This window comes from Cololabis saira, chromosome 18 (assembly GCF_033807715.1).
Source record: "Cololabis saira isolate AMF1-May2022 chromosome 18, fColSai1.1, whole genome shotgun sequence".
NCBI lineage: Eukaryota > Metazoa > Chordata > Actinopteri > Beloniformes > Belonidae > Cololabis > Cololabis saira.
Window position 1 is genome coordinate 11,526,463 of NC_084604.1, and position 59,808 is coordinate 11,586,270.

A 59,808-nucleotide genomic window follows, 5' to 3' on the forward strand; every position below is an offset into this window, starting at 1 on the left:
TATCAGCGCCAGATCCTCGTCTTTGTTGATGTTTTGGGTTTCCTCGTCTCTGTTTCCTGCATCTGTTCTCACTTTTGTGGCTTTTTGGGATAACTCGCCTTTTTTTTAATTAATAGTTTTGTTAAGAATTTTGTTTCCACTTAAACATCAACCTCGTTCAACATGTAAGTCAATATTTTAGTCTTCGGATCAATGCCGTTCCCATTAATCACCACAGATCTAAACAATCAATGAGGAGTTTTTGTACATGAATGAAACATCAACATGTGAAATAAGGAAGTGTTGGTGTTTAATAAGTATGTAATTTAAGTATGTAATTTTACTATGCAAGCTCAAGAAAATGAGAGTGTTTAGATTTATACTTTAGTTCTAGTCTAACTTGACTCCCTTGTGAAGATAATTATGTAAGTAAGTGTGTGTGTGGTTGGGGGGGGTTAAATCACACATAACTGGTGAATTTCACAACCTCTGCAGGATAAAGGTTGGTAAAAACACCATACAAGGATTAAGAAGGGCACTGATAAAAACGACTACTACTTAAACTATACTTGTTATAAAAAAAGAAAACTTGGATTGTCTTAAAAACACAAACGGCTGGAGGTTTTTTTCTAACTTGCGGCAACTCGAATCATATAAAGATGCTGTCTGCAAACGAAAGCACCTCGCTGTCTAGCCACGTAGTTACTTTGGCATTACTTTGGCATCTAGTACCACTGTGAGGAACTTAGAAGTTTAAAGGAGCATGAGGCAGGATTGAGGCAGGATTTATGAAAAAAATTCGTATACGTTTTAAGTTTTCTAGTAATAATGTCAGATGAAGCGTTCCAAACCAAAACTAATGAGCCCTCTAGCGTATCTCTCCGTTGCCTTGAACAGGCTGTGTGCTGCAAAATGTGCTGCAATTGGGGGGCCGAATTTCCAGAGCTGTCCTGCAGATGTGACGTCACATGACGCTGCATGTGCGCTCTCCCCGTTCTCCCGTGCCGGCTTCACTGTTGGCTGCAGTACCCCCAACGGCCGTCGTGGTGAAGGGTGGCGCTAGAGAGTCTCATGCTCCTTTAAGAGAAAAAAAAAAACAGAATTCATCCTTTAATTCACAAGTAGGATCAATTTCTGGAACCGCCCTCTTTCTGCTTCTTAATATTGACAAAATTAGGGATTATTTTTTTTCTTTCCGGGAAACTGTTCTACATATTTCTAACTTTAGTATTGGACTATAACAATTGTGTGTCTTCATTCTTTCCCCAAATGTTCCCTGAAAAGTGTTCAACTAATCCAAGATGTTGCAATGAGAGTTCTCACGGGGAGAGAAGCCAGGAGGATAGACTGTAAAACTCTCCTCCTCGCAAATCAAACCCTTAAGAGCCAAGCTCCTTTCTATATTAAAGACTTCATAGCTCCAAATTTCCCCAATACAGCACTTTGCTCTCAGATTGCAGGCTTACTTGTGAGTCATTGAGTTTCCAAAAATAGAGCGGGAGGCAGAGATGCTCAGTTATCAGGCTCATCTCTTGTGGAACCAGCTCCCAATTTGGGTTCAGGATGTGCACACCCTCTCTAACGTGATGATTAAAAAGTTCTTTTTAGACAATTATTGTAATTTGGCATGGCTCAGGTGACCTTGAATGATCTCTGGGGTACTTCCAATTCACTGGGCACAATCCTCACTCCGCTCTTTTTATTCTCTGCGTACGTGTACGTATTTGTCATTATTGTCGTCACTGTCTTGATGTATCTCTTTTTTCCATGTGTCATGGCTAGTATCCCTGGATGATTCCATTTGTATTTGTTGGCTGTCTGTCCTGCCTTCTAACATCCAACCAGTCAAGACAAGGGCTTCCTGGGTTTGTTTCTCCTAGTCTTCCTGTTTTTGGGAGTTCTCCCTCTCCGTTACTGCCTGATCCCAAGTGCATTAGGATGGAGGATTATACCAAAGTGGCGACTGAACGAAATCAGCCCCACATGAATACATGTGTAATGTGATGGGACTGAACTGGAATGAACTTTCTCATACTTGGGTTACAACGACTTGGATTTAACAGAAACACGATAAGACCATAATTTGACTGAACTGGATTGTATTGAATTTGACTGGTATGTACTGGTAAATACATCGAAAACTCAAATATTTGAGGATTTAAGTTGGGTAACATTTAGATTAAAAATTAATTCAAGAAATGACTTGTGTGATATTATAGTGCTACACTTATTTGAATACTGGGTCAGTTGTAAATAGTAATATTTATCAAATATAAATAAATATGCACAAAACAAAAGCTTACCTAATAAATGATCAAACTTTATCGAAGCTTTATCGAAGGTCTACTATATGTGTGCTGCCCTTCCATAGAGTCTAGATATCTGCAACTTTTACATAACAAAGGTTGTTTTACAAGTGAAAATGTGTGTATAGGTTTGATTAGCAACCATCCACAAGACCTTTTATGCATATAAATGATGTGATGCAGATGCCACAAAAACGTCCAAGGTTGCTCTTCAAGGTATTTCTAAGGTATTTGGATTACATACACCTTCTCGGACCAAAATCCGAGCAATGAAACACACAAGCAATGTTTGAACTAACAATAGTCATTTTGCAGGTTTTTAATGTTCAAAACAATGTTTTCATCAGTTCACAGTCAAACTGTCTCTTTAGATACTCAGCCCTCTCGATGAACTTGATCTCTGGGCTGTGAATTAAGCTTTTCGTCCTGCAAATCAACTTGATTAGCTTCAGTGCTCCGCCTATGGAGGCCTTTTAAGCACCATTGGCTGTATAAAAAGAAAAACTAGACAAACTTTCTGTGACATCAGCCATATTGGCAGAAGCTGACTGTGCCCACTTCCAGTGAATAAGAAAATGGGTGGAACCAGTAAACTTTTGACCTACTGTCAAGTCCCGCCCACCACAGTTACTGACTCAGACAACCTATTGATGTTGTTTACAGTTATACAGTGGGCGCCTGCCTGTGTGAAAACCATGTCCATAAATGTTTTACACAAATTTTGGATGCAAGAGTAACACAACTCTAAGAGGCCTCATCTTACTGTCGTCACTATTGCAGATAACAGAATCCAGAATCAACACAGTTACCGCAGGGTAAAATTACATTTTTTGGAAAGGCATGACTTTATGTATACTATAACAGCAGAACATTTACAATTGATATTAAGATCACAGACTACAACGCAGCTGGTGCTGAAAAAACAAAAACGCACACATCTGCAATTATGCAAAATTGTTGGTTTATAATCATTTAATTATATACATACTGTATATATATATATATATATATATACGGTACGTGTTTATTTCTGCTGTAAAACCTGACATTTTAACATGGGAGGTCAAAGGAAATTGACTGGCTTTTGGAGCCAGTCCCTAATGGTCAAATTATGAACTGCAATTTTCCCTGTTTCTGCAATTGCTTCATCTCGGAGAACCCATTGATAATCCATTGGTAAGCACTCAGCATCGTAGGATGGCATGAATTTATCATGAGCTCTGCATATACCCTGCTTGGCTAGGCTTTGTTTTCCTTTTTTTCTTCCTTTTTCCTTTCCTTTTTAATATCGACATTTCGACTTTTTTCTCAACATTTCGACTTTTTTCTTGAAATTGTACTTCAACATTGATCTCGACAGTTCGACTTTTTCTCGAAATTTTGACTTTTCTCGACATTTTGACTTTTTTCTCGACATTTCGACTTTTTTCTCGAGATTGTACTTCAACATTAATCTCGACATTTCAACCTTTTTCTCGAAATTTTGACTTTTCTCAACATTTCGACTTTTTTCTCGACATTTCGACTTCTTTCTCAACATTTCGACTTTTTTCTCAACATTTCGACTTTTTTCTCAACATTTCGACTTTTTTCTCGAGATTGTACTTCAACATTAATCTCGACATTTCAACCTTTTTCTTGACATTTCGACTTTTTTCTCGACATTTCGACTTTTTTCTCGACATTTCGACTTTTTTCTCAACATTTCGACTTTTTTCTCAACATTTCGACTTTTTTCTCAACATTTCGACTTTTTTCTCAACATTTCGACTTTTTTCTCGAGATTGTACTTCAACATTAATCTCGACATTTCAACCTTTTTCTCAACATTTCGACTTTTTTCTCAACATTTCGACTTTTTTCTCGAGATTGTACTTCAACATTAATCTCGACATTTCAACATTAATCTCGACAGTTCGACTTTTTCTCGAAATTTTGACTTTTCTCAACATTTCGACTTTTTTCTCGACATTTCGACTTTTTTCTCAACATTTCGACTTTTTTCTCGAGATTGTACTTCAACATTAATCTCGACATTTCAACCTTTTTCTCGACATTTCGACTTTTTCTCAACATTTCGCCTTTCGTCATTTGCCTTCATTCTAAGGTTTATACAAGACTTTTCATTTTTTGCGTCTCCAGACATATTAGTTTTGTGTGTTTTTGGTCCAATATCTCTCATTCAACATGTTGCATTACCATCCCCTGGTCTAGTGTGTGTGAGGTGGGCGGGTTTAGTCGGGCAGACCGAGGAGGAGTGACTTTCTTTCAAAAGTATTTGACTTGATCCCGCAGCAGCAGCAGCAGCAGCAGCACCGGTGAGGCTGCAGGGCTGACAAACATGGCTCAGCACGGACATGAATAACGGGACAGAGGACGGATCATCTATCATCTAAAGCAGGAGCAGAGTGAGTGGAAACCTCGTTTACAGATACAACCTGAGCAACACGTCTCCCCGCTGGTGTGTGTGCAGTAAACGGTCCCGCTGACTAACCAGTTTGACTGTTGAAAGGGGAAACCATGGCACACTTGCTTTACTGGAATTAAAGTTGTCTTCTAGCAGTGAATCGAGCCCCAGTGTGAGAGGTGACCGGACCCCTAAGCCTGAATTATAGTTCCGCGATAAATCGACCTACGTAGCCTACGTAGCCTACGGCGTAGGGTACGCGGCAACACGCACCGTACGTTGCGCGTCGCCGCGTACCCTACGCCGTAGGTTCTGCGTTGGGTTAACGCGGGACCATAAATCCTCCTTTCCTCGGGTAAAGAGGGAGGTAAACTTCCCCTGCAACATGGCCGCTCACATGTCACAAAAGCTCCCCGAAGTCGGCAAAACTGGACGTTTCCACTCTAACGTCTCCCCTTTTTTGTCCTTTAATTTCATTAACTTTTTTATGTTAGTATGTACGACAATGGTGTACGCCGAAAACCGCAACATTTCGTGCGTAAATATGCGCGTTTCCTTGTCAGCGCTGACCGTTAAGTCACACTTTTCAAATGAAAAACGTCTGTTTCTGTTCTCCTCAACGGGACGGACGTTATTTTATTAAAGAAAATATCACAATGTTTTAATAACTCATTTGGTTTATCGTCAAAAGTAAAAGCTTTCTGGAGTATAAATGAAAACTAGCCCTTATGTAGTTTAAAGGACACAATAACAGCAGCGCAGACTTGTACAGTTGTGTTTACAGTTATGCATGAAGGTGAATGGAAACGCAGATAAATGCTTTATTAAGACACAATAGTCTATGAAACATCCAAAATATTAGTTCATGTCCTGTGAAGTTTGGCTCTCTAAAGCCCTCTAAAGTTGAGGACCAACCTGTGCCGTGTCAGATTTATTTATTTATTTATTTTTTTTTAGAAAGTACTAAATTCAATGTACATTCTGCATTTATTTCCACCTATAATATTTAAATTAGGGAAAAAATTAAAATGCTGTAACTTTCTATCAGGTGACGTCAGATATTCAAAATGCTTTAATCCTAAAAGAAAATAAAATTGCATTCTGGGCATATGTCTCTTATGTTTTAGCTTATTAAATTCTAATAGCCCAAATCCTCAGTTGGGCAACTCTTAATTGTTGTCTTAATGATCATGATCATGCTTACTCTTTTCCCTTTTTTCTACGAATACAAGCTGTGACAGAGACACGATTAGGTGTAAAGCTCCAAATATAACGGGATCACCAACCCAGGCAATTTGCAGATTTAGCCGAACCCTTTCTCCTCAAGACGAGAGGGATCACAGTTAAACTGATAATTTGGGTCATGTGCAGGGAACTTTTCCACTGCAGGATACACATTGTCTACTTCATCTGAAAAATGGGTGATTTGTTTACACCTTAAACAAGGCTAATAATATAAATGAAAGGGGAAATGAGAATTTGCCATTGCCACTTTTCTTGGCATCCTGGCATCCTGCTCATAATAAGCAGGTATGGTTGGAGGGAATTCTTTGCCCCGTCCTCACACCAGCTTCTATCACCTAACATTTCATTTCAGTGTCTACATATTGACAGACTTTAGTTGCTGGTGAATTACAGCTGCAATTACAGTGCTGAATTGTGTTACTGTCTTCGCTGTGGGTGCGGGGATAATAGCAGTCAGGATGAAACCTATAATTATCCTGGTTTATATAATTTCCCAGGAATCAAATTATAGTGAAATTGAAGTATTTTCATTGTAGAAATACTTTGATGTAACATAATGCTGTATCATTTACACAAACTGCAATTCTCCCCAGCCATTATGTGTAATATTTCTTTCTCTAGGGATTGATAAAGTTTTACACAATATGCTATTACCTGTAATATGCAATTGAGTTAATCGACAGGTAGCGTGTAGCTTTGATTCACAAAATAATGTAATGACGGTGCTGTTTGTAGCAGAGAATTTGGATTTTTATGCTTTTACTTGGAGTTATTTTTGTTTAGCAGCTTGTTTTGAATACCAGTACAGGTTTCTTTAGGGTCATTAACGCTGGAGTATGTTTCCCCAGCAAGGCAGGTTTGTACAAGGGCAAATTCAGAATTCATTATAAATTCTTGTGGTTTTCTCTTCTTTTTTAATTGTGTCTTTTTTATATCAAACGATGCAGAGCAGGGTAGCTCTGAGACTGATATTGTACTCTTGTTTCACAAGATATTTGTGATGAACAATCTTGGAGCTCTGTTTTCTCACTATGTTCCTACTTTGTAATGCGATATAGCTTCTTCACATTGTTGATGAAACTTTCACTTCCTACCTCTAGCACTGTCTTGCAGACTCATCCTGTCGCTCTCACATTTCAATTTCTCTTTCTTTTCTTCTTTGCTGGTTCTTTCGTTCATCTCAAGTATGGCTTCTTTTAATCTTCAAATCTTACTCTTCTTTCTCAGTTGAGCAGTTTTTCTTATTTTTGTGTCTGTCTGAGGATACAGTGCCATCAAAAGGCAAAAATTACAAGCCACATTTTCAGTTGGACAGTTTGGAAGCCTTGTAATCATTAAAAAAACTGGAGAGGAGTGTGAAAAAAGGACAAGTACCTTTTTGTGTTAAATATGCTCGCTGGAAACAGCAATGCATGGTGAACAATACATGGGCTTTTGCTGGCAAGGGCGTGTTGCTTCAAGTACAAGTGAGACAATGAAATACGATCCATGGACGAGTTAAAAAGGCTTTTCAGGGATTCGATCTTTTATAAGTATCTTAAATTTGTCAATGCATGATGTTGATTCAGGCTTTATCTGTTTGTCGCCAAAATACATTTGAAATTAGTCTGCGGTTTGCGATAAGTATTCTTTGCAAAATGATCTAAAATCACCAGGAATATTTGTCTCTTTTCTTCTTTACCACTGCTGGTGAAAAAAGAAACACAGCCATTAGCACCGTTCAGACACTTACTGCTTAGTTTACTTTAACGTTCATTTTTGATGCAATACTGTAATTAAAGGGGTCCGTATAACATCAAACAGTTTCATGTAGCAATGAAAAAATATACACTGATGTTAATTAAGCTGTAATAACATTATTTTAAAGTCATCATTTTCATTCATAGCTGAGTGGTAGTATTGGTTTGTATCACAGATTCATCTGACTGACTTGGAAACCTCTCTTCCACATCCTGGCAGCTGCTTGAGGGGAGATCACATGCTTTTCTTGCACAGCTGGATTTACTTCATCACTTGTGAACCTCATTTGTTTGTGCCTGTGTCCTCGGAAAGCTGCGATTAATGAAAAATTATCATATGCCAGCTCCATGTGGTAAATTGCACAGAATATTTTTTAAAGACCTTCCAATTGTTGATTGTTGATAATTGTGATAATTTGCTCTTTCCTCTAATTTATAAACCAGTGGCGTCTAAGCTCCCAAATTAGACATGTTTTACTTGTGCCTGCCAGTAGTGAAGTGTTGGTATTTTTGTTGCTATTTCACAGTGGTTTTCACCAGTTTTGAGCATTACTGCCACTTTGTGGAGAAGTAATGTTTACTACTTGGTGCTGTTTTGACAGGATGTTTGCATATACAAATTATAGTTGAAAAAGCTTACATTCATTTAAAAATGTCCTCATAAATCTTTGAAAAATGATTGCATGTTCCGGCCTTTTCCAACCCTATCGTATTTGATTATAAAATATTATCATATTTTTTATTAATTTCTAAGATCTCTTTACCACTCCCATTAAAAAAAAAAAAAAAAAAAGAAATTATACAAACCAAAAAAATATAAACAGTTAAATTAAAAAATACATAAAATAACCTAATATATTCATAATGATTTAGAAATTGTTAAATACACAATTGGAAGTGTTTTTCTTTTGAAATTATAATTAACAGTTAAAGTCATGGCAATGTCAGGCATTAAAAGGCTAACCAAGAATATCAGTTTGCAAGTATTTGTCTGGACAATGTAACCATGACTAAGAATATTTTTGGCTACATCTTCATTTCCATCTAAAAACCTGTTGCTGTGAAGTTCATGGAAGACTGACACAAATACTTTTGAAATTGCTTCATCTTTTTGGACCTTGTGAAGCTCTAAAACGAACAGAACAGCCCAGTTTTCTGCACCCTAGGCACGCTAACTGTCCATCTTCTATGTGTAACCAGAGATTTATTGCTTCTGTTTTTACCTGCATGGTGACAGCGCGGGCTCCCCCAGACCCGCCGGCTGCTCTCTGACAGTTCAGGGGTCAGAGGTCGGGGGGATTGGAGCGAGGTGGGGGGGATTTTGCTTTCAGTTCATTCTAATTGCAGTTGTTGAGGTGAGATGTATGTCTAAGATGCTAAAAAAAGAGCAAAAAAGAGAAAATGTGGCGTTGAAAACCCCAAATAGGAAGCAAATAGAAGAATTTCAGTTTTGAGTATCATTTTAGGTAAAATTTTACAGAATTTAATTTAACCTTGTGAAATAACATTTTGTTACTCCCCGTATATAACATTAAATTGAACATATTTTGCTCTTTCTTATACAAGACAAGCTAGTTGTTGAAGTTGATTGTAATGAAAATGGAAATTTTTTATTGTCTGTGATATTATTTTAAGAAAAAGACTAATTACTTGTAGTGTGCCCTATTACATATGGCAATTAGGTATAATAATACCTTATACTTTATATACACCATTATTATTTCAAATTTATTTACTTTGGATAATCATAGTCATATTAGTGCAATATCTTATTATTGTCTTCATTCACCTGTTTGAAATATTTCAAAATACTGCAGTGAAACTAACAGAAATGTCATATTTCCACTTTGTGTTTATGTTTTATTTATTGAGCTGAATATGAATTGTATCCAGTAGCTCCACTGTATTTATCTGTGGACTTTGCAAATTAGTCCTCTGACGTAAACAAAGGCAAGAAGGCTAAATGTAAAAGTATTATATAATTCACAGCCAGCTGCTTATATCTTTCACTGGTTGATTATGCAACTGCTATGCAGCTTGATTAAAAACAAGATATGTGTAAATATGAGTAAAATAACATCTACTAAAATAATGTGGCTCCACAGAGCTTTTCTTTAGCCAAGTATTGGCTTGAATTCAAGGTAAAAAGGATATATCAGTCAAATTAGTATCATGACTAGGTTCTGTTGATGAGACCAAATTCAGTTTTTTAGTCAGAAAACAGGATATAACATTTCTTATGCCACAGAAAGCTCAACTCAAATTCTTCTACTTGTGGTTGAATACCAAATCAGGGTTTATTTAGTCTCCATTATGTCCAAAATGTTTCAGGGTTCTTGAGGCAGAGCAAAACCACCAGCAATGTAATCAGCCCCCCAAAATTGCAAAGCACGAAGCCTGAAATCTTAACTTTTTAGAGAACATTGCTGCAAAGCTTTGGTTGATCTGACAGAAAAGCCTCAGTTAAACCTTTATGTTACATTAAAGGGTCGTTTAGAGGATAAATGGTGCCCACGGGCATTTCAGCAATGTCAGTGTCTAAAGTTGCAGCACAGTACAGTAAATTTAACACGCACGCACACACTGGTTGGATCCTGTCAGTGCAGGCAATGAGAGTAGTGGACAGCTGCGAGTGGTAATTTGGTCATGTGGCGTGCATGTTTTAAGCGAGTGTGTGTGTGTGGGTGGTTAACTCCCTCTTGCCCCTCTTTAGTACCCCCTCATTTGGTTTACGTCCATCTCTGAATCTGTCTCTTGTATTGTATTTAAAAAAAAAAAAAAACATTTCCCAAGGAAAGACATTTGGTTTAACCCTCAGGACATAACGGTGAGTGCTTTGTGGGTGATTTTTGGGTACATAATAATAATCGGTGGATGCCGCGGTGGATGTATGGAATAAATTAGATAGGGATTTGAAATTATGTAGAACCTTAACCTTATTTAAAAAAACATTGAAAAGAAGGGTGATTTCTTTATATCAAATTAATGAGTGGTGATGCTTGCTATGTTGAGTTGGGTATTTATTTAATTAGTGATTTGATTTGATTTTTTAAGGATGAAGGTAACATGTAGACTGCACCTTTATTTAAAATTTGTTTTATTTCTTGAGGAAATTTTGTTATCCCCATGGAGGCAATTTGTTTTACTGTCAGTCTTTTCTCTTACTTCTTGCTTTCATTTTATTACTTTAACTAATCTTTTTGAGGGTAGGCAAATAATAAGCTTTGCTTCAGCTACACCTTTTTCGGTCTAGATGGTATTTGTATATTGGAAATTTTTTGTAATGTTTTCTTTGAACAGTGTATTCGTTTTCTTGTTGTCATTTTTATTCTTTTTTTTTTTAAGTGATGTCATGACCGAAATAAACTAAACTAAACTAATAATAAATCTTTGTAAAACAGATAGAGTTGTGGCTGCAGCGAGGCAGATACTGTGTGTTTGTTTTCAGGCCCACTTGTGTCGCTCAGGTGTGGCCTTGCCTGCGTAACTGCTGTTCTCATCAGGTATTGAGGAGTGTGTGTGTGCGGGGTGGGTGTTACTAAACAGGTGCACCGGTTAGGTGGTCTGTACTGACCAAGCACTTTCTTTTTTTAATCACAAAATCTAAAAACTTGTACAGTGTTGAATTCTCGAGACATGAAAGCAAGTCTAAATCAAACTGGAAAGAATAAAATAAATCAAACACAAACTATGTATTTTATTGTGCGATTGTTGTGCCTTTACTTTTTGTAAAATTAAAAGAAAAAAAAAACATAACAGAAGGTTCAAACTGGAGGGGTACGCCAAGTGGGTCAATAATGAAATTATATACATTGGTCCCAAAAGCCTTTTAAACTATTCTTTCTCAAAAATGTGACTCATGGAGATGTATCTGATATACAGCTGAAACAAACAGGGAAATGTTGACTGATTTCAGTTTCAAAATTGTAATCATACGTGGATATTGAAGTTCATAACCAGATGCTAACATAAACATCATGTTCTTTAATTCAATGTGCAAATATACTGTTTATAACAAGATGGAGACTCGGGATGCACTGATCTAAAAATTAGGGTTGAATGTTGTTCCCCCATTATATTTACTTTATGTAAGGATTAGTTATTGGTGAGTTGAATTGATCCATGAGCCAATCCTGATGCCAATAATCTCTTCCAGGTGGTGAGATATACAGCTCATTATTTCAAGTCAGACCAGGATCAGATGTTGAAACTGAAATAGTCAAACCAGTACATCCCTAAAGAGACCAGATTATAATGAGTACAGGCTTCTCTTGTGCAGTTGAGTCTTGCTTATTTGTTGCGCCTTTGACCTGTGAATATCTGTATTTGACACAAAATACAAAAAAAATGAGCACACTATTTGTTGACCTGTCTATAGAATTCAAAAAAATAAATCTGGAACCAACCGCTTTGTAAATATGTAATGGATTTTGTGAGAGTTAGTGTGTGTTTATATCCTTTTTATTTGAAGAGTATTAGCTTCTGCTCCTGTAGAAAACTTGCCATCCTAACGTCCTTTTGTTTTATCTTCAGTGGAATTTTGTGCGTTTTAAGCTGCTCAGTATTTACTGTCGTTTCCATTATGATGTATTGTAAAACACCTCATTAGTTGATACAAGAACTTCAAACTATGTACAGTTCATATATTAAAAAAAATAAAGATATGCTTTTAGTTCTGACGATCTACTTTTGGGAATACAAATATATGTTTTGATCATAACGGAAGCAAACCTACCTGTCCCCTGGAAATTATGAATAAATGACATTTTAATACAAACCATACTGGGAAGTGGTTAATGTTAAATCATGACTGCTGCAATAATAATTATTAATAATACTGCAGAATTTTTTTCTGTGATTAATAAAGTATTTTGAATTTCAATTAACATATTTCTTTTAGCCATTATTAGGAAAGATTGTTCATCCAATCATCAGTGGCCTAAATAACCGTAATTTGATTATTATTTTAATTTTTTTTCTAATAGAATGTATGTATGGAGCTTCAGCTACTGTAGGAGTGTGCATGAGTGTGCACGCTCTTTAGTTGGTGTTTCCCCATGGAGCCTTTGTCATTGTGTACTTGCTGAAAAGACTTTTCAAAGACTTTTTTTTCTGTCTCTGCTAGACTGTTATTGAAGCTCCTCTGTCCTGTGTGACCCCCCTGACACAGAGAGGTAAGACCACACACACACACACACACACACACACACACACACACACACACACACACACACACACACACACACACACACACACACACAATACCTCAATGCGGATAGACACATTGTGCATGAATAAAAGTAAAGAACTGAGGTATCTTTTATCATCTCTTCCTTGAGGCAGATTTTATTTTAAAAAGTGGTGATAAGCCCTCTGGTTTAGAGCTTTTTTTTTTTTTATCATGTGTGTTTTGTATGTGTTTGTTTCCGTACAGCTCAGGCACACACAAGTGCAACACAAGTGTGTCAGGCTACCCACACAAACGGAAAAGCACCACTGTGCTCTCATTACTTTCCTGTCTGAAGCCAGATTTACTTCATGGTTTCTACTCAGCGTGTACAGTACATGTTCACTGTGTGCTGGTCAACATGACCGATATTTACCGTAACCTCACATTTTTATTTTGCAAACAGGAAAAGGTACATCATGAGCAATCTGATCTGTATTCTGCTAGTGTGGTTATATTTTCTTGACAAAGTAATGGAATACTTGTGTGTGTTCATTCCTTACAGTTATTTTGAAGACTTACTCCATCATTTAATGTTCCTTTTATTTCTTGAATCCATCTGTGTGTGACTGTAGTCTTCTGGTTTTCCCCTTGAATGGCTGTCACTGACACAACACACACTACAACACACACTCACATTTGTATGTTATTAGCAGAGAGATTCAACACTGTGTGTGCATCAGACACAGTCTCTTCTGCTGTCTTGCTCTAGTGTGTAAACACAGTTCTACAGTACTACACATAACGTCTGACTTACAAGTATTTTGTTGACTTACTTAGTCATTTAAACATTACTGACACGGGCCAATGGCAAAGCTTATAACCATTTCTTGGCATTTACATGTGCCTACTAACTTTTTGCAGTGTATTTCCTTCCCCTGGTCATGGATAATATGAGTATTGTGATGGTTGGGGGTGTGACTTCATAAGAGCTGTGGCTAATAACTGACTATAGTCTGTGAGATAGTTGAATTGCCGTGTCCTCGGATAGCAACTGTAGACTTATTTTTGTAACAGTGATGAGTGTTACTTTAATATGGCAAGATTAGGATTGTTGGATGTTTATTTCATCAGTCATGATGGCATCAGCGCCCGGCTGACACTGTGCTGTAGTTGGGGTTCACAAACTGCTTTGCAACAGTAGTTTACAGAATTATACAAGGATGTACAGGACTGTCTCAGAAAATTAGAATATTGTGATAAAGTTCTTTATTTTCTGTAATGCAATTTAAAAAAAACAAAAATGTCCTACATTCTGGATTCATTACAAATCAACTGAAATATTGCAAGCCTTTTATTATTTTAATATTGCTGATTATGGCTTACAGTTTAAGATTAAGATTCCCAGAATATTCAAATTTTTTGAGATTTAGTTTTTGTTTTTGTAATTGCATTACAGAAAACCACAATATTCTAATTTTCTGAGACAGTCCTGTATTTTTAAGTGCTTACTCAAGGTAGCCTCTGACATGCAACCGTCAACAGTTAACATTTATTTATATGGCATTAAAATTGATAGCAGCACGGTTTGCCATACCCTTTGTTGTGGTACCAACCACCCCCCAAGGTTTTTGTCTGTCTTGAAAATATTGATATACTCATTAGTAACTATTCACATATCCTGGAATTCACTATCAATCACACTTCTGACTATTAGCTTCTAAGTTTAGTAGTAACTGACTCAGTAATTTTTGCCAAACAGACAAAATGTCTTCCTCATGTTTCACCTAACATATTATTTATAGTGGCATTCCTGTATAAGCCAAGAAGGAACTGCCCAAAGAAAAAATCAATAAACATGGTACAGAGCACATTTCTGCTTTTAAGCACTACTGGGTGTAAGCAGTAGGGGTGCAACGATTAGTTGACATCGTCGACAAAAATCGACAATAAAAATAGTCTTCCGGCCTCCGTGCCGCCTCTGCGGCGCAGTTTCCCCGGGAGCGGCGCCTCCTTCTCGGGTAACAAGCTCGAGTCCCCCCCGTGTCCCGCCACGGAGCTGCCGCGTTAAATCGACGCAGCCCTACGCCGTAGGGTACGGCGTAGGGCTGCGCGTCGCCGCGTACCCTACGGCGTAGGCTTTGCGTCGGTGTAACGCAGTAAACGGCTGTCCAGAGCAGAGACCATTTATTTAATAAATAGCTTGGAGGACAGATGGTGGATCATCTGTAGTTCTGTAGTAAACAAAGGTGGCACGTTAGACGTCAGAATCAGAGCAGATTTGTTGTTGTTTTGGAGCATAATGTGACGTTGGAAAACGCAGAACTGCTCTCTGTCTCTGTCTACACGCATCTACATAAACGGAGTTTTCAAAAATCTTCACTTTGCCCGGAGTTTTTTTTAAACATTCGTTTATTTGCGTTTTCATGTGGATGACAGGTCCAAACGTAGGAAAATATCTTGGGTTTAGCAGATACCCGGCTACGTGTGTACGGGGTCTGCACAGTCAGATGGGGCAGCTGTGGAAACGTCTCCCTGGTGCTGCGTCATATGACGCGGTGTTTGAAAAAAAAAGCGTTTGTAGGAGCTTGGCTAAAATCAGCCACTTTTTCCTCTGAATACGTGCCCTTATGTCTTGTAAAACATATTAAATCCTACATTAACTTCTCACATAGTCATTTTCACATAAGGTCAGGTATAATTTTTGAAAAAATTCTAACCTGCAATATGCTCTTTAAGTTATTTGTCGACTATTGTTTTTATTGAAATCAACAGAGTGAGACATCTCTGCTGAGAATTGCCTATGCGCAATAGCCTTCAGCTGCTATTGTCATCACGTGTTTTATCAACAGAGTGGGGCATCACTCTCCCTTTCTATCTCTGCTGATTTTTTTTATTTCAATGGAGCACTTTCTTATTTTTTAAAGGTTTTTGTAGCACTAGTGGCCTTTATTGGGAAAGTAGGTATACAGGAAATGGGTAGAGCGTGTTTGGAGGGCGGTGGGGGGTCGGGTGCAGTAAAGACCGAGAGTCTGGGAATCGAATCTGCACCGCCTGCACGAGGACTACAGCCTTTGTAAATGGCACAAGCCCAACCCACTGAGCTATTCAGGGCCCCGAGAGTTACACATACAGGTAAACAATATGGCGGCTGTCAATGCATCACCATGGCAACTGGCAGCAAAATTAATTAAAAGAAGTATCCATCTTTTTTTTTTAATAAGCACATCATTTAAACAACCTCATGAAACCTCATGAAAATTTAAAAGCTCAGAGCAAATACAGTAAGAGGCATTTAATAATTATGAATCTCATAATCCGATTAGTCGACTAATCGTATCAATAGTCAATGACTAATATTTCAGCACTGTTCAACATTGCCCAACCAACCTGTCTACTATTTTTTTTTTTGGACTACTCTAGACCACAGTTGAAGTTTGTTCAAGCCTCTTTGATATGGCAGCCACACTCCACTGTATCCACTTCCTGTGACCAACTTTGACCCAGTGATGGGAAAACGACAACTGACCTGTTTCGTCCTGTGACATAGTTGGGGGACTAATTGTGGAAAACGTAATTATATCTGTGTTGATTTAAAGCTTTCAAAGTTAAAACTGGAAGCGACTCTCACAGGCCATATGCTCGTCCGTGTCAGCTTAACTCACTCAGACAGACATGGGCCGACAGATAGACTGACAGACAGGGTGTAGTTATCACCAAGGCCATGCTGGAAATAACAACTCACTCACCACGGGGATCCAGTCTGGTAACTGGTGAGCTGGTGAGACTTGTGGATGCAGTCAACGCTTCTTTTTTTGGCTCTTGTCTATGTCCAACAGAAACGCCTTTCCCTGAAGTCATAAAACCTCAGCAGGAAAGTTTTCAGTGACTCATACATCCATGTGTCCAGCTAGCTCTCCCTTTGGTAGAGTTTAATCTTAATCTGATTTTATTTTGAAGATTAACTAGTTAATCTGCACCTCATTTCAAAAACAGACAATTTTATAATACAAAAATATCAGCAAAATGTATTGTTGACAAACTGTATTATTATATTCTTAATATCCGTGATTTATCCTTTTTCGTGTTCATTGTTTTTTGTATTTGACAGCTGGAAAAAACAAAAAAACCTGAAAAATGATTGAGTGGATGTTTTGTTTTTTACAGTAAAAATGATTAAGTGATAGATCATTAATAAAATAATTGATTAAGGGCTTTGCAAAAATAAAAAAGAGATGGGAATTTGGGCTTACAGAGGTTTACCAGCACCTATAATGCACTACTAAACTAACTAAAAAGTCTTCCACAGACGAAGCTGCTTCCTAATCAGAGCTGTATGTTGTATGGAAAATTGCAACTCTGAACTGAAAAGGTCTAAAAAGCAGCAAATTAGTTACAAGCAAGAGATCACCCTCCTCTCTACCCAAACATCTGAATCCCTCTGCTGTTGGAAGCTGTTGATGCATCTTCTTAAGACACGTTTGATATTTTCTTGTATGTTTTCAGGAAAGCTGCCACTCAGTTCAGCTCAGTTTTATTTAAATAGTGCACAATCTCAAGATCGGCCAGCTTGGGGCACTTGTCACGTGAAGACTTATTACAATCAGAACCTCAAAGATTGGTAAAACCCACAGAGGTAAGAAAACTAAATTTTTACAAGAAGAAACGTCCCAACTGCAGATAGAAACAGAAATATCTACAGAAAGGTACACAGAGTGAAGAAGTTTGGAAAAGAAAAGATGAAGAAGAGTAGGTGGTCTGTGTTTCTAAGGCACAAAACGTCATACCACATTATTTAGCTAAATATACAAATTTTTATTACACTACAAACCTTTGCAAATATGACTCACCACAGGTCGACTATCGGTATAAACCTGCTGATTAGCTTCTCATTTTGAGGGATGCTCTCCTCCCTTCCAAATCAGAATTCAATTCAATCAGATTTATTAAACTTCCCATGTAAACTCACTCATTGTCATCACAATATTTTAAACTGATACTACATGTTTTCTTTGAAATGTTGGATAGCTTTGATCTGTAGACAAAAACAGCCCAGTGTGGTTCTTTTTATGAATGGTATAAAGACCTCCACTCCATACACAAACATTTGCTGTCTAGAAGGGAGGTTCTTTGTTAATGTTTGTCTAGTAACTCCATCAAACTAACTTCCTTCTTATCACAGCTTTACTGGGAAACCGTCCCTGCATTCTGGGCTTAGCTGTACAATCAAGGAACTGTCCAAACCTGGTATTCAAATCTGTCCTTTGTGATGGCGTCACAAGTTGACAGCCTTAAGCACAGGTGTAAACAGGTGTATTTGTATTGAAATCTGATCCCTCAAACCACATTCGGAGGTGGTCAAAGCCACATGTGGACACATTTTTGTAGCAATGTAAACACAATGCATCCTGGGCTGTAGTCCCTGATATCTTCTGTTTAGATGGAAGGATTGGCTCCTTTTAGCAGGTGTAAACAGTTAAATAGTGTGTTGATATAATTAATATAAAGCACTGCATAAGTAATGTTGAAGTTGGGATTTCACTGACAAACTGTATCTTCTTCACAGTGTTTTTACTAACAAGAGCGAGAGCATGAAAATGTAAAACTGACGGTCATGAGCATGTAGAAAAAACCATGTTTCCACCTGCCCAGAGCCTCCATCTGTTGGACTGGTTGATTTTCTTCTGTGAAGTCTCTGTAGGGTTCCACGCAACCACTTATTGAGTCTCTGAGATAAATGTCTTAACAGGAAACTCTACAATTGGTCGTATTTAGGAATTAAGTTTCTAAGTACATTTAAAAAAAAAAAAAAAAGATCCCACATTACCAGAAAGAGCATATTTGCACTTTCAGAGTACGTGGAAGTGAAATCCTGCATTAATTTGCTAAGGCTGTTTTAGACTATATGGTTTAAGTCCTGATTTACCAGTTGCAGAGTTCATCGACATGTTGGTGACAGATCGCAGATTGGCAGAAGGTTAGCTGATGGGAATTGGCACTAGATTCCTTATGTGTGGACTACTCAAAGACTCATCAAAGACACTCAACACCATTCAATTCCTGTGTATTTGCTCTGTGTTTTTTTCCTTTGGTTTGTATTTTTCTTTTTTTCTTAATGTTTTTGAAGGGAAAAAAACAAACAATGGATACAGACAGTTGACCAAATTACATTTTCCTGGAAGTCTTTTTTTTTTTTTTAAACTCTCTTATAATCTTTCCCCCACCCTTTTCTTCCTCAAATTCCCAAAGAAAACCCAGGCCCCCACAAGGGGGGCGAACACAAGAACGGTTTGTATTCTGAACAAATCGTAGTACAAACAGCTTGCGACGTTTGTTTTCTCCCAGAAACCATTTTCAAAGAATCAACTCTATTTTGCGCATGGTTATGTCTCATTGCCCATGTGTCTTTGTTGTTAAAGTCGTCCAGGTGACCGAGTCACACAGTACGGTTACATGCACATCTAAATTGAGTTATTGGCAATAATTGAGCTAAGGATTTAACTGGAGTTCCCGAGGAATTAGAGTATACATGCAAGAGAAGAGAATCGATTACTGCGTGAGGTGTGTTCGACTCTGCAACGTCAGGTGGTGCTACACGCCCTTTCGCCTTGACCTTCTTCTGGTTAGTTAGAAGAATTAGTAAACAAACATGGCAGATTTGAAGCAGAGGTAGAAAGAGGACAACATGTGAAGACATGGACGCCAACGATGCCGCAGCTCTGTACATTTAATACACTCTATGCCTGGTCATGTTGCACGTAAGATGCATGCAAAGTCTTGCTCTTCTTCTTCTGCTACTGTGTTGTTGTCATGCCATGACTGTTGTCATCCTCACTTCCGCGGTGTCTGCACTTCTTGAAGGGGGAGCCCCAGGCCAGTCAGTTGCTAACCGTGGTTTGCGTTTACATGCCAGAACAGCTCGATTTAGAAATGCATCATCTGGCTCGAATAGCTCGATTTCAAGAACTCCAGTTCAGTTTGGCTACAGCCCAACTAAGGTGTTTACAGTACATGGCCTTTAAAACCTCGATGTCAGTCTGACGAAGGCAATAATCTGACTTTCTCTCAGTGCATGTAAACGTACTGACTGTCAGAGCCCGTGGTGTAGCCCTCTATCTGGGATCAGTTGGGCAATCTGTCCAGGGAAATTACTTTAAGACTTCTGATCACAAAACAGCTGGTCCTTAAATATGAACAGACCAAAGATCAGCTGATCCTGAAAATCCCAGCTGTATTTAACATTGCACATCTTTTGATGTGACTGGACATTGCAATGTTGATGCCTAAATATCCCTGCAGTCGGTTCACTCACCCTGTCATTGGACTGCACTTATTCTTTACTGCTGGTCTGCAGTTGGTTGGTTTCCCCTTGGCTGTTTTGTAACAAAATGAGGTAACAAAGTTAGATTTAAATGATGAACCGATGCAACTACCAGGTTGATGTGAAACCCTCTAAAAAAGCCTACATGATCACAGAGAAATTCCAACTTCCAAAGCCAGTTTGCAAAGAATGTCAGGTATCAGGTACAAAATAATTTATTGAAGTGTATCAATGAAGGCAAATATTTTACACTAACAATTACAATTGAGCATTCACATTCTGCTATGTTGTATTATTTGCTGGTTGTGACAACTGGAATGTTCATAAAGGTCGGTGCAAGTCTGTGGTTTGATTTGTCAAAGCCATCCAAAATATGTCCTGAATGCCTCTCCTTTATACAAATTGTAGTTTTTTTCCAAGTCGATTTCTTAAATTAATTTTGAGAAGTAAAAATTGACATTAATCACACTTCTTCTCTTGGGCTGTTAGATAGAGCCTGGCCTAAGTCTGGGTGATCAGTTGTAGAAAAACACCTCAGATCAGTTGTTCCCAAACTGGGGGGCGCGCAAGGTTGGAAGGTAGATTAATTAAAAAAAAAAAAAAAAAAAAATTAAGATTTTTTTTTTTTTTTTTAAGATTATTTATTTCTTTAAGATTTTGCCTTCAATACATATGTGCAGTGAGAGGGAGACAGGAAATAGGGGGAAGAGAGAAGGGGAATGACATGAAGTAATGGTCTGGCCAGCGGGAATCTAACCGGGGACCTGCCACATGCATGAGATGCATGTGGCAGTTTCTCACCTGCAACCAGTTTGAGAGGATCTGTAACATGAACAAGCCCACCCCACTCACTGAAAAGGTGTGGGGATTAAAGCTGACATTTTTGCAGAGCAATTGTTGACATTTTGATTATTTGTTTAGCTGTTGCTGCTGTTTTTCAAAAATATGTTGAAAGTAATGCATACTGTATTGTACAGTAAAAAGGAAAAAAAGAAGCAAGCCCATTCACATCACTGGAAACATGTGGGGATTAAAGGTGTAATTTTTGTAGAGCAAATGTTCAGATTTTGGCTCCTGTTTGTATTGTTGTTGTTTCAATCTCTGTGAGCTGGTCAGATTGAAAATCTATTTTTACAGAGATGGACAGTTTTTTTGCACCTATGTTCAATATATGAAGTAAATTGCAGTCGCATTTGAATGCAAAAGATGTGTGTGTCTGTGTTGGGGTCGGGGGGGGCTCGAAAATTCTGTTACGTACAAAAGGGGGGGCCTGGCAAAAAAAGTTTGGGAAGCACTGCCTCAGATTATGCGGTGATAGTCACAATAATGCTAAGAAATGTCTGGTAGAGCATAAATGTTTGTGTCATATATGAAAATCACAATCCTATAGTCTGAGTGTGGTTTTGGTTGTCACTGTGAGTGACTAGAGGTTTTACAATATTATTGGATAGAATTGTTTGTAACTCAAACGGGTGGAGTCTGTGGGAGAGAGAGAGAAACAGCAATGACAACTGTGTCAGGATGTGGGAGAAATGTGTAAGTGTGATTGTGGGTGAGTGACTGAACGGAGGAATCCTTCTTTTGTTTGGATAAAGCATGAAGTCTCCTGGGAAGCGTTCAAATCCTCTCTGGAATGTGTGTGTGTGTGAGTGTGTATGTGCTGGGGGTTGGCTCGTCACCACATTTATACAAGGAATGCAAATATTTGTATGTATGCATGTCTTTTAGTTATGTGGTGTTGTATAACTGTTACCATAGTAATTGAATGTCATGTGGTTTCATTCTTTTACTGTCTTTCTCTGTACCTCTCTAAAGTTGATCACACACTACACACGCTACAAAAGACATTTTGATCAGCCGCCGTCACTGGTGTCTTTATTTAACAAGCACTCAACTCATTACCTCGTCTTCCAGTGGCTCATAAATTTGTCTCCCTGAATATGTTTGTTGTTAGGTGTATCAAGTATGAGTATGTGTAAAAAGGAAGTTACAGTTATAATTGTGGCTTTGTTGTATGATATTGATTGTATTTTCTCTAGACTGCATCACTTCTGTGGATCATGCAACTCAATCCAACCACTTCTGGTTCAGATGATCTTCTCAAATCCAAAAATATATACTAAAATGTTTGTTTGTTCATTTTTCAGCCCTTTTAGCAAATATATATATCCTATCTTATCATCTTTTGTACCTTAACAGTTATATTTTTAACAGATTAAAAGAAATATTGTCAAAATACCTTAAAGTAACTTTTAAGTTGCACAAGATATAAGATAATTGCTATACAGATAAAGTTTGATTGATTGAGTTTAATTAAGTGGATTTTTCACCTTTGGACTTGGGTTTCAAGAGATATATATTTACAAAGATATCTAGATGACAAAATTGAACTTAGTCCTAAATTAGGAAATTTAGTACAGGAGGCCGAATGTTTAAAATGTATAGCTGATCTATAGCTGTTGGAAACCAAACCAAGAGCATAATTCACAACATACTAACACAAAACAATGAGCCCAATAAAGTCCTAAGATAAGGAGTCAAGAAAAAGTAACATCAAGTAGATAGATAATATACTTACACTTTGCTTAGTCAACTGCCAATATCTAATAGAATGTAGAATAATAACAAGAGGACGGATTAAGGAATGTAATTGTGGTACATGGGAGCACTTTGGCTGGATTTAAGTCATTCAGAACTGATTGATAAGACATTGGCTTTAGTCGAATTCACTCATTGGAAGAGAACTGGAAGTAGATGTTTATTTAACAATACACATATATTTAATAACTGACTACAAAAGGAGTGGACAGGCCTCAGATGAACAGCTAATGCGACACCTTTCACGAAGAAATCCTTTTTTTTTCCTTTTTTCTGTTAATGTCATGCAGGATGGTGATGGCGGAGAGGGGCCAGAGAGACGGAGGGAGGGGGGAGCCGGTGGGGACAAGAACACAGGGAAGGCAGATCTTTGCAGAGCTTGGTGAGTAACCTTGACCCAGTCTCACATGGCCTCATTGCCAGCACTCCCTTTCATCTGAAAACAATAGCTTAAGTTGGAAAAGCATTTTAAATATATTTTATAATCAATAGCTTTGGGAAATAAACTCACAGTGTTCACTGCAGTAGAAGTCAATGATTGAAGGCAGCATTACGATCTTCTAGATCAGGGGTCGGCAACCCAAAATGTTGAAAAAGCCATATTGGACCAAAAACACAAAAAACAAATATGTCTGGAGCCGCAAAAAATGAAAAGTCTTGTATAACCCTTAGAACGAAGGCAAATGGCGAAAGACGAAATGTTGAGAAAAAAGTCGAAATGTCGAGAAAAAAGTCAAAATTTCGAGAAAAAAGTCGAAATGTCGAGAAAAAAGTCAAAATTTCGAGAAAAAAGTTGAAATGACGAGAAAAAAGTTGAAAAGTTGAGATTAATTGTTGAAGTACAATCTCGAGAAAAAAGTCGAAATGAAGAAAAAAAGGAGAAAAAATTAAAAAAAGAAGAAAAAAATAAAAAAAAAAGAAGAAAAAAATGGTGTTCTAGATATTTTTAAGTTAATGATGCTGTATGTTATTGATTCTGCAGAATTTTTCCAATTTGTTTTCCTTTGTGCAGGGGAGCAGAACTTTGACTCCATCTGTCTTTCTACATACCGGACTGCTTGCAAGCTCAGATTTATTCAGAAGAGATGCAACTGTGAGTTACTCCATAATGCAATGTGTTAGTTCAAATTAAAATAAGCATTGTTACACCTGTGAAAATTCCAAACCTGTCCACATGAGAATGGTTTAAGATCTCCCTGCCCTTATCCATGTCATTCCAGTGCACTTGATTGACATATACAATGTGATTGAGGCTGTGCGGGACGCTGGTCTAAATGCAGTAGAGGTCAACGCCGGCATCTCCGTAACCAGACTGGAGAACCTGGTGTCCTCTCTGTTCAACCAGCTCAGCAAGCGCCTGCCCACGACACACACCATCAACCCACAGGAGAGCACCGTCCTCTTGGTCGAGTTCTTACTGGCCGCCATTGATTGGTAACCACCAAAAATGAATAACTGGAGTGACGTGTGGAGCCCACACATCCTGTTTACTCACTTGTTTTGTGTGTGTTTTTGTGGTGTTGCAGTGAGCCAGAGAACCGTCTCACAGTTCTGTCCGTGAAGGCGTTACTGGCCACTCTGTGTGGAGGGAAGCTGGTAGACAAACTTCGCTGTAAGTACCCGGGGATGACATCGTAAATGACACTGACTACGTTTACATGCAGTCAAAATTGGGGTTATTCAATATTCAATATTCCGGTTACTGAAACATTGGGAATAATCTGTTTACATGCGTGAGCAAACAGGGTTATCCCTGTATACATGGTAATTAATCATTTGGGATATCTGGATCAAACCAGCGACGCACGGAGAACGTCATGACGCAATTCCCGCCATTTCCGCTTCTTCTTCCTGTATCCAAATCCAAAACAACAACAATAACAGCAGCACGACGGATAATGAACAGCCCAGTAGAAGTCATTTTGTTTCTCGACCCTGTAGTTCGCCTTTTTCAGCGTCTTCCAGCGGAGCTTGATCTGGTCTGGCGTTCGTACAAATCCTGCTTCGCGCAACTTTTCACTCACCTTTTTGTAAATCTGGCTATCCCCGTACTTTCTACCGTCTGCAAATGCCAAAATGTTCATATCCTTCATTACATTTATGAAGTGATTAGTCTCCTCCTGGTCTTTCGTTTCTCCGTGTTTATAAGAACTTCCTGGACTCAAAAGAACAAGATTCCTTGCGAAAAGAACATGTGCAGAAAACAAATTCATGTTCCTTTTGATGGGGAAATCCCGTTAGGCGTTTACATGACCAAATATTCGGGTTAGAAAAGGTGTAACCCAGGGGTCATTTTTGGGTTTTTAAAAACCTGAATATGAGAAAATTCCGGTTATTCAAAGGGGTTATTGGTGTTTACATGGCCGTGCGCAACCGGGTTATTATTAATATTCTGGTTAGAAAAGGGTTATTGACTGCATGGAAACATAGTCATAGAACATGTAACATATTAAATACTTCATATTCTGTTGAAATATTTCCAATATCCTTCAGAAAATATGTACGCCAATACAGAGAAGGAATTTGTAAAGGTTGTTGAATGACAGGAGCGAGATTATGTTATTTATCGATATATCATGAATCGTGTACGTAGTTCTGGGCGGTATACCGGTTCATACTGAATACCGGTGTTTATTTTTTTTATGATATGAATTTTTCATATACCGTAATACCGGGGAGTATGTACAGTAGCGTACACAACATTGGGAACGCCGCGCGGCGCTACGTTCCGCTGCGCCGTGCGGCGGAATGTAGCGCCGCTGGACACTGTTTGTGAGGGGACTGTTTAGCAGTAGTGATGCACCGATTGTTCGGTAACCGATTTGTTCGGTAACCGAAATTGTTCGGCCGAAAATGGCAAAAAAAAACACTTTCGGTGTTCGGTGGAATAAGTGGGAAAAAAAATAGCAATTAATAACGGCGTTGTAATATAAGGACATAGACTGGCCGCTCCGCTCCCGTACCTGTTGCGCACCACAAACATAAATCGTTGGCCAACCAAAAAGTAACCACGTAAGAATTTTACCTAACATTCACCAGGAGGTGGAACCAAAACAACATAATGCTGGGATTTAAAAAAATGTTCAGTTTTTTTATGTTCAATAAATATTTTCTACCTTGTAATTTTGTAAAAGATTTTTTTCATAGCATGCCTAAATCAAATTTATTTATATATATATATATATATCTTCTCTATTATAAGTGCTGCCACCTCATTGTAAACAGCATAATTTTGTGAGGCCATGCAAAACTGTATTTATACTAGTGTGGACATTATTGTTTTTCTACAATATTTCCTCCTCATGACAGTAAAATAGGCCATTCTAAGGCAATTTACTGCAGCAATTCCTTTCCAAATCATTAGAAAATGTGGTTAACATCCAGTTGTGCATGAAAAAAAAAATACAGTGAAACCGATATAATTTTGAAAAATACCGTGATATAAATTTTTGGTCATACCGCCCAGCACTATGTGTACATAATCAACATTAAGTTTTCCAACGTAGAAAAAAGGATCTCTTAACATCTTCTGTGAAGTTTACAAAAATAACCAAAAAAATCATATCTGATGTTTTTAAACCAGCCTGCTGGTCAGCACATCTTGTGTAACAACACAAAATATGTCGACCATCATTGTAACAATCTTTACTGCAAAAAAGCTCGACTGATTACTGACTGAAGTGATAAACTGTATCCAGACTCCTCACACGCTGTGGTTTACTGTATTATTTTGAAGCAGAACACCAGGCTGTGTGTCTTTGTCTGGGAGAATATCCCCGCTATGTGGTTTACAGAGGACGAACAGACTCAACAGATTCACATACAGAAATAATCCGTTCCCATAAGAGTTTAGCTGAGGTCAGAACGAAGCAGTGAGTGGATACTGTATGCGATTTACCAAATGTGAGAAGAAGGTGAAGGGACTCATTGGTTCAGCAGCTACGTCAAGATGAGAGCTTCATTCAGTGAACTGAAGAAATGACATTCAGCTGAATCAGCTAATAGACAACAGTGAAAATAAATCTTTAGTGATAAACTGTTATAAAATAAATATTATAATATCCAGCAAGAAGTGTCAATATGTGTCAATATACAGGACTGTCTCAGAAAATTAGAATATTGTGATAAAGTCCTTTATTTTCTGTAATGCAACAATGTCATACATTCTGGATTCATTACAAATCAACTGAAATATTGCAAGCCTTTTATTATTTTAATATTGCTGATCATGGCTTACAGTTTAAGAAAACTCAAATATCCTATCTCAAAAAATTAGAATATTCTGGGAATCTTAATCTTAAGCTGTAAACCGTAATCAGCAATATTAAAATAATAAAAGTCTTGCAATATTTCAGTTGATTTGTAATGAATCCAGAATGTATGACATTTTATTTTTTTTTAATTGCATTACAGAAAATAAAGAACTTTATCACAATATTCTAATTTTCTGAGACAGTCCTGTATTTACCGTAATACGAATTTGGTGCGTTCATCAAAGCGACAGCACTGGTGGAAGCTAAATCACAAACATTCAGCCGTGTGTCAATATAGCAAGTCCAAACCCGAATCTGCCATATCTGTGACAAATGTGAACGAGTTTTAGTGAAACAACAAGCCTATCATAATCATGCTTAATAAGGAGAGCCATGGAATCCACCAGATGATGAATTGTACAGCCCTCTTTCTACCTTGACGTTCAGCTCAGCTTGACCACTCTGAAAACTGACGCCAGAAATCAAGGGCTGGACCGGGCTGGATCGCCTCTGTTACTGGAAGTGAAAGTAGGAAAGCTTCTGACCTGGCTTAACCTCAATATGCTCAGTGGGAAAGTAGCTAATGTGTAAAGTGACAAAAGGGCAACATTCAGTGTCTGTCTAATCTTGTACAAAGTGGCCTTTCTGTGCTTCACGTTGTAATTTCAGCTCAGACAGACAGTCAGAAATGCATCACCTCGGTTTTTCTGAGTACAAGGGTGACCTTTTCCATCCTTGTAGCTAGTTGAGTAAAAGTAGGGACAGGGATGATGCCACTGCCTTTCTGAAAAGTTCAGAGACATTCAATCTCACCTGTAAAATGTCAGCAAATCATTTTTCCTTTTTTGAAGGGGTTCAGGTGTGGCATAGTTATTTATGCTCCATCAGAATATGAATACACTTGAACTCAAAAATTCAGTTCTTTCCATATGCTTGTTTAACTGTGGTTTGAATCGTGTAAGTACATTTTAGTCTACATAGATAAGGCTTTGCCTTAGTTCTAATTGTGCGTGTGTGTGTGTGTGTGTGTGTGTGTGTGTGTGTGTGTGTGTGTGTGTCCGTGCAGATGTGTTTTCTCAGGTATCTGACTCCAACGGTGTCATGGTATTGTCCAAGTTTGACAGTTTCCTGAGAGAGGCTCTCAAGCTTCCCACAGCGGTACATGAAGGACCGTCCTTTGGCTACACACACACTGTAGCACGCTCCTGTTTCCCACAGCAGGTACACACACACACACACACACACACACACACACACACACACACACACACACACACACACACACACACTGTAGCACGCTCCTGTTTCCCACAGCAGGTACACACACACACACACACACACACACACACACACACACACACACACACACACACACACACACACTGTAGCACGCTCCTGTTTCCCACAGCAGGTACACACACACACACACACACACACACACACACACACACACACACACACACTGTAGCACGCTCCTGTTTCCCACAGCAGGTACACACACACACACACACACACACACACACACACACACACACACACACACACACACATTCATAGGAACTTAATCACTCATATATCTGTGTAAAATCTTTTTTTGTATTACTGTGGGTTTTTTTATTTATTTATTTTTCTGCACATCTATATATTATTTTGTACAGCCATGCAATTGTGGGTGGGTTGGGGTTTAAAAGATGGCATATTGGATAGGGTTGATTTTTATTTTTGTTTTGTACCATTTTATTTTTGCCAAAAAAAAATACCAATAAAAAGATTTATAAAAAAAAAAAAAAGATTTGATGATAACGCAATTTTTTTTTTTTTCTCTTGAAAATACCCGTGTAGAAAAGAGTGATGCTCAACATGTTCTTGGACATTGTATCCGAGCCCCCGAAGTGTCTTGTCTGGCTCCCTCTGATGCATCGTCAGGCCAATGTCGAACATGGTACACACACACACACACACACACACACACACACACACACACACACACACACACACACACACACACACACACACACACACACACACACACACACACACACACATGGACTACAAAAACACATTAGATGACAGTTATTTGTATTGTAATAGCTTTTTTGCTATATTTTTACATATATAGATAAACTGCTTTTGGTCAAAAAAGTCTCTGCTCAAACCTGTGTTTGACTTTGATAAACCTCAGTCAGAAACCTGATATTTTGTGTTGTGGATCTTCTTATTTTTCCATGTTTACTTGACATACGTCAGACAGCTTTATCTAAAGCGGTGTAGTGAAGCAAGACGGCCGATGGTTCGTTCTTCACCAGCTTCTTCCACTCGTCTGACTGATGGACAACTGACTGAAATATTCTCTCTTCGTCTCAGTTTTTCATCCCGTGTCGTGCTCCTACTGCCGTAGCAACGGTATGACTGGCTTCCGCTATCGCTGCCTGCGCTGCCGTGGTTACCAGCTCTGCCAGAACTGCTTCTGGCGCGGCAACGTCAGCGGTTCTCATAGCAGCCAGCACCAGATGAAGGAGCACTCATCCTGGGTGAGCCACGCTGTGGTTACTCATCTACACACCAGGGGGCACTCACTCTTGGTTTTTGTGTGGGAGTGTGAGGACCTTGTTATTTGTGAAGTCTGTTAGGAACAGACCTTACATTTGGATACTTGGACACAGAAGACATGACATTTGGTCAATTCGTTATTTTTTTAAACGTCTGCTTGATTGTTTCAGTGTTAAAAGTTGGATTATAAACTAGTTTAAGATGATTTTGATATAAAACAGGCATTCACAGTGTGAACGTTTAGCGGATAACGGTCATAAATTAGGAATAGGAGTCAGTAGATAAATATTGGTGTATTAATGCCCAAAGATGCATTATTATTACTGTTTATGGTGCATGTATCTCTTTAAAATTTGAATGGATTGGCTCTTGCCTCCATATTTGCCATAATGTAATAAAATAAAGCTCACTTGTCCAAAGAGGAAAATCGTTTAGTGAGGAAGTATGGAGATATAGTTGTTGAATAATTCATTGCTAAATCTTGGCATTCGCGGGATAAACCTCTGACTAGTGGAGCTTCTTCTTGTCCAAAAGAATCTTCTCACAAGCAAATAATCCCCCACAGATTTTAAATACCATTTCCAGCCAGACTGAGTTTTCTGTTTCATTTTATTCTCGGTTTACGGGCTTCATCAGTATAGCACTTAATTTTACTGTAACAAAAGGTGACAGTCCCATTTACCTCTTATCACCTTTTTGAAGAGGTGTGCTGCATACAGTGGATGTTTTTAAATGTCTTTTTTATTCACATAATATTAATTCACTTTATTCTCCCTTTGGTCGTCAGAATCAGTACATTTTTCCCAGCGCAGTCTGGGCAGTTTAAATATTTATTTTACCCAAATCCCATTACAGAATATAGGTAAATATAGGTAAAGAGAACATAAGCCTCATGGAAAGATTTCAGTCCTTCCATTATTAACATACCATTTATTATCTGTTGTAATAAAAGTATTCAGGTGTTTGTTAAACCCATGTTGGTTGGTAACAAACAATGTTATTTTATCCTATTACGGCAGGAGCAGCATCATTGGTTTGAAAAAAAAAAAAACTACCACAAAATATTTATCTTCAGTTTTTAGAGAAAGTGAGGGGATGTGACTACAGTATTGCAGTCGCATAACTAATCCACAGCTGTGTGAATTATCCTAAAGTTTTGAAGCTACTGCTTCTCTGAGAAATGGGGGACAGTGATCTCCAGAAATCCCTTCATGAATAGAGGGAAAGCGCATGACGTCACAGATGCAACTTCACAGCGGGTTACGCCCACTGAGTGGCAGAAAGACTAAGTTACAGTGTAGACTTTCAGTTTGAGCAACTGGAAAACATCTAAAATGGGAAAGAGCTGTTGTGCGATCAACTGTACTCATAGATTTAGCAAGAAATCGGATTTATCGTTTTACAGACTGACGAAAAATAAGATTAAGAGAGACAAATGGATCGCTGCAATTCACAGAAACAACTGGATTCCAGGCACTGAAACGTGGATTTGCGGTTCCCATTTTGTATCGGGTAATGTTGGATTTTTGGGTAGCTAACGTTAAACGGTCAAATCATAAAGTTCGGTGTCCTCATCACTTTAATTTCTACAACAAATTTCTACAACTGCCTTGAAGTTGGACCAAGCGTCAAGACTTTTGTCTGCCTTAAAGCTTTGCTTCGTGTATTTCCCCGGCGTAGAAATTAAGTACATATAAATATCAGGAAACTGGATTCGTGGACAAATATTAATGTCCATGGACCACTGGTTCTTGGGGTAACTGTACGGGTCACTGTCAAGTCCAACTGCCTTTAATTTAATCCGATAATCGGCTGTTATCCCGTATTCTCCACTAGTTGCAGCTGTTTTTGCCACTCAGTGCCAGTAAGGAGGCTGGTCCAGTGGGAAAGTGACATCAATGCAGACCCTCTATAAGGGGCTTGCCTTGTGACAATTCGTTGCAGAAGTCTGTCTTTTTCTAGTAAAAATAATACGGCTAGAGTGGTCGCAGAAATACAAATGACCTGCAAAAGAATTAAATAAGTTGGGGACATCTTGTGGCATTATTGTTTGAAGGACTAACACGTATGCTGCGTTACATTCAAGGCAATTGTAACTGAAACCTTTCCCTGAGTATCAGTGGGGGTAAATTTTTCTTTTCAAGGCTGGTAACACTTTAATGGAATACAGATACAGGTATAGGCAAATATAGGACTATTCATAAAGTTTGACCCTACATTTCTCTGTTTGTGTGTTTGCAGAAATCACCGGCTACAAAACTTGGCCGGGCCCTGAGCAGGACTCTGGGCTGCGTATCATCCAGGGAGGCACCCCACCCCATTTACCCTGAGGAGCCTGAGAAGACACTTAACCTCTCAAACATAGTGTACGCTTCACTACAAACATGCATAAATAATAATCAACGTATTAATCAATCATAGAAAACATTTCCTTCACGGAGTTAAAGTTTGTGCATATTAGGGGGGTAATTACTGCCAAGTCGGTTCAGACATACTCATGGGCTCCATTTGATCGACACCAATGTACCTAACTTACAGACAGTCAATGTGCACATTTATGTTAAATGTATGCAGTATTTTGGTAAATGTTGAAAGTGTCATGGAAAAGATTATATTTTTAATCAGTAATTAAATAGTTCAAATTCTTTCAAAAGTAAGTAAGTTTATTTTATTTCTGTATGTGGACAGAATATATTTATATCTGGGTGCATTTGTGCTGTGCAGGAATCAGGATCATGTTGTCTTTTCCTAAAGTTGCTAAAGCATTAAAATGAATAGCAATATTCAGCCTATCTAACATTACATTGCACAGAAACATGTAGTAACTGTCATGTCAATGTTTAACAGTGAAATAGTTTACTTGCTGCCTTTAGTTATCACTGATTCAGGCAGATGCACTTTAGAAAAGGCCCATGAGAATAAAGAGTCCAGTCCCACCTATAAAGTGAACCGCTGTTGTTGCTCCTCCTCTCGTGGCGGATGTGCTCAGTTTAAACGGCAGCAGACTGGGTCATTACAGACCTGCAGGCATTAACCTTATACTTAGGGCAGAAAACAGACTAAACCTAGCAAAGATGTAAGTATGATTACCATGATGCTGTTTATGATTTATTTCCCTCTAGACTAGTCATTTCTCATGTATTTCCCTTTTACTTTGAAGCTGCATTTTCTCCCCTCCGTCCTCTTTTTTCCTCTCTCCCTCTGTCGATCTTTGGCCTGTCTGTGTTTGCTCAGACCATTCCCATTCCCCGTTGCATGAATGCACTCAAAAGCACGTGACAGTGTCTGGGTCTGTGAGTGTGAGATTGTGTGTTTTCTGATAGGCAAGTCTTTGTGGCTTCATGATTTCATTTATCCTTGCTCTCTGTGTTTACGCTGCTGATAATAAGGCTCTAATACATATTGTGTTGGTGCATGCAGACCCTCCAGACCAGCTGGGAACGCCAGCGAGGCCATGTTGCTGTCCTCATCAGCCACAGAGTCCTCTAGAAGGTAAAGAAAAACTACACAAGGAGAGGAGAAATATTAGTGCGATGTTTATAGTGGAGTTGGTGTTTGTTCTGTTTGAGTAGAGTATTTTGAGTTGAGTATTTGCAGGGATGTTTTAAAGTCAACACAAATGAGGTATTTAGTCCGCAATGTCTATAGTTTCATCTACACTTGACAGCAACTACTTATTTCATTCCCTTGATTAGCTCTGTGGAAAATGCTTTTATCATGAACCGTAAATATTTCCACTGTTCCTTATTTTTTTCTTATTCTGTTTTTGTGCATGTGTTATAGGGGATTGAATGCTGTAACATTTGGTGCTTCAAGCTTTTTTGGACTATAGGAGATGATAAATGTGCAGCATGTGCAGCATGTGCAGCATTAATGGCAAAAGCAGCATAAAGAGTGCTTTGTCCTCTCTTTTTGGCCTCTTTCTGACATTTTCATGATCAGTTAATGGAAAAATAAGTCTCATTAATGAAAAGTCAAAAATGCAAGTGAATTAAACTTATTGGATTATACAGTAAAAAGATAGCCGAGGCTGTGTACTCCATATTGTGTGAGTTAGGTACAGAATAACCAAATATATATCAAGGAAAATGGATCATTGATGTTTTTTTTACAAAGTCTTATTTGAACATGTTTATAATTTGCCATATTTACAAAAGACCAGCAGTTGCAGCCGTATGCACACTGGAAAATAAAAAAAATGGAAAACAATTGTGGGTTTAATTTATGAAAAATCTCAATGTATCAAAAATGTTATAAAGATGTGTAAAATCATATGGTGTGTATATAAACTGTAAAGAAATGTTGCACTTTTGACAGAATGACAATTGTTTGTGATCACAAAGTCATCCATATGAGCACCGATCAACTGGACCTTTCTGTCAGAATGAAACAAAGACTTTGAGAAGGTCGGAGCTTGTGTTATCAGTGTATGTCATCATGTTTGTTTTGTATTATATGTCCACCCAGTTTGGCAGCAGCTCAGCGAATGAATGAGGAGCACGCTTTGATCGCAGCTTATGTGAATCGCCTGCAGAACAGCCCACGGTGAGAGGGGGCCGCACACAGCAGGGGGGGTTGCAGGGGAAGCTGGAAGGAGAAGATGACCCAAACATTATGTCTTGAAAAAAAATCCACATTTTTTCATGTGTTGTTTTTTTGTTGTTTTGGGATTTTTGTTGTAATTCTTATGAGGTGAGCATTAGGGGTGTAACAATATATCGTGCCACGAAATTTCGCGATACAAAAACGTCACGAAACGTGTCGTGGAGGTGACAAACTGTATCGCGATATTGGGTTATTAATATTAATGTCTAGTAACGCGCCTCGACCCACGGACCAAAATCTTACTACGCTCAGAAGAAACTAGTACCGTTTTGCCGTCCCGTTTTGAGCTCTGAACCTTTACTTATGTAAGGCTGGTGTAGTTAAAGGGGACCTATTATGAAAAACACGTTTTTTCTTGTTTTAACATATATAAAGTGGTCTCCCCTCACCCTGCCAGCACAGGGGAGACAAAATACCATGAAATTCTGCAGGGTCTCTGACCCCCGCCTTACAGAGTCCCCCAGTGTCACGTGACCTTTTTTTGAGCCATTCTGAATCTGCGCCTATGGTGACGTCACCATAGGCGCTCATTTCCATAGGTTCAGCCTCCGCTGCTGAAACCACGCCCACAACCAGCTCTCTCCGCTGCTGGAGCGGAGAGAGCCAGTTGGATCCGGGTTAAATCATCCAGGTTCCCGGGTGGTTTGGGAGCTGGGTCCTCGGGGGTCTGTCCCAGGTCGGACCAGCTTCATCCTCCGAGATTTTCAGGCAAATCTGTCGGTTTGATCCCCGGTAACGGGAGATGCGCCGCGGATGCGCTCCGGAGCCGATCTGTGCGCCCGCCGTGCGGTTGCAGCGCCAGCGCGCAGAATCCGCCGGCAGATCCGGCTGAAATTCCGCTGGTCGGTCCCCGGGAGTCCCTGCTACCAGTCCAGGCCGGTTCCTGCGGTCCCGGCCGGTCGGAACCGGTCAGATTCCCCCGTTAAAGCCGCGGTGATGCGGCTGCTCCAGCAGCGCTGCTCCAGCCGGGCGCCCGGCGTGGCTCCGGGGCCAGCGTTCAGCATCCGCCGGGCAGATCCGGCTTAAATAGTGCATAAATGTTATTTATATACAACTCATATTTTATTTTTTTAACAATAAAGTTTCCATTTGTGAAAATTCAGTGTTGTGATAATTTACAGGCTTGGGCTGCTCTGGCGGAGCAGGTTTATTCTCCTCCCCTGCTACACGTCATTCAGGGAGCCAATCAGCACAGAGCCTCATTATCATACCCCCCCCTTCCCTAAATATGAGGCGCAGAAAAAGAGGTTAGAAGCGGTAAAACTAGTGACAGGGCCCACAGGCTGGACTTCTGATTTATGTAGAAAAAACAAGCTTTAGATTGTTTTTAAGACATTCAAGGCCTGTTTAAAATATACATTAAATGCCATAATAGGTCACCTTTAAGCCTTACGTTATTAAATTAAACCTTTTTCGGGTCGTGAGTAGGATAAACACGGGGAAACTTCTGCTGAGTTCCAGTGTACTGTGGCGTCTCACTCCGCCCAATCTAAAACATACTAATCACTACAGACAAACTGACTAGTGTCATTATAGTCCCTAATTTACATCAGAATATAAAGAATATATTTATAAAATAATGAACCCTGAATTACCAAAATAACCTTCTTAACAAAAATAAATCTCCTCTTACACTTATAAGGTGGGCATGAATCAATCTTTTTTATGATGTAAAATTGTATGTATTTATTTATTTTTATTTATTTATTTAATTTTAGTTGTTAAATTTCTGGAAAAGAAAAAAGTCAAATCATACATGAGAGAAACTATTCAGTTTGTGGGAAATTATTTGTACTTGTATGAAACTGAAGATCATAATGCAAACCTGACATTTACTTTAGTTCAGTTTGTGGAAAATGGTTGGCCTGGCTTTCTCTTTAAAACTTAAACAGTTATAAAGCATTACAAACTGTAACAATAGGGCAAACGCACAGCATTGTTTTGTATTTGGTGTCTTTCAAATAAAAGACAATTTTTTCCAGTTACATGTTCCTCATTCAAGGTTGTTAAAAAAATACTGCTATAATATCATATCGTTATCGTGACCTCAGTATCGTGTATCGTACCGTTACACCCCTAGAGAGCATATACTGCTCGGCTCTGTTACTTGTTTTCCAGTAATGATTCTTATTTATTGCTTTCTAAATCACAAAAACGCCTACATTTCTCCGAGCTGTGTCATTCATGGATTCTGTCTCAGTATTTTAGTTCTGGTCCAAGTGGAGAAACTTGGCGTGTATGAAGTTAGCTATTAACCTGTAGATACATTCACCAGCGTCACTGTTATTAAAATAATTACGATTAGGATCTTTTCCCTCAAATGTATTCTTTATTTTATGATCTATTTGATAGTTTGTTATACTGCCCTTTCTCCATCATGGGGAACATAAACTTGCTATGGCTGGAAAAAAGGATTATACAGCTGGTAAAACCCCCATCTTCCAGGTGCTGACAACATGGCGACCTTCAGATATTTCATACTCTCACAGAGGACATTTGTCAACACAAGCAAAATATGTGTCAATCTGTATAAAATGATGAATATTTATAGAGTACTAGTACAGCATTTAAATTTGTAACCCTATATTTTTAATTTTCTCTGATACCTATTGGATTTACTAAGAATTTTCCAAAATACATTTTTTCAATTTGCTAACATTCTATTTCATTAATTAGTTTACAAATTCCCTGCTTGTTGTGTATGTATGACTGGACACTTGTCTGTGTTGTGGTAAGTAAGGTGCTGATTTTCCTTGTTTCGGTAGGGTGGACAGTCCAAGCAGGCAAGATGAGGAGCACAAACTGATAGCTCGCTACACCTCCCGACTGGCAGAGACCGATAGTACAGGAGTGAGTGGAAACACAATCGTTTGACTTTATTATCACAAACACATAAAATCCACATTATGGTTTGTGTACGTTTCATGTTCACAGAGATGCGAAAGATGCAGGAAGAGTTGTTCTAAACAAAGATCTGCTTTTTTGATGTTAAATAAGGCGAAACAGACTTCTGCAAGTCATTTTTGTGTCATTAAAATTGTGTGTTGTTTCAGATGATTCCTACACGGAGCATCAACTTTGATGCAAACAAACAGAAGAGGGAGCTCATCGCTCAGCTGGAGTGCAAAAACAGGTACCGATGTCTTTAAGGGCCTTACAAAAGGCACAAAGATGACACATTTATTTAAAAAAATTGAAGCTAGTTACATCTTTGAGAGTGAAAAAGGAGAGAGACTAAATAAACAGAAGAGCAAGTGTTTGGGGACCCTGTATTGTCTGCATTTAGTAACACCCAATTTGATATTTATTGCTGTTGTTTTTTGCCCTAGTGAGCTGACTAACAGGAATTACCCATTCAGCTTTCGCCACAGATTTTTGGTTATGTTTAGATAAAGAGACTATGACAAAACAGTAAACTTACACCTCTTGAAATAGTCTAGATTTTGAGTTACATTTACAATAAGTGTCTCTCTTAACCTTTGCAGTTTCAGGGACCTTTGATACTGTCCTACAGAATCTGCTGTTACGTAATTGACCCCATTCTTCCCTATATCAGGGAATTAAACACGGACATTTTGACGATGCATCATTCCACAGCATGTGTTCCACCTCCATGCTTCAATGCTGAGGAGTTGATCTTTTCATGCAATTCTCTGTGATCAAAGAGTTATATTTTAACTTTATATGTAGCCTATACAGAACATTTTTTTTAACCTTCATTGCCATTTTCCTTTTGTTCCTTGTAAATTTTAAGAAAACAAAATGGTACACCAGTCTTGCTTAAAATGTAAAGCATCAGCCTTATTACACCACCATTTGGCGTAATTATATGCTTTGCATCTTTATTTTGTCCTAAAATGTTCCAGAGTGGCCTGAATCTGTATGTTAGCTGCCCATCACCATTAAGGAGAAAAGGAAACAAATTGACATCCTTGCTGAATGAAAACATACCATCCAAACACTGTTTTTTGGTTTGTTTTTCTTTAAAAAGAAAATGCTGTGTCCCTTCACAATAAAAGCGCACTTAGGGCCTGATTTACTAAAGGTTTGCGTGCGTAAAAACGTGTGCAAACTTGACATCACCCGCAAACCAATGTGCAAGCTGATCTACTAACAGCGTGCAAAGAGGACTGCACCTCTCAAATGAGCAAAATAGCACACGCTGTTCATTTAGTACTTTTGCCCTGATGAATAATCAATATGGGGCGTACCCGCCAGAAATCGCTAAATACTGGGAGGGGAAAATGCAAATATGTCCATTTACCACGTGCAATGAGATTTACCAAGCCTGAAAGTTTTTGCGGGGATTGTGATTGCGTCTGTATTTAATACGTTCGAAAGGAAGGTGCTAATCTGCCCAGCATTACGCAGGGATGCTTGTTGGTGCCTGATTTGAGGACTGGGGTGGGGATGGCTCAACTTGTGGTGAGGATTCTCCACATGCAAAGGGAGAAATATTTTATTTGAATGTTAAATCGAGTATTATTCAGCAAAAGGTTGCCACAGCCACAGGAGGCACATTCATTTTTTTATTTGTGATAATAAATAAATCACGTGTTTTCATGGAGAAAAAAGTGTTTCTTATTGTGCGCCTATACTTGTTCTGCAGTTGTCATACCCCGGTGTTGTGCCGTATTCAGCACCCCTGCCGTGAAAAGCACCCCCTCGTCTGACAAAAATGATATTCTCATTCCGTGTCACGTTCTGTTTAGCGTCCAGTTTTGTATTAATGATTCATGTTTAAATGCGCTCATGGATTCCACAATAGTCATACTTTCCCACAATCACAGTCACACATAACAAAAATCGGGTAAATGGTTATTGATGTCATTAATTAATAGCCTGCTTACTGTGTTGTCTTCCATAATATTTGTAAATATATATAATATAAACTCCTAAGTATGTGTTTGTGTGAGTGTGTATATATAAATATATTGAAGTGCAGTGTGTTGTTTTTTTTCTTGGTCTACTTATCATTGAATATACGAGGGGGTGCTTTTCATGGCATGGGTGCTGAATACGGCACAACAATTTGCCTCTTCCACTAATATCTCTAACTCCAACTCGTCAAATTTCATTTTGCGCTCGCAAACCGTAAGACCTCATTTAAATACTGCGGTTTGCACCTGTTATCAATTGCGCACGCAATCTTAGTTGATCACCCGCAAAACACACAACAACAGCACGCGCAAACTTTTTCAGTGCACACACAATTTAGTACTCTTTATTTAGGATCTTAGTAAATCGGGCCCTTACTGTACTGTGCTGTTTATTTCTGTTTCCAACTTCTGCATGTGTTAAATGTCACACTGTTGGCACAAACATTGGCTTCAGTCTGTTTATCAGGTTCTGGTTTACATTCTAAGTCAAACACATACTTCCAAAAGTAACCCGTAGAGGAATGTATTCTTTTCAGTCCGTCCTCTGCTGACCAGTATGTTTCTCATTTCCTAGAGAGATCTTGGCAGAAATCAAGCATCTCCGTGCAGAGCATGACGCAGCGTGCCAGTCCAGCCCAGAGAGAGGCAGCACCAACCCCACTCTGCTGGCCGAGCTTCGTCTGCTCAGGTAAACAGGCACTTTGGCTAAATGTTGTTTACCGTTTCAGTCCCAAAGTCTGAGTCATCCCAGTAAAAAAAGAGGTTTAGAACACAAAGATTTATTTTTTGATTTATTTATTTATTTATTTTTTTGCCAGTGTCTTACATGTTTTTCCTGTTTTGTGCCATAGTGTAGGTCGGAATTGGCGTGAAACTTGCTGTGTTGTTTTTCAGCACAGAGGGAGAGTTCTTTATGGCAGATGGTTGGGGCAGATGGTGGATTTAGCTGAAAAAGCCTGACCAAATAGCATAATGTTTGTGCTCTTCAGTAAAAACAAAAACTCAAAAGGAAGAAAACTTGAAAGTGAAGCTGATTGTGTGGTTTGATGTAAAACAATAACCTCTCGGGTTTAAGCGATAGTTGTTACCCTTTTCTTCTCCATGGTTGTTGTACTTGTTGTAATAACAATAATCCAGCAATAATCATGATCTTGATATGTTTCTAAAATATAGTCCGCTTAAAAAAGGTCCCGAGGAGCATTGGCGCCACCAGGGGGTGGCCTAGGGTGGCCATGGTGCCCCCTACAAATTTACTGGCAGCCCACTGGCCTCAATAAAAAAAAAAAAAAAAATGTGCCGGTCACATAGATTCTATCTTGCAATGCTTTCAATGTAAAGCACTTTGAATTACCTTGTGTTGAATTGTGCTATATAAATAAATTTGCCTTGCCTTGCCTTCAGTTATGCGTTTCATCCCAAATCATTTGGGAAAAATGCATATCAGTAGACGCATATATATATATATATTTATTTTTTATTTTTTATTATATAATAATAAAATAAATATATGATATATTAAAATATATATTATATATTAAAAATGCATATGCCTTAGGTTTTTACCAACATGGTATTAACCATTAATATATATACAGACAATTGAGATTATATCAGTTATAAATAATTTAAACATTGTAGAAGATTTTTTTTTTCCCGTTTTGTCATAACAGAGTTACATGCATTTGACAATGCCTGGGGAAAAAATAACCTTTAGTGGTTCTACTGGAAAGACTATCTATTGTTTGTGTTATTTTCATCATTATTGCTTACCAAAAAAAGAAGCTCAATCAGAACAAAAATGTAAGCTAAACAACAAATTGGAAATTTACCATGGGGAGTGTGGTACAACCAAGGGCTGTATTTATGGTTATTAAGCCATTCGGGATCCCAGCCAGATGTTTAAATGCGTTGTTTTTTACTGGGTCACCAGTCGGACGGGGGTCGGCAGTCGGACCGGTGTCGGCGACGGTAAAGGCTGATTTATGGTTCCGCGTTACACCAACGCAGAGCCTACGGCATAGGGTACTGGCAGAAAAATTTCTTTCTTTCATGTTGTCTGTCGCCCGCGATATTTTTTCTTTTTTTGACGGCGCCATAGTTGGTTGGCTACAAACTCTATACATCCCATAATGAATAATAATATGCCTGCGCTCTCAGCAGCGGTACTTGCATCGTTACTAGGCAACGAAGCAGGTTGACTCACGTTGCAGAACAGCGCTGCGCAGAGCCGTTCCTAAACGTAAATGATCATTGATTTATGAATGAATGGATACGTCGCTTATTTTTGGCATATTACATTTTTTTTAGGCCTGGCGGGGGGTCTCGTTGGCCTGGCGGCCCCGCCAGGCCTATACAATGGTAGGGGAAACACTGCGCACTGAATGTCCCACAGGAGTAAGGGCTCGATGGTAAAAACAAGATGTACACAGTGCTGAGAAAGAGCACTATGTTAGAGGAACATGATGGCAGACTCTACTCCAGTTCTGTGCCAGGAGAATAAACTGAAGGGACTCTGTTGATGAGGCCACCAGAGACTAGAACCGGCCCGTAACTGCTGAGGTCTACCGGTACCGAGCAGGATGTCTTCCAAAGCTGAGGTGGTTTCTCTGGCGTCAGGTTCTGGTTCAAGATGTATACCATAATCCTGGACAACTGTTCTGCACAAAACTTGAGCAGACTGGAAATGATGCCATCTAGTCCAGCAGGTTCCCTTGTTTTAAGTTTCCTAAGCTCTTTTGTCGTGTGGTCAGCTGAGAGATGCAGACTGGAGCAGGGAGGCTGGACGATGCTGAGGGGGCTGAGATTACTGGCAGCTACGGTCGTGGGGAATGGCTGTGGGTGAGGAATTTGGGACTAAATTATATTCTCAACAAGTTTACAGATAATAACCAGATTAAAAGCATATCCTTTTATTGTGGTACATTAATTATTCACATCTCAACAGAAAATACTATCCTTGCAAATGATTGTCTTTCTCAGGAAATTACTAATTACTAATGATAAAGAGGAATTATTACTTTCCGATGTGTCACCTCACAAGTCATGGGATTTAAGACTTTTTCCAGCACAACACATTCTGACTGCTCACAACCTCCCATAATAAATCTTACATTTTGATTAAGTAGTTATTTGAAACTATCTGGAAATTGTACAGCTGAAATATTGTTGTCGGATAAATAAGCATAAAACTCTCTTCACAGTAGGAGTCTTTCAGTTGTTTATTTAATCATTTATCTTATTACCATTTGAAGAGAAGCCAGGAAAGAAAGATGAGAGCTGATTTTCTGCTCTAATATACCATCCAGACCGCAAACTGTTTTGATAAATGCAACCGTAAAACTGCTATGTGTCTATATGTATATACAGTCTGACTTTTTTAATATTTGATTCTTGGAGATAGATTTCTGTGCTGTCGGCACTGGGTATTTCCCATCAACTTCTTGTTCTGAGTACTGAGTGCAAGAAGTTTTGTTTATATCAGTTTTAACTGTTTTGTTTTGTTGTTGCATCTCACAGTCTGACACTCTGTTTTTATCTTTCGTCCAACGATTCAGCCCTGAAACAAATGCCCATTAAAAAATTGTTAAGGATTTCAAGCCCAGTGTGCTCTTGGTCTTTGATCTCCAGTCACCCATGCCTACAGCCAATCACTTCACAATTTTATTTTCCGCTGGCAAAGCTCTCACCCATGCTTCACCTCAGAGCCATTGAAAGCTGATCGTGATCTCAAAAACCTTTTTCAGTAACATCAGTCCCTCATTTTGCACCTAATGAAGTAAACACCATTAGTTCACCTCATCTCCATGAAGTAACCTTAACTAAAGGTTACTATAGTGATGTGGCTAAGTGGGAATTATTATGTATTAGCTATGCTCCTCAAATTTACAATTTGAGGAGCTTGAGTCTGTTCTTGGATGTAAAACTGTCACGGCTCAGACAGGACAGAGAACCCAAATGCACAACACCAGGCAGGATCGGAGTCCAAGAGGCTTTAATCTTTGTCAAAAGGCAGGCAGGGGTCAAACCGGGTAGTCAGGCAGATCAGGCAAACAAAACCAAAATGGGCAGGCAAAAATCCATAAAACCAAGAATCATGCAGGGTTACAGGCAGGCAGGCAGAAACAGGACAGAAATCAGGAAGGCTGGAAAGCGAGGCAAAAGCACACGACAATCTGGCAAACAAGAAGGTGGAAATGGGCCGGTATATGAACGGGAACTGCTGATGAGGGAAACCAGGTGTGGAGCTGAGCTGGGGAAGCACAGGTGAAGGGAATGAGTGGATCTCTGGCTGATTAGGGTGGCAGGATCTGGAAAAACAGGGGAGTGAGTTAAACAGTAAAAAAAACCTATCCTACACTGTGAAACTGTGACAAAAACACTGTTAGTATATCATTCATTTTCTCTTTTTATTATTGTCTAGTTTCCAGACCACATTTTGGCACTTTTCACAGCCCATCATTTTGAGGAAAAACCCAACAAAAGGACCAGTTGGGATGGGTGTGCGATGACTTTGGTGGCAATTTTGTCATATAGTCTTTACAAAAGTTGCTAAAATGTCAGTTTTTACACCCATTGAAATTGTGGGTTTTGTTCCTATACCTATATATATATATATATATATATATATATATATATATGTATATATATATATATATGTATGTATATATGTATATATATATATATATATATGTATATATGTATATATTTTTTTTTTTTTCTTTTCAGTACCAATTCTGATACCTGAGCTTTGGGTTCTGGCTGATACTGAGTACTGTTTTGATCCCAATGTTATTTATTTATTTATTTTTTTTTTTTAAAATGATAAATTAAATATGTTTTTAAATTAACATAAGGGTATAAAATATAGAGTTGTAGAGTTTCAGAGTTGTTTTTCAGACACGAGAAACGGCCATGACTCCAGATGTTCATTAACACAGTGAAATCCAACGTTTTGAATGACCAACAGGGGCTGGTCATCAAGGGCAAAGAATTCTACAGTTTTGTCCATCATTGTTCTTGTTTTACTGTGGAAACCATAACCTTGCATAAGGAGAATGTTGCAGTTTCCTGGTAGAATTTTCCATCCTACAACAGCATGATAATTGCCAATATAATAATAATAATACTACATAACTAGTGTAATTTAACTCTTGTGCTGCTGCTTTACCATCTGGCGAATCAAAACAGGAATTTTCAAGGCAGTATTGAGTAACTTCCTTTGCTAACAAAGTAACATTGGAATTTTATATATAAAAATCACATGGTATCAGATGATGCACAGACATAAATACTCTCCGATACAAAGAGCCTAATTTTTCACACCATCTGCGAGAATTTCCAGCACGTTTATTGGAAACAACTCTAAAATGAGCTGAAATGAGTGACAAACCTATCCCTCTTAGTCTGGCTATAAGTTACTGTAGAGACAATGTTCAAACTTTTAACGGGTACTGGCACTTTGAGAAATTGTAGTTTATGTTTTCTGTTTTTTTTAACACAACGCTTGAAACATAAGGCCAAACACAAAAAGCCCAGAGCAATGAACCCAGAAAACTAATGCGAATATGATAACCTTTACAAAATAACTTTATTTATTTTTTTTGTTTTTTTGGTCACAAAAGAACAATATATTGATATGCAAATCGTTTGAAACACACATTTTTATTTGAATTTGTTGAACTGTGACCACTTGGAGGTGGTCTTGGTACGACTTTGATGTGAACTCTGCTGGGATCTGTTTGTGGTGTGAAAGCTCCAAAACCCTGCATGCAGATTATATGAGCTTAAAAGACTTCAGTAGACGGCTCAGTAATGCAGTGTGTGTTGTAAACATGATATTTGGTTGTGAAGGAGGACACAAACAAACCTATCTGATAAAATAACACTGGCTGTCACAGACAAGCGACTTCACTGTCACAGTTGCATTTCAGTTACAAACTGTATAATTGTTTGTACAAACTTTATGATTTGTAAATGAACTTGGACTTTAAAGTTTCTGTAGAGTTGTACAAACAAAAAATATAGAAAAAAAATGCCTAAGTATGGGTCAAAATGTGTAGTTGTGTCGCTGTGCTTTTCATCGCTTCATTTCAGGTCAGTTTCCATGAAAACGTGACTACTGGCCTAATATTGAGGAATGACAGCGCTGGCCACGTGTCAAGTGTCTTGTTAGACAGCGTTTAGCCTTTGGAGCCAGTCTTGGGAGGAACTGCACGTTTCTGCATTGTGTCCGTTTACCAAGTCTGATGTCAATCATTTGAGCTGATACAAAAAATCTTTTTTCAGTCAAAGGTTCTCGTGTGGCGCTAGAGGGTAATGGAGCCACGCCGGCTGAACGGTCTGAAAAGACAGTCGGCCATGTTGGGAGTTGGGAACTTTAGGGGCGGAATGTTCATTGGGACCAATTTAACATTCTGCTTTGAAGTCACTGAGAAAATAGCTGACATCAAAAGATGACATCATAAAGAACCGTTTGGAATTGGCCCCGCCCACTGCCTTTGTTGCATCACAGAATTCTGTTACTCTATATAAACACAGATCACACATTTGACCACAGATACTGGATGACTCTCAGTGATCTACACATTAGATTTGATTGCATCTAATTCAGGTGAAATGAAATACCCGGCTTTTATTTGTCATTGTCAGGATAATGGACTGCACTAATCTAGAAAGTAAACAAATTCTTATTCACTTAGTAGTTACAGAGCTACTTCGTGCAGCTTTGAAAAAAGCTAACATTACCATGGCCATAGTCCATGAAGCGAAAGCAATAGATGAGTTTTATGGGAAGATTTGGCCCCATGTCGTGGACTCAGATTTTACATTTAGGGTAGATATTGTGAATAATGTGGAAATGTATTTGTTAAAAAATCTGATTACTGGGGTTGGCTGTCTTGACGAATTATTGTTAATATTATTGTCAAAGAAGCCCATAAACGATGCAGTAATTAACACCTTAAAGACTTTCATCAAGAGGCCAAAGGCCAAAGGATACAGAGACACGGTTATAAAAGCTCTTACGTTGGGACTGTTGGGGGCATTTGCTACTGCTTTGGTGGTTGCACCAACAGAAAATATTTTGAATAATTTCAAAACACTGATTTCAAAACACTAGTTTGAAGTCGAAGATTAAATCCACATCTGAATAAAGGATGTGATTGAACTAGAATTAGTAGACACAGATATAAAATTAGTTTAGCTCTCCCAGGCGTTTATTAGGGACCTGCATTTACCTGCATTTGTGTTTGTTTGTGTAAACCTGTCTGTTCTGAATGTGGAGGTCAGGATGTCGGCAGATATCTAATAGAGACATCTATATAGTCAGATGGAGGTGAACACTGGGATGGTCAGAGGGTGGGAGTGCAGGTCAGCATGCAGCTCTGAATTCTACTCTTGAGTTTTAAGTGGCGGATATTCTTGCTGTTTGAGCCTGCGTTCGTGTCCATTCGTGTTCACAACCAACCGCAACGTCGCTCTCGAAGTACGCGAGGAGAGCACGTCGTACCGGCTGTGGGCAGTATGTAGAGCCAGAGTTAGAAAAGTAATAAAATATTTGGTAGTAGTTTAATAAACCAGCTAGTGGAATAAAGATAAATAAACAACACAGGATGGAGAGGAGATCACTGCTCTGCTTCTCTTGTGATCTCGGTAAAGAAAATGGCGCCATCGGAGAGGGTTCGTCGGGAGACTGGGGAGCTCGTTCGTCCTGCCGATGCAGCAACTGATGATGAGAAACAGCGGCAATATCTCTGCATTTCCTCCGTTTCGTCTGACGACTTGTTACATGGGATTGTCCCGCTGATTCAGCTCAAACCAGACTCACCGCAGCAGAGAGCTGGCCGTCATCCCGCGCTCCCTAAATATAGAAACCAAGAAGAATTTAAAAAAAAGATAATAAAAAAAAAAAACATTGTCATTGTAGCATTATTTACTATTATGAAACATCATGGTAACCACATCAGATTAAAAAATTGCAGATCACTGCAGAGGAATTGTGGTTAAAAATAATCTAATGGAGAACTCAAAGTGGGAGGAGTCTAAATGACTGATGACATCACGTTTCTGATGACATCACGTTTCTGATGACATCACATTTCTGATGACATAACGTTTCTGATGACATCACATTTTTGATGACATCACATTTCTGATGACATCACGTTTCTGATGACATCACGTTTCTGATGACATCACGTTTCTGATGACATCACATTTCTGATGACATCACGTTTCTGATGACATCACATTTCTGATGACATCACATTCTGATGTCACAGATAAAAGCGGAACATCATGATCAAGACTCCGCCCCTTCCCTTTATGACATCACGGAACTCTGACAGATTACCACATATAACACAGTTTTGTGTCAGTGGATTCTAGTTGCTGGTGCAAACAAACGCGTTGATTCTGTCAGGATAATGAGCATCCTAGAAATAAGAAAACAAACAGTTATGTTAGTAGTTTCACAACTAATCAAGTTGGTTTTGAGAAAAGCTAATATATATGTTAACCCACTCCATGAACATCTTATAATCAGTGGGTGTTTTGGGAGGATTTGGCCGCATGTCATTGACATTAATACTGAATTTGAGCCAGATATTGTTAATGATGTAGAAATAGATTTGTTCAACAGTCTGATAACGACGGCTGAAAGTCTTGATCAGTTACTTCTCATCTTAATGTCAGATGAAGATATGAGTCAGTCAGTTATACAGGACTTCAGAACTTTCTTCAAGCTGTCACAGGCTGAGAGAGCCAGACACCGGCTCAAATGCAAAACAGTAAAAGTTTTGCGTTGGGGACTCTTTTCTGCATCTGCTGCAGTTGTTGTGGTTGGTGTACCATACATGATTTATAAATTTTGTAGTCAAAAACCCATTATAATCTGCGGCCTGTCCGGTTTTTCACTACTTTAAAAGATGATATTTTAAAAAATGGACCAAACATTCGACATATAGACATATATGTTGAAGGTCCAGTTTTTGTGGCAAGAGGTATCAGTTTTCATGGTTTTAGTTTTTTCATTATTGGATGGTTTTATCCGGGTGCTCCGGTTTTCTCCTACAAAAGAAATAACATATAGCAGGTGAACTGTGTTTCTAGTCTTGCGATCAAATACAGACTTGTTCAGGGCGTAGCTCACTACTTGCGCAGTAACAGCTGAGAAAGGATTTATCTCCCAGCAACTCTTAAAGGATTTACCACCAGGAGCCCCAGATGCAAGTAAACTGAATTGAATTTTATTTTTTGGAAATTGAGCTGTTGTGTTTGAACAAAGAGGCTCTTTTCACAAGGTAGTGATTCTTTATTGAAGATGTATTTGTCATTAGTTTACTCCCACCATTAATGCTGCCATCGACGATGTTATTGGATCATAATATGGAAGTTACTTTGGTCATTCAATCCATCTTTAAAGTTATGGTTTATGAAACGCTTGCATCGTGCCTGCGTGGTCCAACTATGTGAGTTGCTTACATAGTAAACAGCAGTGATTTTGTGAAATGGTGACATCAACTGCAGTTGGATGCATGTGAACTTTCCAGGGAGAAAACAGGGATGGGATCCCACAACTAGGACTGTGCGATTTTGGACAAAAATAAAATCCCTTTTTTTTTTTTTCTCTGAAAACCCGATTTTCGATTTCAATTTCGATTTTTTTGGTAAAACTACAAAAGACAATGGAATAAATTGTTTCAAATATTAAATTTTTAAAGAAAAATAGCAAACACATTTCCCTATTGGGAATGAAGTGCAATTGAAAGATACTGTAAATCCTCCTTGAGTTTAGTAAAGTGACAACATTTACAATTTTCTTGACCAAACAAAGATGACTAGACGAGCTCTGTCTGTAATGCAGCCAGCTGCAAAAAAGGAAAATCCATTTTCCGATTTTCCTTTTTTTAAACATCGTCTTGATTAATAAATCCGATTTAGATTTAAAATCGATTAATCGCACAGCCCTACCCACAACCACCAATTTTAGTATATGTAGTGCAGAAATGCTCGTTCACAGTACAAATCCCCAGGTTTGCATCATCTGTCATAAACAAACACTGCTACTCTGTTTTTTTATCTTGGTCTTGCTCTAGGCTCTGACGTCAGTGACTTCTTTTTATTCTTGCAACAGTCCTGAGGTGTTGCTTGTTTGTGTGTTGCAGACAGAGGAAAGATGAACTGGAGCAGCGGATGTCGTCTCTGCAAGAGAGCAGGAGGGAACTGATGGTACAGCTGGAGGGACTGATGAAACTGCTCAAGGTGACTCGCTTTAAATAAAGTCTTGAGCATGTTGGTCTGTCACACACTAGAGGGCAAAGTTTCCCTTCCTCCCCATAATCCCAGTGCTTCTATCCTGGCAATAACACACCTCAGTTTCCTTCCTGCCTTTTCCTCCTGTCAGATTCATCCTTTTGAGCTCTGACTGGGTCTGACGTCTTCTTTTTCTATTCTTTCCCTCCATTTATTCTACCTGCTCATGTTGTGGCCCTGTAGGATGAGGAACTGCGACAGGCAGTAAGTTTATTCACCCTTTTGTTGAACACACACCAGAGTAAAAGTGGGATTCCCTGATTACACTCAAAATAAGTCTTATTTTGAATCAAATAGACAGTGCTTTCTCATCACCTTGGTCAGCTTCCAATTAGGATCGAAGGCATCACATTACAAGTTTGAGATGATGGCAGGACTATGTCAAATACGCATGTATTTACCTCTTAGGCGCAGGCAGCTGGCTCTTCACACGCCTCTCCGTCTCGACCGAGCCCGTCAACTGTCCGCACCGCAGGGGCTGCATCTCCTCAGGCTTACATGTACGCTCCTCAAGACTCCCTCGCCGGCGTGGGGGGTGACGTACAAGAGGCTTTTTCTCAAGGTGGGACCAGGTCTAGCAGCTTGATGAACATCCATCTTGGTCTGTACATTCCTGAGCTTTCTTGAATAAAGAACAACATTGCAGATACCATCCATCCCTCCATCCATTTACTATCCGCTCATCCGTTACCGGGTCGCGGGGACAGCAGTCGGAGCAGAGATGCCCAGACTTCCTTCACCCCAGGACTTCCTCCAGCTCTTCCGGGGGGAGTCCGAGACGTTCCCAGGCCAGCCCAGCGTGTCCTGGGTCTTCCCCGGGGTCTCCTCCCGGTGGGACATTCCTGGAACACCTCCCTAAGAAGGTTTTGTGAGCATGTCCTACCAGGAGGAGAGAGACTCTCAGCTGACCTGGGAATGCCCAAGATGGGTGGCCAGAGACAAGAAAGACCCTGCTCAGGCTACTGCTTCCGCTAGCTGACCCCGGATAAGTGGTCAAAGAAAATGGATGGATGAATGCCTCTTGGTGGAGGAAAATGTGCCATAATCAAAGGACCTGTTCAGAAAAAATGAATAAATACCATGGATCTTATGCTGGATTCACACTGAAACGTCAAAAATCTCCTGACGCCAGCATCGCACTGCTTGGTGGATTCACACTGAAACTGCATGCATTGTCGACGCCTGCAGCGGGCGGGGCTAAAGCTGCGCTGCAGAACTGGAGGGAACAGTGTATATAGTCTACACATATCTATATATAGCTGCACATCTCCAGTTTCCTATTTCACCATGGATCACACTTTGGGAAGCCTTCTTTATATTTTAGCGTTATTTCCGCGTAGACTAGAGTGACTTTGATGCTCCTTAACAATGTTGGTCCCGGATCAACAGCAACCATCAGAGTCGTTGGTCCCGGTGAAGCTGCAGTCTGTCTGCGGTGAACACTGACACACCGGGTCGGAGTGGATTTGGTCATGATGATTAACCTGTGTTTTGTGATTAATAAGCACGGTTTCTAATTATTTTGTGTTGGATCGATGTAGCAAATAAAATCGTTCAGACCATCCAGCTCCTCACCCATCAGTTACGTGTTTCACATGATCAGTTCAGATAAAAACGACAGTCAAATCAGCAAAATGTCAGTTTTCTGGATGAAATATATGAATTCCTGATAAAATAAGTTTGTTAGTGCACAGCTCTGCTCATTTGTGCATGTGAATGAGTGTACGTTTGTGTGTACATGAAAGTACAATCTGCATTGAGAGTTCTCGCTTCGGGAATCCCGGTCTGTGATTGGACGCTGCCTCGGCGTCGCCGCTGCTCATTTGCATAAAGTTGAGATTTGTCAACTCCAAATTGACGCTCTGGACATGCTGCTCCGGACGGCTCCGATGCCTCCGACGCCTCTCGACGCGCTTTCATAGAAAATGAATGGCAGCCGGACGCCTATGACGCCCGTGACGCTTTCAGTGTGAATCCAGGGTAAGAAGGGCAGATCACACAAGTTCCCAGTTCTTTTGCTTCATCCTTCATATAACAGTTTTTTTTATTCACATCATACCATATGATCACTTTGTTGCTGCTTTTTTTTCATAAGGAGTTGTGACTTGGTTCCACACTGAGTCATTTCAACACTTTTGTGTTATTAACACAAAATCAGCATGTGATGCGCAAGCAGTAATAACCAGTGATGCCAGTAATAGTTTTGTCCTCTCCAGGTCCAAGAAGAAACTTGAGAAACGACCTTCTTGTGGCAGCTGACTCCATCACCAACACTGTGTCCTCTCTGGTTAAAGAGCTCCACTCTGGTACACAAGCACACACAAACATGGCCCTCGTATCTCACACGTGTCCTGGAAACATCTATAAAACAACTCTTGATCATTGAGAGAGCTGGAATGAGTCAGGATGCTGTATTTGTTTTATGTCTGAAACCGTCCATAAGTATGAGACGTGTCATCATTAATGTTTGATATTAAGAATAAAATATGATTTTTGAAAAAAAAATAATGACATTTTGACTGAACATTTGTCCACTCTTTTCATTTTGTCCAGATGAGGGTCGGGAAGAGGAGGAGAGATTGCTGAATGGGAAGGACAGAGGTACATGAAATAAATATTTAATTTCTCTTTTCCCAGTTAAAAATGACCCTGACCTTACTCCTTCACTCCCACACCAACAAAATCGAAGGACCATTGTTAGACTTAAATATTTAATTTAGAATGGTGACTAACATTAATTGCTTGAAATGATCGCCTACTGTATACATTCAGATGCTAGTAATATGTCTCCTTTACCTTTATGTTTTATCATGAAAACCATACACTTAAGTAGCAATATAAAGCAACTAAATAAATAAGCAGCCTAAGTAGAAAACATAAGAGGAACAGGTTGGAAGAGGCTTTGATTTCTTCACAGCTGACAAACAACCCGTCCATGTTGGAAAGGTCACTATCAACCAGATGTGATGAAATAAGTAAAAAAGGAGTACTTCAAGAGTACACTGCAACATTTCTTAAAACAAAATGCAAATTTATGCTTTAATAAGTGATGAGTAATATTCTGGAGTTAAATCATCCCTCGGCCTAATATTAGATGGTAATGAGTTTGGTGATGGAAGTGAATTTGCTCTTACAGGGCATAGGTTTCAGCTCACCACTATATTAGCTCGGTACCAATCGACCATTGAAGGATAATAGAGGTTAATAGATGCAAAATGACGCCCCTGCTTTCCTCAAATTGTCACACTGATCCAGTTCGAGGGAACCAGCATGAACTCTCCTCCTCATTTACCATCTATTAACAGCATCTTTCTGTAGGCAAGAGTTCAGATAGAGTCAGTACTGGAGTTGAGGGGGGATGAGGGGGGATCGCATCCCCCCTGATATAAAAACGGTCAAAATCATCCCCCCTGTAAAACTGCCATCCCCCCTTTCCATCCCTTATGTCATTTCATCAATGAATGTGGTATTACTGCTATTTCAACATTTAGTCATCACCAGAAAAATGTGACAATTTTCACCTGTTTCAGGTAAATTTAACTTGAAATAAGTAGGAAAATCTGCCAGTGGGACAAGATTTATCTTCTCATTACAAGCAAAAAAATCTTGTTCCACTGGCAAATTTTTCTACTTATTTTAAGTGAAAATCTACTTGAAACAGGTGAAAATTGTTGTTTTTTCCAGTGATGAGTCTTGTGTAATGAGATTTTTTTTACTAAAATGAGACATTTTAACTAGAAATAAGACAAATATTCTTGTTAAGATTTTGAGTTTTTGCAGTGATCCCTTTTACTTATCCTGTGAAGGACAGAGTCATATTGATAAGTCCCCATAAGATAAAATCCACCATCCCCCCTGATTTTTTTTTTACAACTCGAGTACTGGATAGAGGGCGAAGCAAACAGACTTCTGTACAAACAGTCCTTTTTCTACATTTAAAGTTATAATTACCCCGGTTCATCTGTAGGAGCCCTAACCACCGCCCTGAGGTGCAATGACAGTTTTGAGTGAGGCTTAAAATAGCAGTTCGTTCTGACATCAATACTACAATAATCGTTTTTTTTTTCTGCAAACATTCAGTTCGGTCCATTTTAACACCAAACTGGTTTGATTCACATCATTTTGCTCCTAAACTAAAGTTTATGCTTATTACCATTTGAGGGTCGATTTTAACTGGAATATTCCTTTGAGTTCACGTGAAGCATCCTAACTAACTTAAATATATGATATTATAACACAAAATCTAAAATGATTGTTTGTTTTTTGTAACTTCCAGTTTAGTCATTCATAGTTTTCATGATAAAATCATGAAAATCTCCCCATACAACTCCCCTTCTTAAAAACACATAATCAGAAGCCTTTAATCTGTAATAATAGTGCATCACATTTTACAAGCCGCTCATGTTGTGTGGAACGTCAAATCAATGATGGTTGACGATAAAGTGAAATATTTCCTTCTGAATGTAACAAAGAAATGGTAAGATTCAACTATTATTGCAGTATTACAGCAGTCACTGCAGCCAACTATGCTTAATACGTAGTTGGTTATCATTTCTCTTATAAGATTAAACATTTTGCTCCTTGTACCTGACCCTATGCATTCTGTTCCTTTGCAATATGAACCTGCATGTTCACGTTTCACAGCTTTTCCTGTGTCGATAGAAACCTGTCATGCTTCACCAGACGTTCTTGTCCGCACTGTAGTGAGCTTTATTAACATGCCATCTCATTAGCTGGGCTTTATGGAGCCCCTCCTATTTACGAGGAGACCTCCTGCAGAGGAGCAGTGGTGAAACTACTTCCTGATCTGCTCCCTTGGCTCAGTGTAAGCGCTCATTAGAATAATAACCAGCGGTATTAATCACCAACCCTCCAACATCCAGAGAGTCAGACAGGAGACCAGGTTCAGCCCCACGTTAACACAGTCAAGTCTTCAAGTTCTAGCAAAGAATGCTGTGCTAGACCCTCCCCCCCTAGAGTTTAACACCTGCCAAGTACAGTCTTGTTTTATTTTTGCATACTAAGAACGGATCTGCTTCTTATTACAGTTTCTGGCAAAAAGCTTTAGCACTTGTTTTATTTTCACAGTGCACTGTTCTGTGTTAACCACTAATAAAATGCTTCTCTTCTGGTTAGCAGGTTAAAATACGGGACAACAATAGCAGTAAGTAATTTCATGTGACCTTTTTTGGTGACAATAGAAAAACACAACCTATTGATATTATTTTTAAATGATTATTGCATTTTTTGTTTTCTTTGTACAATTACTAGATCCTGCACTTATATGTATGTTAATATATAAGTGAATGTCCTTAATGTCCGGTTAATGTTTGTCTCTTCAAAAAAACTAAAAGGTCAAACTAATGGTCAGCACCTGCGTGAATCTGCCCCCCACCCCACGCAAAACTCAGGGAAAATATTCTCAATCGTTTGTGCTGCGTTAGTTTTGAAGATATAACAGGTTTATTATGACACGATGACGTCACGCAGCCCCCCGACTTTGTCCAAAATTAACTAAAATGGTCTCATTTGTTTGTGCTGCGTTAGTGCTGATTATATTATTTAGATCCATATTTTTGAATGTGCCACAATTTAAATGAGGACATTTCATTTATAAAAAGGGAAGAATGTAAGATGAGATCTATTTTTGTTTTGGCTGAACACAATTTCAAGAAGTTTCGCTAGTGCCACGCCATTATATGTTGAAACAGTAGCAATATCAGCTAAAATTACACACATTAGTCTCAACTAAAACAGGTTGTTATGTTGATGCACAGAGTCTCAAAACTGGAAAAAGCAGAAACGTCACACTTTGTCCTCACGAAAACGACGCTCACTCCACCTAACCGCTTCACCTGGACATCAACAAAGTCGGGGGGCTGAGTGACGTCATCGTGTCATAATAAACCCGTTATATATTCAAAACTAAAGCAGCACAAACGAAATTTATTTCTGCACTAACGCAGCACTAACGATTGAGAATATTTTCCCTGAGTTTTGCGTGGGGTGGGGGGCAGATTCACGCAGGTATGGTCAGCTTACTGTGAAGCTGTAAAACAGGAAAAATGATTAACCTCTTTCTGTTCAACAGTAACAAAATCCACTTACCAGGACTTTTAAAGTTCATGATGTTAAGACGCTCAACCTTGTTTGTTTTTTAACTCAAAAAAGTGCAGAAATCACACGTCACAGGGATCATCAGCTGAAGTCTCCCTCTCCTTTCAGAGAGATGTTTCAACACGGTCAGATGTGATGTTTCCACACGTCCAAAGGCAACCGACCCTGCTGGGAATAAAGCAAATCGTCAGATATTCTTGGTTAGTCAGTAGGGGATTAGAGCTCCTTTTGCCAATCAACCAATCATGATGCTGGACACCAAATGATCGCTGGATCCCTACTGATGTATAGCTGTGATTCTGTGTGTCTTGTCACTGTGGTTTTACTGTTTTGATTTGATTATGTATAGCTAAACGAGGAAACGGAAACCTACTGATTTCTATTGTAGCATGCGTTTGCTCTGCATTATTGAGGTGCGAGAGGGTTGAGTAAGTGGGAGAGACACGAAGGAGGATGACAAGAAGGGAAGTTTCCTGAGGGGGCGGGAGGGTTTCAGGATCAGAAGTAGAGGACCTGTATGTAACCACGTTGGATAGAAAAACGGAAAGTTGAGAAGATGAGAAGCGAGTTGTAAAGTTTTTAAGTTTCAGCACTGTGTGCTCAGTATTTATTGCTTTGATTTCTCTTTTGAGATCCACTCAGTGGGTTTGAGTGTTTTGATGTACTTGAGTGTGGTCAGATCCTGCTGAGACCTTAAGCTTTAACGGGGCGTCTCCAGCTGCATCATGCACAGCCGCCCTGTCTGGCTGAGACCATACCGAGTGGAGACTTGAGGTCTTGGTCCTGGTATCTGAAACCATAGTCTGTATATATAGTCGGACGATATGTCGCCACTTCCTCCACTTTGACGAGAGTGTAATCAGAATAGTGTGGAAGTGCGCGCTGCTTTAACCCGAGTAAGAGCCTGGGTTCTGCTGGAGCTTTCATCCTGTTCATCTCCACCACCACCAAGTGGAAAATCATTAGAAAATCATTAGCTTTCTCTGTGTAAATTACTTGGAGATTACTTTTTTCTGTGATTTGGTGCTATATTTGGACTTTACTTGTTTTGAGAGCTGTTACGTCATCCACATTTATGGAAAGTCTTTATGAAACCAGGATGAAAATGATGCCATTGGTGCAGGTATGGCAGCTCAGGTTGTCCAGGCTTCTCTGTGTATCGCGGTACTGCAGCCAAAGACCAGATATCCAATTACTGTCCTGTGAGCTTTTGAGTGAGTGTGTTTGAATGTGTGGCATCAACGGAGTCATTTTTTTTGCAGAAGCGCATTATGAAACATTTACCGTCACCAGTCAAAGAACGGACGGTCAGATTAACCAAAACGGTCATAATGTTCATGCGTGTAATTGTTGCAGGATCTGTGGGTAACAAATTGCCCTCCTCAAAGATTTTCTTTCATGTTTTCTCACATGTTGCTTTTGCTTAAATAATATTGGAGGAGAGAAACAATCAGTTCTACGTATAGTATTCATTTTAGTGTGTAGCAGTTCAGAAGGTTTGGGTCACTAGTTCAGATTTTGACAAAGCAAATCTTTCTCATGAGATTTGAACACCCACGTAGATAAGTTGGCAGTGCTGCAGATACATCAAGGTGTAGAAATAATCTGGTTTCTGTGGATCATTTACAGAAGGTGAGCAGCTTTTTTATTTTTTATTTCAAATAAAAAAAAATGGTCTCTAAAGCATTGGTTTTGTGTGTTTTTGTTGTTTAAAACTTTAAATGCTTCTTTAGATTATTTTTTTTTTTACCTTATGTTAAAGAACTAACTTTTACAAATAGCAGTCTGAAATAATCTAATCTTAACTTTGTTGATAAAAATGAATGTATCACCTGGTGTCCAAACACGACTCCTCGCTCTTCAAGTTTTCTGTAAAATGCAGAGGATTTAATTGTGTGAGTTGAAGGTTTTACATGCTGGATCCAAATGCAAATCCTGTTTGTTTCATTACAGTTAATAGCTGTGAAGTATGTTGATCAACCAAATGTAAGTCAAGACAACCATCTTTTCAGGCTTTAGTTCAGAAGCTGTTCTCTACTGCTTCGTACACTCGTGCATTACTTTTCCTTCACTTTCAACCAGCCTTTTCTCTTTTTTGACTGACTACTTGAAACTGTGATTATCACGTTTCCAGTCTCCAGACAGATTGACTGACTGCATGAGTGATTTACTGAATGAATGAGCTTGTGTTTCAGTGTGTACTTGTAACAGTGTGTGAGAGAAGACGATGAAACTGTAAACACCTCCTGCTCTGGACCTGCCGGAGCTGCTGGTGTAAGTGAAATGTGTGGATATGTGTTTTATCTGCAATGAAATAATATTAAACATCAAACTACAAGTTTCACCTGCCTGTGTCACCGTTTGTTTTTGATTCAAGGCTTTACATCAACATGTAAACATGAATATGCAGGGAAGTTGTCTGTATAATCTAAATGTGTCAGTATTTAGACCCAGTCTTCATTATGACTTTACAGGACACACTTGCGTACATTTCTTTCTCTTTTTTAAGGTAACTCAACAGACTCAGTCAGGTTGATGTGTTGACTTCAGCTGAGCCATGGCAACGTCTGGATTCGTATCTGCTTCAGACAGTTTGTTGAACATTTAGTGTTGTGTTTGGGATCATTGTTCTGTTGGCCCATCTGGCCCAGTATTAGGTGTTGGACGGCTGACCGTACATTTGTGGTGATGCTGTGTATAATGGAAAAACATCTCAGCTGTCCAAATGACATGGTTCAAGAAGTCTTGTGGTTTTTTTAAAGACGCAACATAAGCTGCCATGACATTTTCCAGAGAAGAGGCTGTAACCCTTCCAGACAAGCCATACCTTTTTTCTCTTTCTTTCTAGTGCTGCTACAAACCTTATCATGCAACCTGAGACTAAGATGTATGGAGTCTGAGATTTTTTTTAAATCTATTTATTGTACTATGCAAACTCTTTAGAAGACTGGCAAGTGTTTCTCACTGTTGTGTTACAACTTTATAACTCCTCCCAGATCGATGACTTGCTATAATCGCTTCTCTAAAGTCACGGCTGATGTTTTTCCTCCTTGGTACTATGTGAACATACACCTGAATGCTATAGAACAGCAAACTGCCGAGCTCTACAAACCGCTGAGAGTACAGAGATGCTCACACTTACAGATGATCAATTCATTAAGTGCCTTTGATTAGCAGCACTTGGCTGCCATTGACTTTTTCAAATCCCACTGAGTTTTTCACACACAGTTTCAATGTTTTGGCTTAGTATTTGTTATAATACATATAATTACTTTCATTAGTAGTAGTATTTGATATTGTAACAATTAAAAGATTGTATTATTATATTATCTTTTTCATATGACTGTGCCATCAGTCTAATAGTTGCATAATTCAGTTGTAAAATCACCATTTACCGTTGTTAAAAATTTTTTTTTTTTTTATTATTTCTCTCTATTTCCCACAAAAATCCTGCCTCTCGCCTGAAAATAGCTGGGATAGGCTCCAGCAGACCCCCGTGACCCTGCAAAGGATAAAGCGGGTATAGATAATGGATGGATGGATGGATGGATGGAAAATTGATATAAATTATTGTGTTTTTGTTAGGTAGGTAATTGAATGTACTATACATTTTAAATATTTTATTTTTACCAATCTATTCTTGATTGTCACTCCTTGTGGTGTCAGTGCCTCGAACGTTATCAGTTTTTCTTCAGGTTTATTATTTAGGAGTTTTTGTTATTATTATTAGATTGTGCTTTGCAACATTTTTCTGACTGACTAATTTCTAAAATATAAAACATCAAAGCAACATTGGATGAAACGACATGAAAGATAGAGGGTTAATGGAGGATTAGCCATGTTGGGACTCTGTTAAAGCCGTCTTTGCAGCGCTGAGGAGGCACACACACACACACACACACACACACACACACACACACACACACACACACTCACCCTGCATGCAGAGAAATGACAGACTTGCAAAGGACTAACATTTAAGATTGCAGTAAATTAACAATTGTACGAAACAAAGCACATTCAAGGCCTCCCTCCACGATTGTGTATGTAAAACTGAAAATAATGTAGTACAATTGTAAATATCCACTATTTTTAAATCTCTTCTGTATATGCAGTTCTTTTTTTTTCTATCTACAGTTCTATACTAATGTGGAGCAACATGGGGACTCTGATCCACGGGACACTTTGAGACGCAACATGCTGAGAGTCAACCCCACAACCACTTTGCCAACTAAACCACGGCACAAGAACAACCTTTTAATTCTGTCCGAAATGTTCAAAGTTTGTTTATTATGCAAGACTGTGCAGTATGCAGTGAAAGCTGAAGCCA

The 59,808-nt window shown here is 38.9% G+C and overlaps 1 protein-coding gene across 6 annotated transcripts; it reads left to right on the forward strand.

Annotated features, from left to right (window-relative positions):
* The first annotated feature begins 4,564 nt into the window (after nt 1-4,564).
* Nucleotides 4,565-57,822, forward strand: dtnba (dystrobrevin, beta a). Of its 6 annotated transcripts, none has more exons than XM_061707383.1 (22): nt 4,565-4,693; nt 12,802-12,850; nt 23,053-23,144; nt 23,775-23,855; nt 23,983-24,196; nt 24,289-24,374; nt 28,082-28,236; nt 28,858-28,957; nt 29,380-29,546; nt 31,807-31,931; nt 32,986-33,057; nt 34,033-34,110; nt 36,936-37,020; nt 37,224-37,303; nt 39,625-39,738; nt 49,214-49,310; nt 49,545-49,565; nt 49,770-49,923; nt 51,578-51,667; nt 51,915-51,962; nt 54,498-54,525; nt 55,533-57,822. In XM_061707383.1, the coding sequence occupies exons 3-21, from the start codon at nt 23,054-23,056 to the stop codon at nt 54,503-54,505; spliced, it is 1,866 nt and encodes a 621-aa protein (XP_061563367.1). In that variant the 5' UTR covers nt 4,565-4,693; nt 12,802-12,850; nt 23,053; the 3' UTR covers nt 54,506-54,525; nt 55,533-57,822. The 6 variants fall into 6 exon arrangements, with proteins under 6 accessions (XP_061563367.1, XP_061563364.1, XP_061563369.1 ...); XM_061707380.1 differs by having other exon boundaries at nt 55,587-57,822; XM_061707385.1 differs by having other exon boundaries at nt 54,501-54,525.
* The last annotated feature ends 1,986 nt before the right edge of the window (nt 57,823-59,808 follow it).

Coding starts and splice junctions, on each gene's coding strand:
- dtnba (XM_061707383.1), top strand. CDS start 23,054: ATGGTGATGGCGGAGAGGGGCCAGAGAGACGGAGGGAGGGGGGAGCCG. Junction 28,237..28,857: donor GCTCCTGTTTCCCACAGCAG/GTACACACACAC, acceptor ATACCCGTGTAG/AAAAGAGTGATGCTCAACAT. Junction 39,739..49,213: donor GCCGAGCTTCGTCTGCTCAG/GTAAACAGGCAC, acceptor TGTGTGTTGCAG/ACAGAGGAAAGATGAACTGG.